The sequence below is a fragment of the Abrus precatorius genome, unplaced genomic scaffold, assembly GCF_003935025.1.
Source record: "Abrus precatorius isolate BTA unplaced genomic scaffold, Abrus_2018 Scaffold6, whole genome shotgun sequence".
Classification (NCBI taxonomy): domain Eukaryota; kingdom Viridiplantae; phylum Streptophyta; class Magnoliopsida; order Fabales; family Fabaceae; genus Abrus; species Abrus precatorius.
The window spans coordinates 22,261,002-22,321,949 of NW_020874406.1; the positions used below are offsets into that span (position 1 = coordinate 22,261,002).

At 29.9% G+C, this 60,948-nt stretch overlaps 7 protein-coding genes and 1 pseudogene across 9 annotated transcripts; 3 read left to right on the forward strand and 5 right to left on the reverse strand.

The window, feature by feature from the left end:
• Window positions 1–374: 374 nt before the first annotated feature.
• On the reverse strand, window positions 375–4,810 carry LOC113868880. The gene is made up of 4 exons (XM_027504847.1): window positions 4,520–4,810; window positions 3,337–3,952; window positions 1,666–1,712; window positions 375–1,566 (listed from the first exon to the last, which is right to left on the reverse strand). Exons 2-4 carry the CDS (start codon window positions 3,656–3,658, stop codon window positions 691–693), a joined length of 1,245 nt encoding a protein of 414 aa, XP_027360648.1. The 5' UTR covers window positions 3,659–3,952; window positions 4,520–4,810; the 3' UTR covers window positions 375–690.
• Window positions 4,811–12,799: 7,989 nt separating this feature from the next.
• On the reverse strand, window positions 12,800–16,074 carry LOC113869136 (methyltransferase-like protein 7A). Its single transcript, XM_027505298.1, has 6 exons — window positions 15,741–16,074; window positions 15,516–15,611; window positions 15,157–15,375; window positions 14,593–14,689; window positions 13,543–13,605; window positions 12,800–13,457 (listed from the first exon to the last, which is right to left on the reverse strand). Exons 1-6 carry the CDS (start codon window positions 16,032–16,034, stop codon window positions 13,264–13,266), a joined length of 963 nt encoding a protein of 320 aa, XP_027361099.1. The 5' UTR covers window positions 16,035–16,074; the 3' UTR covers window positions 12,800–13,263.
• Window positions 16,075–17,901: 1,827 nt separating this feature from the next.
• LOC113869489 lies at window positions 17,902–20,636 on the reverse strand. Its single transcript, XM_027505820.1, has 7 exons — window positions 20,505–20,636; window positions 20,093–20,257; window positions 19,342–19,404; window positions 19,166–19,213; window positions 18,993–19,046; window positions 18,389–18,449; window positions 17,902–18,289 (listed from the first exon to the last, which is right to left on the reverse strand). The coding sequence occupies exons 2-7, from the start codon at window positions 20,234–20,236 to the stop codon at window positions 18,189–18,191; spliced, it is 471 nt and encodes a 156-aa protein (XP_027361621.1). The 5' UTR covers window positions 20,237–20,257; window positions 20,505–20,636; the 3' UTR covers window positions 17,902–18,188.
• Window positions 20,637–28,048: 7,412 nt separating this feature from the next.
• Window positions 28,049–31,861, reverse strand: LOC113869412 (photosynthetic NDH subunit of lumenal location 2, chloroplastic). 2 transcript variants are annotated; one of them, XM_027505725.1, is made up of 3 exons: window positions 31,311–31,861; window positions 30,577–30,699; window positions 28,049–28,757 (listed from the first exon to the last, which is right to left on the reverse strand). In XM_027505725.1, the coding sequence occupies exons 1-2, from the start codon at window positions 31,800–31,802 to the stop codon at window positions 30,601–30,603; spliced, it is 591 nt and encodes a 196-aa protein (XP_027361526.1). In that variant the 5' UTR covers window positions 31,803–31,861; the 3' UTR covers window positions 28,049–28,757; window positions 30,577–30,600. The 2 variants fall into 2 exon arrangements, with proteins under 2 accessions (XP_027361526.1, XP_027361525.1); XM_027505724.1 differs by lacking the exon at window positions 28,049–28,757 and having other exon boundaries at window positions 30,316–30,699; window positions 31,311–31,858.
• LOC113869413 (CASP-like protein 7) lies at window positions 28,321–30,169 on the forward strand. The gene is made up of 3 exons (XM_027505726.1): window positions 28,321–28,541; window positions 28,643–28,766; window positions 29,954–30,169. The coding sequence occupies exons 1-3, from the start codon at window positions 28,321–28,323 to the stop codon at window positions 30,167–30,169; spliced, it is 561 nt and encodes a 186-aa protein (XP_027361527.1).
• Window positions 31,862–38,345: 6,484 nt separating the features above from the next.
• Window positions 38,346–41,936, forward strand: LOC113870396 (annotated as a pseudogene).
• A 1,255-nt stretch (window positions 41,937–43,191) lies between these two features.
• On the reverse strand, window positions 43,192–45,561 carry LOC113868514 (NAC domain-containing protein 2-like). Its single transcript, XM_027504162.1, has 3 exons — window positions 45,255–45,561; window positions 44,728–45,008; window positions 43,192–44,588 (listed from the first exon to the last, which is right to left on the reverse strand). Exons 1-3 carry the CDS (start codon window positions 45,418–45,420, stop codon window positions 44,184–44,186), a joined length of 852 nt encoding a protein of 283 aa, XP_027359963.1. The 5' UTR covers window positions 45,421–45,561; the 3' UTR covers window positions 43,192–44,183.
• A 4,989-nt stretch (window positions 45,562–50,550) lies between these two features.
• LOC113869348 (protein SHORT ROOT IN SALT MEDIUM 1) lies at window positions 50,551–60,413 on the forward strand. 2 transcript variants are annotated; one of them, XM_027505635.1, is made up of 21 exons: window positions 50,551–50,662; window positions 50,759–50,861; window positions 51,059–51,259; window positions 51,689–51,982; window positions 52,158–52,261; window positions 52,515–53,189; window positions 53,301–53,346; window positions 54,009–54,101; window positions 54,304–54,359; window positions 54,845–54,962; window positions 56,134–56,345; window positions 56,426–56,489; window positions 56,794–56,967; window positions 57,052–57,082; window positions 57,193–58,460; window positions 58,556–58,630; window positions 58,765–58,839; window positions 58,933–59,481; window positions 59,601–59,642; window positions 59,718–59,780; window positions 59,901–60,413. In XM_027505635.1, the coding sequence occupies exons 2-21, from the start codon at window positions 50,793–50,795 to the stop codon at window positions 59,988–59,990; spliced, it is 4,299 nt and encodes a 1,432-aa protein (XP_027361436.1). In that variant the 5' UTR covers window positions 50,551–50,662; window positions 50,759–50,792; the 3' UTR covers window positions 59,991–60,413. The 2 variants fall into 2 exon arrangements, with proteins under 2 accessions (XP_027361436.1, XP_027361437.1); XM_027505636.1 differs by having other exon boundaries at window positions 51,059–51,257; window positions 51,696–51,982; window positions 59,901–60,376.
• Window positions 60,414–60,948: the final 535 nt, after the last annotated feature.

Here is a 60,948-nt window from a genome sequence, read left to right on the forward strand (position 1 = left end):
ATGGACCGTAGATAAAAGAAGGGGAGGGAGGGGGGGGGGGGGGGGGCTAGATTTAAGAACTAGAGCTATATACTTCGGCAATTTGTCCACTGAGCTAAGTCTGAACTCTAAATTTTTAACTCATGGGCTAGCTCAGTAACTTAAGAAATGAACTGTAGTCATGATAAGAAAATGAAACCACAATAAAGCACTATAATCAAGCTTCACTCGAGCTTAGCATATTCCTGAATGAAAAACAAGTTAGTTCATCACACATACAATACTAGTTGATATGGAATAATCAAATAATTTATTTAAACTTCAAAAATTGAATATTATAACTTAGCAAAATAAGCTGTCAACTTATTTTTATAAATCTCACAATCAAATTGATAACAAACCTTCATGTAATATAAGTTTATTAAATAATTCCTTAAATACATTATTTACCTAAACAGTTTATTTAACATTTTCCAACGGTTGGTGATTTTTCAATCTGAACTCCACTAACAAAAGTTAATACGTTTAAAGCACTAACTATAGATAGAATATCAAACGCACAAATAAGATGAAGTTCCAAGCGAAAACACATACAAGAAATCAATCTATACAAGATCATGAACAGGTTAGGAATCCAAGTCATAAAATTTCACTCGACTAAGCGGGACACGCAATTTTCTTGCTTAAGTTACAAGTTTCCAACATTTGCCATTACCTCCACACACTTGAGCCTGCACTTGCCTTTGAGCAGCCAACTGCTTCCTGATCAGCTGAGCTTCCACTAAACATCTGTGAAGAATATGTCCCACTTTTCTTCACCTTACCAGGAAATTCCTTGCTTATATTACCCTTCAAAGAAAGGTTCTTTTTTATACGATTTCTATTAAGTAGGAACATAGCATTGCGTGGTGGTGCATGAAGAGCCCCTTCAACACAATCACCCACCTGTGCACAGCCCCAAGGTCTTGAGGGTCCATCCTCACAAGATTTAAGCCGAGGAGGACCATTTCTTGATCTCAAAAGACCTCTTTGATCAGTGGAATTTTCCTCCTCCAATTTGACACACACAGGGCAAGGAGGATCACTTTTCCGGGTCTTTGGCGTTGCCTGCTCCAAACATTCAGCATGAAAAGCATGACAGCAAGGAAGAACCCCAATTGTTGGCATGTCTCCACTTCTCACAATACGGCGGGAACTCCAAGGAGATCTCTGTGATAGAAATCTTTCACACAAACCACATCTAAATCCATCTGGAGGAATATGTGGGTGACCAGGCGTTTCTAATTCAAATGACTCGGTAACATCAGCAAACTCCTGACTACTGCTGGCACTACTCCAATGCTGGCCATCTCTGAGTGGGGTAGAAGTATCAAACTCTGTAAAATCCGTTACTGCAGGATCAAAGGCATCTCTAGCAGTTGTAAGGTGGTCATGAAAGGACATAGGATGAATGGGTTTAGAGATGAAGGAACGATGATTAGAGAAATTCCTCTGAGAGGATAAATGTGATTTTGTAGTAGACTCGGATTCACTACTTTCTGATTGAGATGACATTGAGCCCCTGCTATTGGGATTTGCAGATGTTCCCTGCAGATATTTCATACTTGTCAGTCTATTTTAACGCCTGTTAACTAATTGCATAACAAACACAAACTTTTTTATAGTAGCCCTTAACCAAAAACATACCTCCTTAGTGGGAATGAAAGATACCCGGCTTGCGGAAGGATGAGACTCTATGAAAGTACAAATGAGAAGGAAGCAGTTCAATAAGCAGAATTAACAACAAACTTCATAATGAAAGAACAAACCACAAAGAATACTAACCACAGCAGTTTTATTGTTACTAATATCACAACGATTTAACAGTAACCATCAACTGTCAGCCCCAACATATACACAGGCACACATTAACAGACAAATTATTATCCAAAGTCAAGGTGCTCAAGGAATTCCATGATATTAAAGGGAAAGGAAAATTCTTAAATGACTAATTATAAAAAAGGTCAAAGCTATGAAAATCAAGGCAGAATTAGAAGAAATCGCGGCTTGATTCTGTACTAGAATGCCAGATTTATCAATGTATGGACCTCCTTTTGATGGCATCCTACAGAACATCTGTTGATTCAGAGATACCAGTTCAGCTCTGTACCATTTGATGTAAGATCTAGCTCTACAAACAAAATGACCAAAAACATTATTATTGTTTATTCTTTCTTTGCTTTCCAACTAAAGGGGAGAAGCTTTCACAGAACTTATTTGAGCATATGAAAATAACTTATTTTTAGCTTATTTTAATATGTTTCATGGACATATTTATGACATAAGTTATCATGTCATAAGAGCTTACCTTTTCTGTACTTAATTAAGTTGTTTACAAAAACATACCCTAAATGTCAAAAGCATTATCATAACAAGAACAAAATGAATATAGCAAAAGTGTTTTACAAATAACCAACAAGATGGTTGAGCGGTCTTTTTTTTTTTTTTCTGAACAATTTTTTTCAGTAGGATAGACTTGGAAGAAACTTGAATATCTAGCAGTAAACAATTATACCTACAATAAAATTAACTACCATTCATACAGAAAATGAACTGACAAAAAAATAGTAATACTTCCTTTTACTAGACTGTAGATGAATAACTCACATGTAAATGGGCACTCCAACAGAAACATTTTTAACCTTCTTTTGTGTTTTATTATTTATTGTGCATTCAATATAGTATTAAAAAGATGTAGTTTGGCTGCAACCTCTTCAATGTCTTGTGAGTATTATTAAGGCTTCAATACCCTACATGTAAATTGTCTTTTACCTAAACAGCAGTTAGTTTCTGAATTTCCTTTTAATTTTAATTATATGAAACAATCAACCCTGAGTTAGAATACCGTAGCAACTAAAAAAATCAACCTCAATTAATCTTTAAAAACCATACCTATCGCTTCCATATAGGATTTGTTGACCTAAATGCCTAAATAATCTGTTCAGAATCTGCAAACTCTAGTGATCTTTTCATATTTATTTTTAATTTTACACTTAAATTTCAGCTGCTTTCCTGAATTGTAATTAGATTGGTTGTTTTCACCATTTATCGTTCAAATGATGAAAAGCCAATACAGCTCAAACATTGCTTGCTTGCTGCATCCCCCATAATTGAAAGTCCAGTTTTTTAAAAATAAATATGTACAAAAGCAAAATTTGCAAAAAGTTTCAAAAAGGACAAAAAAAAAGAAAGAAAGAAGAATAGGTCCACTATATAGACCTTAGAGAATGTATAAATCATCTTGGCTGCAAAGTTCTACATGTTGTCTATAAATGGAAGCAAACATCCCATTTTGAAAATTCACATATGAGGATTTACCTTTCCTAGTCAATGTTTCATAATCGTCAATACTTATTTCTTGTATTGCTGGAGGCGTCCACTGAGGACCCTGAGAAAGGTCAGATGGACTGCTAAGGAAAATCCCTGTACCATCTGAAGCAGAATAGTGAAGATCATATAGGTGGTTTCCTCTGACCCAGCCTCTACTTTCTTTACCATTTGATGATGTAGAAGACCCGTATAGTTGCATACCATCATTCACACCATACGGCAGCCCTTCAGACTGGAATCTGAAATCCCATCTTGTTGGAGGTGGTGAGAAACTGGAATTCGTTCGCCAGTAGGGCTCATTTGGACCCATGGACCAGTCCCTACTGCCTGAATTTGATCCATGTGGCCTTGAAGCCACACAACAAAGCGACCCCGTTTTAGCTATTTTTTCAGAATATCACAATAAGGCCAATTCTGAATGCTCCCAAGACAAGCTATTTTAGTCACTAGTTAAGTCAGTAATCATATGCTCAAGATTAATGCATCCAAAATAAGTTACAATTCCTCAAGCTGAACAATTCAACATTCAATAACTTCCACCTACAACCCACATGTCAAACGGAGACTAAATTCCACTTACAACACGAGCTCCACCATGAAAATCCTACAATCAGAAGAAGAGGAATGAATGGCATTCAGCATCTAAAAAGGGGGGGGGGGGGGGTGTGACGACACCATTCCAAACACACAAAAACAGTAATAATAAAAGCTAAGTAAAATACAGTAAACTAGTAAAGCTATTTTCAGTGGTCATATTAACTTCTAAACCAAAAACATCAAATTAGTTAACAAAATGCAATAAATTCAAAAAAGTTACATCTAAATCACAGAAAAAGAATTTTAAAAAATAAATAAATACCGTCACAGTCAGTTAAGGCAAAATCAAACACAGTGGTAAATACCTCACATTCACGCAAACAAGAACATAGCCCAACAATCATAACTGCAAAGAAGCTACATTTCAATAAAATAAATCAAATGTAACTTTACCAAACATACAGCAAATATATATATATATATATATATATATATATATATATATATTTTAAATCAGCAACAGAAAGAACATAACAACAGCAATTAACTTACTTGTTAAAAGGAAAAATCGTAGAAACTCTAGAGAAAACTAAAACACAGCAAAAAAAAAAAAAAGTGTAACAAAACCTCGTACCGCACGCGTGGCAGGACATTGACGCACGTGAACACAGAGGGATGGAAAAAATTGCGGAAAACCGAACAATTATACAATATCTGTAGTTACAGAAACGAAGGAATTTATTTAATTTTTGGGAATTGAGAAGTGGGTTGCGTTGTTGTATTGAGGTAAAAGCGAATTACATTTGGAGAGTGGGTAGCGAAGAAAGTGAAGCTCTGAAAACCCTAACTAACACAATGAACCAAATAGAAGAAGAAAGCAAAGTGGTTGAACAGCTGGCATCCGCATCTTCTGTTCTGATGTTCTAATTTTCTCCTATTCACTGTTTCAACTTTAAACGCGCCGTTTCCACGGCTCTTTTTCTTTTTTCTTTTTTAAATTATCAACTGTATTTATTTGTTTATGGATTTTTTTTTTTTGGTTATACGCCAATATAATGTCACAAGTTAATGTTTTTTTACGGTTGACATGAAATTTTAAGAGTATATTTTTTAAAATCAAATTTATATTTTCTTTTGTTCAAAATCAAAGACCAAATAAAATGACTTAAGATTAGTCCGTTTCTTGCACTTTGTGATTACCGTTAATCCAAAGAATTTTTGCACATAATAAAATCCAAAGAATTTAAATAAATCAATTACATATGAACCCTTCGTGTTAAAATCAAAGTCACATGTAATATCTCCTTAAATAAAGTTACGTTAATTGTCTGTACAATCTTTAAAGCATTGTTTATGATTAAATCATGTGTACCTAGCTATAGAAAAAATTGGTATTATGTAGTTATTAAGTTTATTTTTAAAATGAAAATTAACATATATATTTTTAGGATTAATTATATTTTGTTTGTTTCTTTATTAGCTTACATTCATCTTTACTTTTTTTTTAAAACTTTTTTAGCTAACTAATAATTTATTTAATATTATAATTAAGCAAATTTAGTTCCTTTATTCATTTTATTATACTTAAAATCCTTGATTTATTATTTTTTCTAAACATTTGAATTATTTGTAATAAATTATTATAGGAAATAATTTAAAATTTAAAATAAAAAATAAGTAAAATTTTTGACAAAATTTTAAAAATCTAGATGTGAAATTTTAAGGTTTTAAGCAGAAGAAAATTAATAAAAATTTGAATTTGAATAATTTTAAAAAGATAAAAACTTAATTAACGCACAAAAATGAAAGAAACTAAAATTACATATATACTAAAGGGATAAAAAATGTAATCACTTTATCATTTTAAAAAAGAGTTGGGTGCTGCTAATATAAGCTTTGGAGAGACCTCTTGACTTTTCGTTAAAGCCGTTAACTTTTATTTTAAGAAGATTTGTTTTTGGTCGACTTCTTTATTAAGATAAAAGCTTTTCACTTTACCAAACGGATATTTCACTTTTTATTGTCATGTTCTTACATGTGAGCTTGTATTATCAAATTTAAATTATTATAATGACACTGTACTTTCTTATTTATTGGAAAAGTACAAAATTTAATATATGTAGTTTTACATAAATTTGATAATAAAAATATCATAACAAGAGTAAGGGTTAATTTTAATATCCTCTCTTCGTGTATAAGAAGTAAGGAAAAAAAAAAGTTTTTTTAAAAGCTTTCAAATATTGTGGACTATTAATTAAGATCAGATGATTAAAAATAAAAGAAAGAAAATCAATGATTTAAGTTATATTTAGGAAAAGATATATTAGTAATTTTATTTTCTCATTCTGATCCTCTTCTTCCTCTTTGCCTTCCTTCTTTTTTTTGTCAATGTTAATAACAGAAATGTTATTCAAAAAAATGTGAAAAAACATTAAGAAAAATTGAAAAACGTTGGAATTTTAGAATCTAGTTTTTCTAGACCACCTTTGGGTATTTTGGTTGAACATATCTTAAAAAGTTATATGAAATAGACATATAATTTGCATAAATCTGAGTTTTGTGTCAAAAGTTATACACCTTTAAAGTTCACGACGTTAAAAAGAACTATTATTAAAAAATTTCACAGCTTTATGCATCAGTTTTATGCAAGAACCGATGTAGAAACAAACTTTAGCTATCTACATCAATTCTTTCGTAAAACTGATGTAAAAAGTATGACGTTAAGACCTTTTAAAAGGTTATATGAAAGAGACGTAATTTCCATAAATCCTATTTATGTGTCGAAAGTTATACATTTTTAAAGTTTACGACATTAAAAAGTAACACTATTAAAACAATTTCACTGCTTTCTGCATCAGTTTTATGGAAAGAACGATGCAAAAACAAATTTTAGCTTTCTACATTGATTCCCTCGTAAAAATAATGGAAAAAGTAGTGATGTTAAGACGTTAACTTCCTACGTAGGTTGGACAGAACTTAAAAAATTATTTGAAAGCGACATAATTTGCGTAAATCCAAGTTTAGTGTCAAAAGTTGTGAACCTTCAAAGTTCGCGACGATAAAAAGTAACATTATTCAATAATTTTTCCTTCATTTTGCATTAGTCTTATAGAATGACCGATATAGAAAAAGATTTTAGCATTCTACATCGTTTTTCTTGTAAAATTGATGTAAATAATAGTGACGTTAAGACCTCAACTTCCTACATAGGTTGGACAGATCTTAAAACGTTATATAAAATAAATATATAATTTGCGTAAATCCAAGTTCTGTGTCAAAAGTTGTACACATTCAAAGTCTGCGATGTTAAAAAGTAACATAATTAAAAAAAAAATCCTGCTTTTTGCATCAATTTTATGGAAAAATTGATGTAAAAACAAATTATAGCTTTCTATATCGATTCCCTCCTAAAACTGTTGTAAAAAGTAGTGACATTAATGTGTTAAATTCCTATGTTGGTTTGATAGATCTTGAAAGATTATATGAAATAGACAAATAATTTACATTATACTGAGTTCTATGTCAAAAGTTGTGCACATTCAAAGTCCGTGATATTAAAAAGCAATACTATTAAGAAATTTTCACTACTTTATGCCTCAATTTTATTGAAGAAGAACCGATGTAGAAAAAGATTTTAGCTCTCTACATCGATTCTCTCGTAAAACTGATGTAAAAAGTAGTAACGTTCAAAAGTTAACTTCTTACGTAGATTGCACAAATCTTAAAAGGTTATATGAAAGAGACATATAATTTATATGAATTTAAGTTCTCAGTCAAAAGTTATACAACTTCAAAGTTCACAATGTTAAAAAGAATCACTATTAAAAATTTTCAATGCTTTTTGTATCAGTTTCATGGAAAGACCGATGTAGAAAAAGATTATAACTATCTATATTAATTTACTAGTAAAATTGATATAAAAAGTAGAGACGTTAAGACCTTAACTTCCTACTTAGGTTGGACAGATCTTAAAAAATTATATGAAACAAACAAATAATTTGCTTAAATCTGAGTTATGTGTCAAAAGTTGTGCACATTCAAAGCTTGCGACGTTAAAAAGCAACACTATTAAAAACTTTTTGCTGCTTTTTGCATCAGTTATATAGAAGGACCGATGTAAAAACAAATTATAACTTTTTACATTGATTCTTTCGTAAGACTGTTGTACAAAGTAGTGACATTATGACATTAAATTCCTACGTAGGTTGGACAGATCTTAAAAAATTATTTGAAAGTGACATAATTTGGGTAAATCCAAGTACTGTGTCAAAAGTTATGCATCTTTAAAGTTTACGACCTAAAAAAGAAACATTATTAAAAAAATTTCATTACTTTATGCTTCAGTTTTATGGAGGAACCAGTGCAGAAAAAGATTTTAGCTTTCTACATTGATTTCCTTGTAAAACTGATGTAAAAAGTAGTAACTTTAAGACGTTAAATTAAATGCCTACGTAGGTTGGACAGATCTTGAAAGGTTATATGAAACAGACATGATTTGCATTAATCCGAGTTCTACGTCAAAAGTTGTGCACATTTAATGTCCTCAAATTTTCACTGCTTTCTATATCAGTTTTATGGAAGGACCGATGTAGAAACAAATTTTAGCTTTATACATCAATTCCCTCGTAAAATTGATGTAAAAAGTAGTGGCATTAAGACCTTAAATTCCTACACATGTTGGACAGATCTTGAAATGTTATATGAAACAGACATATAATTTGCGTAATTCTGAATTCTTTGTCTAAAATTTTGCACTTACAAAGTTTGCGACATTAAAAAACAACACTATTAAAAAATTTCCACTGCTTTCTACATTAGTTTTATGAAAGGACCGATGTAGAAGAAAATTTTAGTTTTCTACATCGATTCCCTCCTAAAACTGATGTAAAAAGTAGTGACGTTAAGACCTTAACTTCCTACGTTGGTTAGACAGATCTTAAATGATTATATAAAACAGGCATATAATTTGCGTAAATTCAAGTTCTGTGTCCAAAGTTGTGCATATTAAAAGTCCGTAACGTTAAAAAGTAATACTATTAAAAAAATTTCACTACTTTCTGCATCAGTTTTATGGAAGAAACGATATAGAAATATATTTTAGCTTTCTACATCGATTCTCTTGTAAAACTGATGTAAAAAAATAATGACGTTAAGATCTTAACTTCCTACATAAGTTAGAAAGATCTTAAAAGATTATATGAAACAGACATATAATTTGCAAAAATCTAAATTCTGTATCAAAAGTTATGCACCTTTAAAGTTCACGACTTTAAAAAGTAACACTATTCAAAAGTTTTCACTGCTTTTTGCATCATTTTTATGGAAGGACCGATGTAGAAACATATTTTAGCTTTCTGCATTGATTCCGTCGTAAAACTAATGTAATAAGTAGTGATATTAAGACCTTAACTTCCTACGTAAGTTAGATAGATCTTAAAAGGTTATATGAAAAAGACATATAATTTGTGTAAATTATAATTCCATGTCAAAAGTTTTGCACCTTCAAAGTTCACAATGTTAAAAAGCAACACTATTCAAAAAGTTTTAATGCTTTTTGCATTAGTTTTATAGATGGACCGATATAGAAACAAATTTTAGCTTTCTACATAGATCCCTTCGTAAAACAGATGTAAAAAGTAATAACGTTAAGACCTTGACTTCCTATGTAGGTTCTTCCGTAGAAGTTATATAAAAACTAGTGACGTGAACTTTCTACATCAGTTTCTTCATAGAACCGATGTAAAAAGTATACATTTCTATATCAGTTCTCACAAAACTGATGTACAGAGTAGTGAGTTTAGTTTTCTTCATTAGTTCTCATAGAACTAATGTACAAAGTTGAAACATTAGCTTTCTACGTTAGTTTCTCTATAGAACCAATGTAGAAAATTGTGTTTTTTTTATAAATATATATATATATATATATATATATATTATGTCTTCTCTATTTTTACTTTTTTTCAATCACATTGCATCTTCTTCTTGGCTTTGTTGGAAGTCTTTCCCTTTTCGGTAAGATTTTTCAGTCATACCTCAATGTGTTTTTTGTTATACATATTGAAACTTAAGTTTGATTGATAGGGCGACGCATGTGATTCGAAAGAAATTTTGGAGGAAGCCACAAAGGAGAATGAGGAAAGACCACTGAGTTCCAATTTTGGCATTAGTAACAACAACTTTCTTTTTCTTAAAAAAAAAAAGTTTTTGAAACCAAATTATAGAATAAATAAACAAACTGGACAAAATCATTGTCAGGAACATGATAAACAAGGAAGGTAAAGAAATATCCAATGAAAAGGATAAGGATAATTAGAAAAACTCATTTTTAGATAAAATTTTATCTGATTTTAGAGTTTTTTTTTTTCAAAAAAATCTATATCACTATCAAACCTTAGTTAATTTTATTTAACCAATTTCAAAGTTTGGATAAAAAAAACTGGGAATGGAGAAAGTTGAAAAGAAATGAGAGAGATGAAGATGGAGGAATTGCATAAAGATGAAGAAGAAAGAGATAAAGAAAAAGTAACAATTCACTTATTTACCCTTCATTAACATCTTATTACCCAAAATAGTTATATGTTATTCTTAATTTTTAACTTTTTCACTAATTAATCTTAGCCATTTATTTTTTTTATCTCAATGTTAATTTTATTTTACTTATTAAAAAATATTTTTTTTACTTCTTGCAAAAGAAGAGAGGATATTAGAATCTCCCAAAAGTAAAAGATGAAGAATCAATATCTGATTTGGCAACTTAGCATAAGGCATTTTTTTTCCAGCGTAGACTATGGATTCTCTAAGCAAAAGGTAAGGGCGAGTTCTAATATCCCCTTTCTTTTGTAAAAAGTAAAGAAAAAAAATCTTTTGCAAAAGCTATCATGTATTATAGACCGTTGATTTTAATCGAACGGTTAAGAATGAATTACAAGATACCGATTATTCAAGTTAGATTTATGAAAGGATACATTGGTAATTTCATGTTTTTATTCTTTCGTAGTGTTTTGTTCCTCTTCTTCTTCTTGGTGTTGGTCATCTTGTTCTCTTCATTTTCAGTGTTATGTTGCTAATTTTATTTACAGAACAACAGGTGTGGAGCGTTTACAATGTTAAAAACATGAAATTTCAAATATTAAGTATGTATAAAGTTAAGATAAAAAGAACATCAGATTGTGGAGATTCAATATAAAAAGTAGGAATATCTTGATGGGTTAATAACTATGAATATCGGGTAGATTCAAAATCCACTGTAGAAATTAATGTTTCGGAAGAAAAATATTTCAACAACGGTGAGTTGCAATGTGTTTATTAATATTAATGTAGTGTATATTAAAAATATATATCTGGGTTACATATTTAAAAAGGTTGTGTAATGTGCAGTTGTACTTAGTCTCCCTCAAAAAGGGGGTGATTGTATTACTACAATGAAATTGGTTGTGCAGGTCAACGACGGTGAAGAAAACAATGAATATTGGATAATTTCTGCAAGGGTTCGAAAGTTAAAAGATGTTAAATTGTGGACAGAGTTAAACTTGAACAATTGTTTGTGCATCCTTTACATTTGCATCGATTGTGTTATAAAACAAATATGATTATGTGAGCACCTTTTATATTTGCGCATGGATTCAATTTGCATCGAGTCTGTGGCAAGTCTGATATCATTAGGCAACCACTTTATACATTTTTCGCATGAACTGTATTTGCATCGGTTGTGTTAGGTTTATGTCGCTAATTTTTACATCGGTTATATGAGAAAACCCATGTAGAACTTACGTTTTAATTTTTTAAACATACTTTGTAAAGAATTATTGCTTCGGTCATCCGATTCAACTAATATAGAAGTGACTTTTTCCAACCACGTTTCATGTTTTTCCAACCATGTCTCATTGGAATTCAGATTGATAGGCTAGTGCATGTAATTCAAAGGAAATTATGAAGGAAGTCACAAAGGAGAAATCTCATCTTAGTTAATTTTATCCAACAAATTTTAAAGTTTAGATGAAAAAAAAAGTCTGAGAATGAAGGAAGTTGAGAAGAAATAAGAGAGATGAACGGAGGAGTTGTCGTAGAGATGAAGAGAAAAAAGATAAAAGAGAAATAACAATTTACTTATTTATCCTTCATTAACATTTTATTACCCAATATAGTCATTTGTTCCTCTTAATTTTTAACCTTTTCACTAATTAATTTTAGCCATTCATTTTATATTTACAAATATCAACGGTTCAAAGTTAATTCCTTTTTACTTATTAAAAAACGTTATATTTATTTTTTACAAATAAAGGGAGGATATTAGAATCTCCAAAGGTAAACGGTCATTTCATGTTTGCTACACCAAAAACAAAGTAGTACCTGGCAAATTGTCGTTTTCTTTTATGATTAGGCATAAATATGGTGCAATTATTCTTACAATTTGCACAAAAATAAAATGGAACCTTCACCTACCATACTACAGCGGGTCCAATGCGTGTATCAAACCACTGCATAACTCCATTTGTTAGGTTAACCACAATACCCCACATTAAATACATATTATATATGTACATATTTATAGGTATACAATTAAAAATGAAAGGAAGCTGAATTTAAATAGTTATTCATAATAATTTTTTATTAAAAAATATATTTATTACAATTTTATATTTTTAATATAATAAATATAGTTTTAAAATAGAAACTTACTAATTTAAAATTTTTAAACTCAACTCCAAGTAATGATATCCATAATCTACATTGATATATAATTGCTGGGAACAACAACAATACAAGTAGTAAATGATCATGCCAGTGATTATTTGATGATAATGTTTAGAACACTTGGATAGGCGTACACATGAAACCAAGAGACACGGATCGTGACAAGGGGAATGGGAGCCTCCAGCACAGAATTCGGATTTATAAAAACAAGAGTGGTAGAATCCTAGGTGCAAAAATAAAACGTATTTGAGTAGTACACAAGTTCTCTCGTTTAGTGACATTCAAATCAAGTTAGAGATTATACAAGAAAGTTACCATACTTACTCATTTTTCTTTTTCTTTTTAATTTCAATTATATGCTTGATGATTTACAGGCATGCCCTCAATAAGAAGTTAACTGGCAGTAGAGGCTTCAAGAATAGAAAGAGGGGCCATTTACATGGTTTTTATGATGATATACCACCATAAACTAAGTTCAAAGCATGCATAACATGTACAACTCAATCATTTGGTAATGCAAGTATCAGTGCATGTTGAACTTGATGCTGATTTGGTGAGGACATACATGTACATGCTGATTTGTATTGAAACCTGGGCTCTATCTAGTGAAGTACCTGAAAATGGCAAAAATCTTTTCCAAGCAACCTAACTGGGAGGCTAAGTGGATCAAAGACGCTTTTGATGCTATTTGTAAGCTATTCCATATGCATGGGGGTTTATAAAGGTAGCACTAGATAAGAATGCCAAGTTTAGCTCAACACTTGAAAATCCCGCTCTGGATATACTGTTTCCTGTTTCCCTACAAAGGTGACACCCATCTGCAAGTGTCTGTTGTAAAGGATCAAGAACTCTCTGTACAAATTTGAGAAAAGTTCCATCTGTATATCCATGAAAAAATAAAAAGCTATTTACTAAGATTACCAGTTTCGATTTCAACAGCAAATTGAAAAGTTATGTTTACACCTTTTGCAGCCACATGTTCCACAAACACATAAACTCCACCGGGTCGCAGCACCCTCTTCACTTCTGCATACAAAGTGCAATCAATTTAGACAATAGACTTGAATTTCAAAGTGCTACACAATTAATGAATACACATGTGCACTTGCACAAACACACACACACACACACGTGTATGTACATACATACACGTGTAAGAAACTACCATAATAAAAAGAGTCGTACATATGCATAAGAAGTCTCTCTATATGCATGGCTTCTTAGATTAATTACTACATTTCTAATTGTTCGAAATAATCCAAAGCAGCATGATAGACAGGTGCAATGAGAAAATTAATACATAAGAAAATTGTAAGAGTAGATGAGTGCGATGTTTGTTGTTATTGGTTCATAGTAAAGTCACAATTGTTCTATTTTGTAATTTAGGTGGGGATACTATACTGTGACAGTTATATTATGTAAATAACAATTCCATAATATTTGTAATTATTATTGCTAGATATAAAACCATTCATGATTCTTCATCTAACAGTGTTGATTCTTGCTGACATTCATGACATGGCATCAAAGACTCTACAATCAAGCGGTTTAGAGTTTGATTCTTGCTATCCTCATTCTTCAAATGAAAAGTTGAATTTCAACACAAGGAAGGTGGTTGACACAAGCCTAGAGAACTCTCAAGTGAGAGGACATGTTAAAGATGTTAATATAAAACCATTATGTGCCTTCGCCATATAGATTAAGCTTTCAGAATAGTTGGTTCATGGTATAATTTATAACAGAAATATGATGTAATGCTGTAATATAACAGCTTTGTCCAAATTTATAACCAAACTTTCAAACAATCAACTGTTTCAGGACGAGAACAAGCTACACTGCAGCCGAAGAAATATAGAATTACAGAACCTATCTGATACAAACACAGACAAGAAAATTAATGTACACAATAATGAATCTAGTAAATGCTCCTCTTTGGTTGAAATGTCCTCTCAGCACCAAATCCAAGAGAAGTAAAACTATTTGAACAAAAACAGAAGACTTTAGTCTCATTACCTTTCAGTGTCATATCAACATCTTTAACAGAACACAATACAAGTGTTCCAACAACTGCATCAACAGAAGCATCACTTAATGGTATAGCCTCCCCGACCTAAACAGAGCCAACTTTAAAATTTGAACATCAATTAACACAAGCACAATCAGAAAACAGTAAACTGAATAAAACAACAATATAGAGGAAGATGATTATTATAAAAGAAACATCTCTATGACAAATGCCTGTTTCAGAAAATAAGAACAACTTTAAGATCAATTGGTAAAGTGCATCCTCTACTGATTATGATTTTAGACTAGTCATATTTCACTATTCTGACACAGAATAGTGACAATGTATCATCCACATTTAGCTTTGAAACCATACAGGCCCCAATCACCATAAGCACTAAGAGCATCTATAAACATGCGACTTTGTACTATATATTGTATACTGCTAACTAAAGGTTTTGATTTGAATAACAAGTTACAATCATTTAGACCATAACTTCTTCATGGCATGGTTCCTATTCCAATTTTAAAGTGAGGCTATCAATTAGTGTCGAGTGAGAATATCATACATACCGCCTGTACAAACTCAAAATGTGAAGGTGGCAATCCAGCCGATGCAGCCGAGGACCGAGCATAATTTTCCATCTTCGGATTCGGATCAATGCCAACAACCCCTACCTCAGAACCACCAGCATAATAACTGAGGTTAGGACCAGTTCCAATTCCAATCTCTAAGATTCTTAGACCATTTACTTTCAAGTTACTGAAGATTTGAGACTTGTACGGCGCAACCTTATTAAAAAGGAAACATTCCAAACTAATTTTACTTAATGCAATCACCACAAAAACATAACACGATAAAAAATAAATAATTAAAAAATAAACTTTAAACAAACAAACCCCATATAAATAATGATGAATGAACAAAAAACCTCAGCTTCATAAGACTTAGTAGTTGAATTCATGACCCAAGCATAGAACTCCTCGTACCAATCAGGTCTTGGTGGGTGAAACTTGTTAAGCAAAGCCTATAAACAAAACAAAAACTGAATTTTACCTGTGATGCCATCAAAAACATAATCTTTTGCCAGAATTTGAACTCAAAATGCAAATTTTTTCCTTTCTGTTATCTGGGTCAGTGGCAAAGAAGTAATCACCGTGTAGTCAGAACGTGGGTCGGTGGCTTTAGAGGGTTGAATTGGAAACAGGGTAGTTCCCAGAGTTGCAGCTTCAATGAAGTGCCTTCTCCCACAGAAGCACGGTTTGGTCGTGGGTTCCGGCGAGTCAGGGTAGAGAAACTCGGCGCTGAGTTTGATTGGTGCGTCCGAGTTGACTCGTTTTGGAATCGTACGAGACTTGAGGGTGGCTTCATTGATGGAGCAAACCGAAGCTTTGGGAGTGAAGGGAACCAAAGATACCGTTGCAGCAAGAGAAACACACTGAAGATTCATTTTTTGGCCTTTGCCAGTGAAACTATGATGCAATGTGTTATAGAGTAGTAATCCTTAATATCGGAATGAAATATAGATGGAAATCAAATAAATAATTAATGCATTTTTTACGTAACTTTTATAGCAGCCAGAGCTCATATGAGGTAGGAATGCTAATAGACTAATAGAGTAACTTTGATGGTTACTTTTTCCTTAGACAACTTGAGTTAAAGCTGGCCTTATGATTGATGAGGTAGGAGTTATACAGTTTTAAGAGTTATGTTATTTTTATAACACTTATATATATATATATATATATATATATATATATATATATATATATATATATATATATAAATAATTTATATATATATATATTATTTATATATATATATATAATTTTTATTAGCTTTGTTGAGAAAAAATTTAAAGAAAATGAAAAATAAAATGAAGTAAGACAAAAAAAATAATTATTTCTTATTTCATTCACATAAAAAATATTTATACAAGTGAATAAAAGTTAATAAGAGAAATTTAAAATATATATAATATATAGATATTTATAGTAAAGTTTTGTTAACTTCAGTCTTTAAGATTGAATTTAAATATTCACAAATAAATTTTTTTTATAAAAAATATATATAATTATTGTATTAAAATTATAAAAATATAATAAATATTTTTTAATAAAATTTTATTATTATTAGTTGCTTATCTTCAACCCTAAAAATAGAGCTAAAGTTAACAAAACTATTTTATAAAGTATTCACCAGCTGTGATTTTATGTCAAATTCATTTTATTTTAATATATTTTTCTTATATTTCTTTTAATTTAAAAAGTTGTAAAAAATAAAATATCTTTCTTCTTCTTTTTAAACTATCGCTGAAAAATTTTCAGGTCGTGAAGATCACTCTACAAATTAGACCATTTCACACAAAATGTGACAAGTTTATAGAATGACTTTCTATCAATTGATTCAATATACTTGTTCGCGTAACTTCCTTTTTTAAACATATTTACACGTATAATACTGAAAATAATGAGTGAAAAGTGGAAACTAACAGTTTTTTTTACCCTTACAATTCTTCTTTGGTATTTTAATTATGAAACTAATAATCATTCGTGGAACTAAAATTGCCCTTTCATGAACATTTTTTTATGCTCTTTCAGACCCCTAACATTGTAGGGACTCCTTTATTTTTGAACCTAAACTTCCTTATTACTCAAGCTAAATTGTCAGTGCATGAAAATCAATACTTGTTCTTTCATCGATATCCATCCCATTCCAATACTGAAAATGCTGAGAGTAGCTCCAAGAAAAAATGGCAGCAAAGAAAAAGTATGAACCTGAGAATATCTGAAGAACGACAAAAACAGAAGGAAGAGTTCACTAGAAATGCCTTGTAAACTCCTTGTTGCATTCCCAGTCTATTTTTTTTCCCTTCATTACTCTTACTTTATAAAAGTAATTACATTTTTTCTCTCGATGTACTATCAATTTGTGTAGCACTAATGATTTAGTTGACAAAAAATACCTTAGAAAACAAAAACAAAAACAAAATGCTTAACGAAATAAAGTGACAAAGTGTAATTGATGTTATGTTTTAAAAAGAAAACATCGCAATGGATGCACAAATAATGTGATGAGAAATTGAAGCATAATTGGATCAGTATGAATCAGAACACGTGCATCAAGTGCCTGCTTATATAAACTTAAAAACGGAATTTACCCAAATTACCGTGATAATTTTTTGAAAAGTAAAAAATTTTCAATTATGTGGCAGCAGAGTTGGCATCTCTATTCAAACAGGCCCTAAGACACACATATAAACAGTGTTCGACTGTAATATAATATATACTGAGTTTTTACAAACAGATTATTTTCTAGTTTCATATCCAATCTTATTATAGATTATTATATCATGTGAGATGTCAAATGTTACAAACGGCACAATCGTGCCTTCACAAATGAATGTAGAGATCAAGATCTCTCATAGTACAATCCTAGCACGTCATATAGTCCCATACATATCTAATTCATGGTTACAACTGCTTCAAAACTCCAACTTCTAGTTTTTAGCACAAGCAACTCTAATATGTAGGATTGTTTGCTACTAAATTCAGAGAAAAAGCATCGGTGTCAAAATGCAAATAATAGGTCAAAACCATAGTTATTAACGGCAGCTTTGGTCCTGAGCAGTATCACGTTTATCACCACCAACATCTTCAGTAGCACTTTGATGCTCTGGGGATGCATCATTGCTGCAGCCATCAACTGTCAAAATAGAAAAGGTACCTCAAAACAGTCACGAGTTCTAACACAGATTAAACTTTTTGGAACAAAAGAAATGACCCTGTCATTTGCTCATCATACCTTCACAATCATCTGCTGGAGCATAAGCTGAGCGCCTTGAGCGGGCCTGCTGTTGTGTTGGCTGATTACCACATGTGGGTAGGACCCCCAAGAAGGGAAACAGAAAACAAAACAGCAATGTCAAAAGAATTGGTTCAAATTTCAATGATATGCTTTGGAACACATTTATTGCAACACGTATCATATATGTTAGTCGTGTGATGGGCCAATGGTTATTTCAAAAACATGTCACAATAATGAATCCTGTTCCATGTTCTGCCAAAAAGTTTAGTTAAAGTTCACTGCAAATACAAGCAGAACTAGGACCTCCGTTGCACTAATGCCCATCAAAGTTAGTTTTGCATTGCTTGCATTGCACAATTTCAGCTTTGCAAAGATGTAATCCAAACAAAAAAAAATCGAGTCTTCATAATGATTTTGCAATTTAATCTGGGTCTATTTGGGGGTCTGGAACCATTGCAAACACTTAAAAGAGGCATGGAAGGAGGGGTTAAAGGAGGGGTAAATTACCTCTGTTATGTAAACCACCCCAAATGCATAAAATAAAGTCACCAATTGTTCATATAAACACAGAAAAGAAAACATCCACAATGCATAATTTTACCTGCAACTTTGGACGGAGTGCTTCAAGTGGTCCTTTAGGCTTTTGTGCTCCTTGCTATTTGAAAAATCATAGAGAAAAGCCAGAGATATCAGACATCTAAAAATATATGCTGAAGGTTAAACTGATATTGTTCATATTATAATGATAAACTGCTGCTCGAGGTTGGAAAATACCTTCCCCAAAGCCCAATCAGCAGAATCAAAATAGGCACGTTCATGATCCTGCCAAAATGTTATTATTGTTCATGAAGAAAAATCAGTTTCAAAGGAGCATTTCACACAAACACACAGACAATCAGACGATGAAGGAAGAGATGCATTGAAGAAGCAAGATTAGATATGAAAGTAACCTTTGATATTAGTGGAGGCTTCTTTGGCAACATCCCTCCATATTTTTTCTTGATAACTTCTTCCTGCAAGAACAAATTTACAGTAAATATATTACGAGATTAATGTCATGAATAACCACAAAGTTTATAAGAAATTTTAAGAAACCCTCTACCATCAAGGCATAATGTATTAAATGCTTAAGAACTGATTTCAGTAATATCAGAGCCCACTTAAATCTAAAAAATTTTCTCATTTAAAGGAAATACTAATATCTTGAAGTAATACACAGACTCACAATATGATTGTTTTGTGTAGAAGTAACCTAAATACAAGATGAAACAAGGACATGATCAAAGAACAAATTTTATACTTTTTATATCAAGTAACCTTTACATGAATCATCAAACGCTGCTGTAGACATACTACCAAGCACTCAGATTGTATTCTTAAACTATTGCTACATTTGAATCTGATGATCTGAGTGGTGCATGACCCATGTAACCGACCTCACTAAGTAGAATAAAACTTTGTTGTTGTTGCATTCTACATTTAAAAGGTTCATCTTTCTCAAAACAAAGAAGATAAAGAGTGACCAGAATAAGTAATATTTTACGGCATGTGATCAAGTTTGGCTACCAAACCCAAAACTAATTTTCTGTTCCTAAAATAATTCTGTTATTTTAATATCTCACAATTTCCCAAACTGAAAACCCGATTCCTACAAATTACCTTCTTTTACAAATACAAATAATTATAGTGAATAATAATTACCTCCTGCTGAGATGAGGGCATGGGGTTTTCATCATTTTGATCCTTATCTGAATCTTTTAGATCATCCACGGATTTTTCATTCTTAGAAGAATCATCAACAACCTCTTGATCCTTCTTCACATCCCCAACATCACCCTCCGACATTGCTTCCACCCTTTCCCTGCTCTACACACCCAACAATTGCAAAATTGAACAAACGCTCACCAAAAGGAAGCAACAAATTTCAATCTAAACAAACAGATGCAAGAAAAAAAAATCATAGATAATCATAAGAATCTTATTGATTTCAATCTCAATAACACGGATCAATCCCAATTAAACATCGAATGAAACTAAATTAGAATGAAAAAATAAAAGCACGAGATTATTGGTCAGGGATAAGAAAGGAAGAAGATATCGCAACGTATCATACCGTATCGTGAGAAGAGAAACTTTGGATCTGTTGAACGCAGAGAGAGAAGAGATGGTGTTGCGTGAATTTGGAAAGGAAATGAAAGTTAACTTCCAAAGTGCTCTCTGCAACTCTCCAACCAAAATACCATTGCAAGCATCTCCTATTGCGTTGCCAGTGTTTTTTTTTTTTTTTTTTTTTTTAATTATTATACATTTTTTAAAAAGAATTATTAAATTATCAAAGATTATAAAATATCGATAAAAATTGTTAAATTAGGAACATAATTCATATAATTTTTTTAATAAATTTTAATTAATGATAAAAAATATATTTACAAAATTTATTAGAAAGCATTTTGCTGATGTTTCTTTCATAGAATAAACCATTCATTAAAATATGTGGCTTATAATTTTAGAGTATATGTTAATTTTGGCTTTCTAAATATATGCTTACCATGGCATTAATCTTTCATTTATCGGCAACATCGATTCCTAGTACCAGCTTGCAATCATGGTTTATATTGTCAAATATTTTACACTATTCAGATGTGTTAAGTTTAATTAATAGGGTTTATTTTGTTAAAAAAATTAAAATTATGTTCAATAAAACTATATGGTAAATTAGTTAAATGTTGAAAAATTAATTTTTTGTTCAAATAAAAAATGTCAAATTAGTTTATTGAATTTGAAGTGTACAATAAAATAAATTATCAAATTTATTGATAAACATAAAATAACATAAAATTAAATGTTTATATAAGTTTATTTTATTTGTATACAAAAAAATATTTTTAAATAATTATAGTTTTAAGATTTTTAGTTAATATTAAACTTTTATCGTTTTCATTTAAAGATTAAACCTTAATTTTAATAAAAAAATATCATCTAATATATGGTCATATTATTTATATTTACTTATCACATTTATTTAGGAACTTTCTAATTTTATCTAACTCAAACTTAGGTCACTCACCTAAATTTGGACATATATTTTAACAATTAATTAAATGTTTTATTTAGAAATAAATTTTACATCTGAATGTATTCCAATAAATTTCTTTGAACTCGTGTTTAGTGTATCTAATGAATTAACTTAAATTTATATTTGATATATAAATATAATAAGATGCTGAAAAAATATCAATTCAACTATATTCTAATTAAGTTAACTTGATGAATATATATTTTAAACTAAATTAAGTGGTGTTATTATACAAAAATCAATTAGATTGGAAAAATTAATTATTTTAAAAAAATAAATTGTTTTAATCTATAAGTACTCATATTATGTATGCTTTTAAAGTGCCAAAATTGACATTTTATTTATTGCTAAAAATTATAAATATTGAGCATATACTATTTTACAGGATGTTTTCTTTTTGTAGATATAGAAAAAAATTTATTGAAAAAAATTAAACTCACATTGTTGATTTTTATACTTTAAGTTGGATTGTGTCTTAGTTGAAATGAATTTTAAGTTAATCATAACATTAGTTAATTCTAATATTTTTCCTAATCATAAAATGTACTTTGTTATTAAAAAAATTAAGTTATTGACTTTTTCTATTAAGATAGTTTGTATTTATCATATCTATATAAAGGTCAATTGCTGTGCAGATCATCTTACAAATTAGACTTTTTAGATGCATGAGAATAACTTGTTTTTCTAAAATAATTTGTTAATTGTTCTATTTTTTGTTGAGCTTTTGCTCCGTTGACAATAATAATAAAAAAAGAAATTATTCTCTAATTATTGGCTGGGAGATATTCATAAATATACACCCAAAAACATCATTTTGCAAAAAAAAAAAAAAATTCTTATAAAAAATTTAGCTTTACTTAAGATATTTAAAATGCTATATTGGGTAAGGAATAAAACATTAATTTGGTTCTATAGTTAGCATTATCGATCAATTTAATCTTTTATATTATGAAAATTTATCAATTTGACCTTTCAAACTAGCATCGTTGGTCAATTTGATCATTAATATTTGCGAAAACAAATTTAGTTCCTAACATTAGTATATTTAAGTAAAGTTAGGCCTGGTATTAGTGCAAATCAAGGATCGAATTAAATACCAAGACACAAAAGTAACATTAAATTTATTTTTTTAATCTTAAAAAAATGATTAATTATGTTTTTATCATAGTACTATAGACTAAATTAATTGGTAATGGAATTTCAATAATTAAGTTGACTAAAAGTTATAAAGTTAGAAATTAAATTTGTATTTTTGTAAAATATAGATATAAAATTAATAGATAAAATAATTTTAAGAATCAAATGATATTTTATTCCTTTTGGAAGATAAAAAAAAATACAGAAAATAAATAACCAATAATGTTGATAGCTTTTTTAATCGTATAATTTTTTTTAAGATACCTTCTAGTAATTTTATTTTTTTAATAGACTCTTTTATATATTTTTTCTGTTCTTAAATTTCTTTATAAGGGATAAACTGATAAAACAAAGTAACACTACAGAAAAATTAAATAACACAAAAAATGAAGTATAAAAAATTTCGTAACGTAAAAGAGATATAAGAGTAAATTGAAAAGGCGAGTAAAAGTATTTACCATTCTTTTTTCAAATTTAGTGTTACCCAGTAAAAGTCAAAATTTGGAGCATTTTATTTGTAACATAAAGACAAAAGAATGTTATATGCTTTAAGAATATCGATGTAGAAAACTTGAACTTAGAGCTGTGAAAGTGAATTAACCAAACATGACTGGTTCACTTCATTTTACAAAGTTAAGAAGATTTTAATTGACTCGTCAGATAAAAAATATATATATAATAAATAGAAAAACCAACAAAATATTAAAAGAAGTTTAACCCGTAGATTGAGCCAATTTACCATGAGTTATCTCACCTAATATGCGGATTAAGTGAGCCAAGTAAAAGCTAATTTAAAATTCTTGTGATTCATCTTTTTTCTAGCTCGCACTACTAAAATTGTTAAATATAAAATTTACGACTGTTTAAAAAAGTAAATGAAAATAGCTTATATATAATATTCATAATTTTGTAAACTTATTTTAATAAGTTTTTACTATAATTTATTAGAAATTCAAATTTATGGATAAAGAAAAAAAGCTTATTGAACAACTATTAAGTTACATCTCTTGGGATGACCAAGATCAAATGCATGAAGAGGACCCCCTGCCCCCTTTCATCATGTCACGAGAAGTGTCTATATCCCTCCCTTCCCATCTCACTCATAACTTGAATGCCCACAATCTCTCAGCATTTTTTGTTGTGTGTAAATAGTCCAAAACTATACTTGTAGAGGTCTAATGCCATTCTTTGTCCTTTCTATATTTTCATGTTCATCACTTCTTTGATATGAACAATTTCTGATTAACTTGTATTCATATGCAAAACTCACCATCATCTTCCATTGGTTAAGAATTTGGATCTTTGCCTAAAAAATTGATCCTGAAAAATTCCTTACACAACTTGCATGCTGTGCATGTGATGTGAGTTGCTTTCTTACTGACAAGTGCTGATCTCACCTTAATCCCTTTTCCCTCAAAGTGATAAGATTTTCTTACCAAAATGAAACTCATAAGAAGGAAGAGGCACTGAAGAGAATCATGCACATTATACTTCATAGCCTTCTCATCCAACGGCGAGTACTATACAAAGCCATAGAAAATCGAGACTTTACTCTCCTCTAATACCTTATTCTCTCTTGCATGCTAATAGTGGAGCAAAATAAAATACCCTCCTAAGTCACATGCAAGTGCAGCCTTTAAATTCTGCAAACCAAAGTTCTCAGGCCAATGTGCTTCTTTATCTCTTCTTCCTCCTCCTCCTCCTCCAATCCCTCACAAATAGTTTCTTAAATACATAAAGGTATAGTTATGCTTGTCAATAGAAGGTTATTTCTCTTGCTTTTGAAGGGGTGTCTGGTTGTTTCGTGTTTAACAGTTATTTACTACTAATTAGTTATTTAAGTTTACTACCCTACTTCATTGAGATGATCCACAAGTAGTTTGTTTTTTTAAATGATGGATCCATGGTGATAATGAGAGCACAAAATATGACAATTACAAATTTTAATTTTGACATTGGAAATGGTCAAGGTCTAGACATGCTCAATTAAATGTATTGGTACATTATTGAGTACTTCAGAACAATGTTCACTTCCTTAGATTCATGTTTTCTTTTCAACCTTTCTTTTCTGGTTTCCTTCTATATAATTAGCTTAATATGGTTATTATGATCAAAGAAAGAATTATTATCCCGAATAAATTAATTATTGGGTAAAAAAGTTGTTGGTGGTTTAAGTGTTAGATAATAGAGAAAAAGAATCATTTCAAATGAAGATCTTTGAATCGTGATTTCTATAAATATATTATTGATTTAGTAATATATTGAGTGTGTTCTAAGAAAAAAAAAATTGTCATATTCTAAAAGCATGTTTTCTTACTATTTTAAAAATAGTATTTTCTTTTTTTTAAAAAAATTGTTTGTTAACATAAGTTTTATTTTTATTTTCTTTTTAAAAACAGTTTTTTAAATTAATTTCAAAATTAAAAACTAAAATAGAAAGAAACAAGCCCTACTTTCTTCCTCATGATATAGGAAAAAGTATACAATCATCAAAAGTTGGCAATAAAAGAATGGATAAATCGTTGATCTTTTAAATGTTTCCGTTGTCATGATAATAATCATTAAACTCTAAAAACCAAAGTAATCAGTTTCCATCATTAGCATATTACCCACTTCAGCTTGTCTTCCATGTAACAAATTACATTTTACCCAACATGCATGGTATATTGTGTGGATAGAAAAATTGGAAGGATTAGAGCCTTCAATAATAACATGATTCTTCAAATAGACCATAAAGTCTGTAGATTTGGATTATTTTCTGCATCAATTACCAAAACCAGGCCTGTAGATTATCTAATGAAGTGCTCTATAATTTTAACATAGGTAAAGAATTCTTCAGTATCTCATGGAATAAGTACCTTCATCAAATGCTTCTTGTATAATTAATGTGGCTTATGCATGCAATATTCAACAAGAATAGTGTCATAGTACTGGATTCTTCTTTCCTTACACAGCCACTTCTTACATATGGCAAGTTCACCTTTTTCCATTACAGGTAAACCTGATCTGGCATTGATTTGGATGGATTCTGGGGTCTTATTCATCTGAGGTCTTGCATGTGGATGTGAGATATGTTGCTGCAGCCAAGGATGACTTGCCGAAAAGCTTTCTCTAACTTTCATTTTAGTTAATCAATTGTTAGTGCAATGGTGCTGATATAATGCATTATTAATGTGCAAGTGTCTGAAGGGATGATAAAGTAAACTTGGCAAGTCTTCTTTGGCTACATGTCTATCTCCTGTTCACATGTCAGATTCAGATGATAATGGTCTTGACAATGATGCATGTCACTTTAAACGTGGAAAATGGAGGGAAGCATGTGTGTGTTCTTTGCAAATCTGATTCTAAAGGGTAAGTTCTTATTCTATTCATCATTTAACAATCTGCATTGTGAAAAAGCTACCTTAATCATGTGATTGAGATGAGAACTCATGAGGAAAAGAGACTTAATTATGTGCTACTAGTTATAGTTGCAAAGCCATCGCAGCAGCCAACTGAAAATCTCTGTTTCTAGGAACAAGGAGGATATGTCCTAGTTTGATTGGTTTAAGTGGTTAGAACTTTACAATTCAAATGCCATTTCAATGTAGTTCTATCCATTGACAAAATAGTGCCCCTCCTTGTTTTTCTTTTTTCAATTCAGTTAGGAGAATAATATACAGCTTAAAAAATATAATTAATATTTATATATATATATATATATATATATATATATATATATATATATATATTAAAATAATTGTTACTTTTATAATATAACTTTCCCTATTATTTCTCTTATTTATGATAAAAGGGTAAATTATTTAAGAATTAAGCAGTATTATAGTATAATTGAAAAGTTAAATAAATAAAAATTTAAAGTAAAAAGATAAAAAAAATAGAGAAAGTTTTTTTATAATTAATGAGTTAAGAAAACCAATATCAAAGTTTTTTATAATTAATGAATTAAGAAAACCAATATCAAAGTCAATGTTCTAAACAATACAATAAGACTGAAACTTTTAAGAACTTCCATGTGCATAGCTCGTGCAAGCTACTCATTGATTTGTTTGATGACTCCATCCAATAACATGTCACTATGTAAGCATGCAATAAATCATTTAAAAGCATTGTTTGATGAAGATAACATTAAACAAGTAGCCTGGGAGGTTGATAGTCTTATATAATAATTTCATCCAATGACATGTTACTATGTTCAACATTTAATAAATTGTTTAAGAGAATTGTTTAATGAAGGTACCCTTTTGTTAGAGTTGTTGGAAGAAAATATCATTCTTAAAAAATTCTATATGTCATGCAGTACAATATTAAGTATATATAGAGATAAGTTGAGGGTTTAATATGATAATTCAATCCAATAGCATGTTACTATGTAAACATACAATGAATTTAGAAGCATCGATTAACAAAATTATAAAGATTAGACAAGTACCGGAGAGAGATTGATTATTAACTATTTAAGAGTATTGTTTCACAAAGGTAACTTCTAATAGAGTTGGAAGGAAATGACATTATAAAATTCTGCAGTACAAGAATAAGGAATATTGTTGGGGAAAGTTGATGGTTTTAATTAATATATGATAATTCCATCTAAAAAGAGGTACTATGTAAGCATGCAAGTGAACATTTAAAAGCATTGATTTAATGAAGGTAGGCTCCTGTTAAAGTTGGAAAAAAATATTATTCTTAAATTGCTTTATGTAGTGTGAACTAGTATTAATTAGGACAAGTGAATATTTCAAATATGTATGCAACAAAAACATACAACAACCTACATAATACTTCACTTTTTTTTTTTTAATCTTTATTGCATTATATCACTCATCTTATTTTAATTTTTTCTTTTTATTTATATATATATATATATATATATATAATAGTTATTTAAAAGTATTGCATACATAGTCTCATGATACCACGTTACTATGTGACCATGACCATGCAACTTGCAACTATGATTTTACAAAAACCAGTATAAATGAACTCTCTACTGAAACCACCAAACTTTACCTTTCCTTATTTTTGGTGGTGTGAAATCTTCTTTTATGAAGTGGTGCATAATTTTGAAGACTTGTCGATTAATCCGTAGAATTTATATTTTTTTCCTTATCAAATACGGAAAAATTTGTATGCCAGTAATTATAATCCAACTCCTAGAAATAAGTACTTATTTAAAAAAGAAGTTATTTAAATTACATTTATGCTCAATTTTTATTTTACCAATTTTATAGAAATGTGTAATCTTAAAATATTTTATCTCAAAATAAATAACGTGCTTTGAATATAATTAAAAAAATGTTATTTAAATATTTTTGTATATGTCAGTTGCACAATCAATTTAACCTAACAATAACCAATGAAATGCCGTTATTGAAGTCAGTTTCTATTGGAGTAGGAGCATCACTTTTAGTTTTTAATATTATGAGTTGAACAAGTATCGATTAGGTGCATAGTGGATAGCTTCATTCCACTCCACGTAAGCAAAATCATTTACTGAGTTACATGTGGCTTGCTTTATAACAAAATAACAATAATAATAAAGCCACTTTGTGATTGTCAAACCTAATTCGTTCTGAAAATCATAAGGTGATATACTATTGTACAACTATATAAATGCATGTTTAACATATAGACATGTAGTTAAGAAGCACAATCATAATAACATCCTAGAAGAGCTTTTAAGCCTATGTGTTGGAGAAATTAAGTTGGAAACATAATGAAGGGAGGTTTGATTGAATCTGGTGAAGTTTCCAAAGTTGCACACCCTAAAAGAGGGGTGACAAGAGGGTTGTCTATAATGGACTTTATTTTGAGAATCATAGGAGCTATTGCAACAATAGGTAGTGCTTTGGCCATGGGAACAACTAATGAGACCCTTCCATTTGCCACACAATTTATAAGATTCAGAGCTGAATTTGATGACATTCCCACATTTGTGTAAGTGGTGTTTTCTTCTAGAATGTCTTTTGGGTATCTGAATCATATGATTGGCTTGAGAGTGACTAATACAATGGATGTGTTTGAGCATGCAAATGCAGGTTTTTTGTGACAGTTAACTCTGTTGTTTGTGGTTATCTCGTGCTTTCACTTGTCCTGTCTGTTTTCCACATAGTGAGGAGCAGAGCAGTGAAAAGTCGAATTCTCCTGATTGCCCTGGACACGGTAAATTTACATATTCTAATCATGTCCATACATGTTTTTCAAAGTGACGACAAATATCACCGATTTTTATTTTATTTTTTGTCTGTCTCGTTTGATAAAATAATAATAATAATATAAAGTGTTTAGTTTTACATTTTATTTTTAAATGATACATTTTTATTATAATTATCAAATAGTTTATACATCTTATTTCCATTTTTAAAATACTGTGCAAAATATGCTAATGAAAACACTAATTTAGATTGAATTGTGAATAGCATGATGTGTTGAAACGTGTACATGTAAAACCATGTTGTACTTTATGTGAATTGTGTCTATTAAAAGAAGAATGTTCATCTTATTTTTTTAATATTAAGTTTAAGTAAATAAAAAATAATAAGATTTTATTAAAAATATTTATTATATTTTTATAAATTTAATATAATAATTTTTAAAATAAATAAATTGTATTTAAATTCAACTCTAAAAATTGATTCTAACAAAATGTATTACAATAGCCCTGTATCAATTTATAAATAACAATAATACAACAATCTTCATAATCACAGTTTAAAACTTCAATTAGTAACTTTTTTTAATGAATTGAATTACATTGAATGTTATAATTTTTAATAAAAATTATTAAATATAAATTTTTATCTTGTACAAGTTGGTACAAATTAAAAGAAAAATCATTTTTTATAATAAATTTATGTTCTTCACTCTTTTTACAAACTCTCTAATTTAACTAAGTTAAGAGCATATTTAATTTTAACTTAAAAAAATATAATTATTTTATCTTTCTTTTTCTCATAAATATTTATTAATAAATTTACTCAAAGTAGCCTACACATCATTCCAATTGCTCTAAATGCAAAAAGTTGCAACTTACGGATAAGTATTTTTGGTTAATGATTTTGACCCAATTTAAATAATTTTTTTAAAATAAATATAAAATGAATAAAATATTTTTTATAAATTAGAAACAAATTATACTTTCAATTTTTTAGAAGTTTTCTCATTTATTTTTTTTGTAAAAATTGATAAAATAAGTTATTTCTAACTTATCAAAAAATTATTTATATTTTATACCAATTCTTTATAAAAAAAAATCTAAAAATTAATCTAAACTGCATCTTTGTCATCTCTTTATTTTGACTTATGATAATACTAAGCTTTCTCACCAACTTTGAGTTTATTTTGTAAAGGTAATGTTGGGTCTCCTCACAGCCGCAGCCTCTGCAGCAGCATCCATAGTTTACATAGCACACTATGGAAACCCAAATGCCAATTGGTTTGCTATATGCCAACAATACAATAATTTCTGTGAACGCATTTCGGGTTCCCTGATTGGCTCTTTTATTGCCGTTGCTCTGTTCATAATTATAATCCTACTATCAGCACTAGCAATCTCTCGAAATTGATGTTTGCTCCAAGTGTTTATGCCCTTTTCCTAGTGTGCATTTTGTAACCAAGTGTGTTTCTCTAGCTTGTTGATCTATTATTTATATGCTTGTGTTGGAGGCTTCAACATGCACCATTTGATATGTTAAATTTGTAGTTTATGGGTGTAATCAATGTCTTATAGCATGATAAGCTTGACTTACATTGAAGCTTCTCATTCTATTATTACCTTCTATGTTTAATTTGAAATACTTGAAGTTGCACATTCTAATGACAAACATGTACATAATATGCTTGAGATTTCACATTCTAATACCTTCTATGTTCAGGTTGCTGTTTAGAATAAAAAAAGTGTCAAGACGCTTTATAGCACAAAAATTAGAATTCCCAAGATCGATATATATATATATATATATATCATAATTACCGTGCAGCTTGCTTCCTCCTTCTGCTATGCTAATATAGCCACAAGCTCATCTATTGACTTCAATGTCTTCTCGTAGTATAGGTACGATTCATACACCTTTGGTGACCGAATATACCGATCAAACTGCAGAAATGCAAACCAAAAATTACTTTGAGACACATAATTCATTAAGAGAAAAAGTTGGTGAGTACTAACAATCACGTATCTCAGGTGTTTTAGTATATAATATAGTCAGGTACTTATCCATGATCAATCTTAATTAGACAAACAATTATAAGGATATGCCCCAAATCAGTTCAAATAAATTGCACCATATAAATATTAATAGTCAACCATGGAAATGATAATAATAAAAAGTAAATTAATTAATCACTGTACATTGGTTTATCAACAAGAGAAATGCTCAGTAGTGTTTTAAGGGTTGTGATTAAGAAATTAATTAAAATTTTTATTAAAAATTATTATAAAAATAAACTAATAACACATTTAATAATTATTTATTATTTGTTAATTAATATCCTTAAAGTAAAATATAGTTAACATGCATTTGTCCGTTATATAACAAACTCTTTTGAACAGATTATATTATTCACTAAATTTGTTTAAACTCTCGTATAAAATTAACTGTTAAAGAGAAAAATTTACATAATTTTAAAAATATTGACAAACTTGTTAAATAATAATAAAGAATATATTAAAAAACAGATAGATAATAATTCTCTTACAGAGCATACCTCACCCATGTTGGAGACTAACTCATTAGCAGTTTTGACATACTCCTTGCGGCGATTTTGAGGCAAAGTGGAGAAAGCGGTTCTCAAATCTTGGTCAAGATAGGCCTGTTTGATTCGTATGTAAAACATGACATACCTCCAAGACATGGTTTCCAACATCTCCCGAAGACTATGAAGACCCTCAGCGGTTTGCTTTATCCTAGCCACAGCATCTTCAGGGGAAAGGCCAGGCTCAAAAAAATGTTCCTTGATGAAGGAACGAGTGCCCCAATTTTGGGCTAGTGCCAGTGGGATAGTGTTGCCATGCACACCCAAAATGGCTGTTGATGTGGCTAGAAATGTTGAAATCAGTTTCCTTCTATTGGTCACATTTTGTGATGCAGAGAATGGTGATTGATTAAGGGGCAAAGGGTTGTTGGATTTGGAAGGGTTTCTGTGTTTGGTTTTGATGTGGGCATGAAGTAGTGTAGTGGCGTGAGTGAAGCTCGACATTGTTTTGGATAAATTTTTGGTTTCCAAAATGTGGTCTTCTTGTGGTGGGTTTTCAGTGGTGAGGGGGGAATTTGGACTCAGTTTTCGGGCAGGCCTAGTTTGGCTGACCGTGCTGCCCGGTTTGCCAGACAATGGCACCCTTAATGTTATGCCACGTGGAACCATTATCTACTTCAATTCAGGGATACGCTAATTAGCAATTTAAGCCATAATATGTTATTTTCACAAGTACAAAATTTTAATTCTGAAATTTTATCTTTTAATTAATAATTTTGAAAGAATAGTCTCACACACGTTAAAATTTGCAGAACTCATCCAATATTTTCTCCTCTATTAATTTTTTTCCTTTAACTTTTAAAGCTTTATCCATAATTAAAAAAACATATTGCTATTCCAGAGTTTATAAAAAAAAACAAATCACCTAATTCTTTATTGTATTCATTATTCACTTATTATCTCTATCAAATAAATATTAATTATTCAATTTTTTAAAATATGTATATTTTTAATTAATCCATGTGAATAAAAATTTAAAAAATGGTCAATATAATAACTAATAATAATTTACCTAAATCAATAAATAAATTTTGAATTTAAAACTTGATTATTATTTTACTGATTATTTATATTTAATATATAAATAAATATTTTAATTTATAGTGTATAATAAGTTTTAAATTTTTATATTTTTAAACATTTAAGTCCAATATCAACTTTCAATTTATTTTGTGATAAAAAAATCGAAAGAAATAAGTTTTGCTTCTTTTCCTTGTTTGAATGTTTTTTTAGATATTTAATAATAATATATAAAATAAAAAGAAATGTGTGAATAATTAAAATATTGTGTCGGTTAATTTATTTTATATTTTATTTAAAATTTTCATATCCTTGTAATTATTATTGTTATTGTATATGCCAAAAATATAAATATATTTTTTCAAATAGTTTTGAATTTGATTAATACTATTTAGATAATACGAATTTAGTGCTAATTTTAATTCTATACAAGAGTAAATTCATTTAAATAATAAGAAATTTTTTGACAAGCTTTAAAATACATATTTTCTAAAACATGTTTTTAAAATTTAAAATAATTTTTTTAAAATATTTTAAAATATTTTTCTTTGTATTAATCCAATAAAAAAGTTTAACACTGAACTTTAATCATAAACACACAAAAAAAATATTATTTTCACATTTAAAATAATTTCTAAATAAAAATTTAACACAAAAATATTTTATGCTTCAAAATTTGTTTGTTACTTCTTACATAGTTTGTGTCTTAGAAGATATATTTTATATTTTTTGTTTTCAATTATTCATATGATCCATAAAAAGTATTTCATTAACTAATTGGATATTCTATTCCTCTTGTAACACAAAACCTTTATCTAGAATTGTGATAATTTCCTTCCATGTCAAGTAACAAAGTTTGCATGGCGATGGAAAATTTTATAAGAATAATGTTATAATTAGAGTATATTTGTTTCTATTTAAAAAAAATTCTTTTTAAAATAAAAAATAAGTGTATATTTTATACATAAAAAAACTCTTTAAAAAAATGAAAATAAATATTCTCTTAAATTTTAGCTTAAGTATTTTATTTTTTTTTGTTCTTTTTCCTTCTTCTAATTCCTAAGTAAGTTTTTTGTTCAAATTATTGTATTTGTTGTTATCATTCTTTTCATATTTGTCATTTTTTTTTTTATATTTCTTGTTCTTTTTCTGTTCTATTCATTTCTAATTCTTCTCTTGTTTTTGTTTTGCATATTTGATATTTTTTTTTCTTGTTTCTTATTTTTTTTTTTGCCTTTTTTTGTTCTTTTTTCTTTACATAATTTTTGTTTCCTGTTTCTTCTTTTACCCTATTTTCTTGTTTATTATCTTCTTGTTTCTTCTTCTGCTTATTTCTTGTCTTTTTTCTTCTTGTCTACATGATATTTTTGTTCATGTTATTCTTTGTTCTTGCTCTAAATGATATTTCTTGTTATTTTTCTTCCTATTTTTTGTTTTGCATGTTTAATGCTTACTTTACTTCTTATTTTTTGTTTTTCATGGTCTTCATGTTCTTGTGCACTTTTCATGTTTTTTTGTTTTGCATATTTCTTGATCTTCTACATGTCTCTTGCTCCTTCTCTTCCTCTTATTTTGTGTTTTACTTGTTCTTTTTATGCATAATCTTGTTTCTTTTTCTTTACTATTCTTGTTTCTTTATCTTCTCTTATACAGTTTCTTGTTCTACAAGTTCTTTTTCTTTTTCTTTTTATTTCTTGTATATATGATCTGGTTTCTTCTTTTACGTGATATTTGTGTTTTTGTTATTCTTTTTTTCTTTGTCTTATTCTTCTTTTGCATACTTCTTGTTATTATTATTATTTTTTTTAGTTTGCATGTCTCATTCTATTTATCTTTGGTTCTTTTTTGTTCTTGTTTTGTATGTTGTAGGCTTTTTTTTCTTCTTGTTTCTTTTTTCTCATGATCTTCTTGTTATTGCGTATGTTTAATTTTTTTTTAATATTTCTTATTCTTCTACATGTTTTGTGTTCTTTTCTTTTTTCTACATGATCTCCTTGTTTCTTGTCTTGCATGTTTTCTGTTTCTTCTTCTTTTGCTCCATTTTCTTGTTTCTTATTTTTCCATATCTCATGTTTCTTGTTCTTTGTTCGCTCCATATTTCTTGTTCCTTTTCTTTCTATTTTGCACATTTCTTGTTCTTTTTCTCCATGATCTTGTTTCTTTCTCTCTATATTTTCTATTCACAATCTTATTTTTTGTTTTCTTTTTGTTCTTACTTGGCATGTATGATCTTATTTCATGCAATATTATTTTTTTCTTGTAATTCTTCTTTTTATATTTCTCATTCTTTTTCATGTTTCTTGTTTTTATTTTGTTCTATTTGTTTTTGGTTCTTCTCTTATTCTTGTTTTGTATGTTTGATGCTTCTTTTTTTTATGCTCGGTATGTTTGATGTTTGGTGTTCCTTTTTTTTCCTACATGATCTTGTTTTCTGTTTCTTCTTCTACTGGATCTTTTTGTTTTTTATTTTTCATGTTTTATGTTTACTGTTCTTTTTCTTCTACATATTGTTCATTTTCTTCCTCTTATTTTGCATTTTTCTTGTACTTTTTCTACATAATCTTATTTTGTCATGTTTCTTCTTTTACCTGATCTTGTTTTTAATTTTTCATGTTTGTATTTTTGTTGTTTCTTGATTCTTCTTATTTTGCATATTTCATGTTTCTTGTTCTTTTCTTCTGCATTAGTCTTGTTCCTCTTCTTCATCTTATTATTTTTTTTGTTCTTTCTCTACGTGACCTTGTTTCTTTTTGTATGTGTTTGTTTCTTTTTTTTTCTTCTGCACAATCTTATTTCTTGTTTGCATTTTTTTCTTTTTTTTCTTGTTATATATATGATCTTATTTCTTCTTTTACATGATCTTTTTGTTTTTTCATGTTTTTTGTTCTTATTTTGTTTCTACTTCTTCTTTTTGTTCATGATGTTTTGCTCTTTTTTTTTTCCTACATGATCTTCTTGTTTCCAGTTTTACATTTCTTCTTTTCTACTTGTTTCTCATCCAACATGTTTCATGTTTCATATTTTTTTCTGCAGTTTTCTTGTCTCTTTTCTTCCTCTTCTTTTTTGTATATTTTTCTTGTTCTTTTACATGTTTATTTTTTCTTTATGTTTCTTGTTCTGCATATTTGTTGTTCATTTTTTTTCTTATTTTTTGTATATGTGATCTTGTTTTTTCTTCTATTTGATATTTTAGTTCTTAGTTCCTGTTGTTCTTTTTTTTTTGTCTTATTATTCTTGTTTATTGTTTGGTTTTCATATTTTATATATTTTTTTTCTTTTTCATGTTGTTTGTTCTTATTCTGTTCCATTTGTTTCTAGTTCTTGTTTTGAATGTTTGATGCTTCTTTTTCTTCATCCTGTTTCTTTGTGTTCTTTCTTTCGCTACATGATCTTGTTTCCCATTTCTTCTCCTACTTGATCTTCTTGTTTCTTAATTTCATGTTTTATATTGCTTGTAATTTTTTTCCTGCATATTCCTTTTTCCTTTTCTTCCTTCTAATTTGCAATTTTTTTTATTCTTTTGCTACAATCTTGTTTCCTACTTTTTCTTCTACAGATCTTCTTGTTTCCCATTTTTTATGTTTTTTGTACTTTTTCTACATGATTTTGTTTCTTTTAGTGTATATTTTCTGTTTCTTTTTTCTTCTTATCTTGCATGTTTCATGTTTCTTGTTCTTTTTCTTCATTGTATGTTTCATGTTTCTACTTGTTATTGTTTCTTTTCATTTGTGTTTCTGTTTCTTATTCTTCTTCTACACAATCTTATCTCTTGATCTACTAGTTTTTTGTTCATTTTTTTCTTTTGTTGTTATAAATTATCTTATCTTCTTCACAATAGTATGATATTTTTGTTCTTATTATTCTTTTCTTTGTCCTATTCTTGTTTCTTTCTCTAACATGATCTTTTTGTTTCTTCATTTTTTTGTTTTTATTTTGTTAAACTTGTTTCTATCTCTTCTCTTAATCTTGTTTTGCATGTTTGATGCTTCTTTTTCTTTTTATTGTTTATGTTTTTCATGATCTTGTTTTACATGATCATTTTCTTCTTCTTTTTTCTTGTTCTTGTTTTACATGGTCTTTTTGTTTCTTGTTTTGCATGGTCCATTTTTCATGTTTGATGCTTCTTTTCTTCTCTCTTTTTTTTTTCATAATCTTGTTCTTGTTTTACATGATCATTTTTTATTTTTCTTATTCTTTTTCTTCATAATTCTTGTTCCGCATATTTCAAGTTTCTTGTTTTTTTTTACATTTTAGAAAGTTGAGCCATTCCCTCTGCCTCTTGGCCCTCGTTTTGAAGTTCTAAATTTCAAAATGAATTTTTAAACTCAATGTTTTACGTGTGACATTAGTGTGAATTTCGGTGTGAAAATTTTGGTGTGAATTTCGCCATTGATTGTGGCTTGGAATCTCAATTCTGGTAATTGGGAGATATTTTCTTTATCTTTCTTATATGAATAGCCTTCTAGTTTCCAAAATGTATCCACTGTTTCCGTGACAGAATTGTTTCATAAATTAAAGTAGTATTCCAGCTGTTGATTTGCATAGATATATCAAAATTGGATGTCATTTACCTCTGCAATTTCTTCAGTAGATGCCCATATATCCCTCAATTACACATTCTTGCAACTTGAATTTTATCACCATTTCCATCATAATAAATATAATGAGCATCCTACCAACAAAAGACCGTTCTAAACAAAGCTATATATACTCAATCAGTACAGTATTTGGGCTAATATTAGTTAATTTAGTTTCCGATAAGACATTCTTTGTCAGTAACAATCACAACCAAAGCATATCCCACTAAATGAGATTAGGTATATGACATTCTTTGTCACTGTCGGAAAAAAGAAATTCCATAGTCAAATTCTCCTCTAGAGTTTATAAAAAAAAATCACCTAATTCTTTATTGTATTCATTATTCACTTATTATCTCTAACAAATAAATATTAATTATTCAATTTTTTAATATGTATCCAATAACACAATAAAAATTAATAAATGATATATTTTTATTAAATTTATAGCATTTAATATCATTAATATTTTGAATCGTGTGATATTATGTTATTTTTAATAAAAATTTATTTTATACATGTTCTTAACATGTCTCCTTTGACGCATTAAAACAATGTTAATTATTAAATAGATAATTATAGCATATAAATTTTTAATCGAGCACATGGATTAATTAATAATATACTTTTTTAACTTAATTTATGAATTTGAATTCAAATTTCAATAAATATAATGTATTAAATACCAAGGTTTTACGAGAGAAAATCATATTAATACAATTTTTAAAACTTCACAAAATTTAATTTTTTTCCTACTCAATACTATTGTAATAACATATAATATCGAACTTATTATTATTTTATAATGCTTATGAAAAATAAAATGAGATAATAAACAAATCTCTTTAATTTTTTCATTTATTTATTTAAAAAATAAAAAAATTTAATTAAAAGATAAGAGATTTTTTTATTTTCTATTGGCCTAAATAAAAAAAATTGTAATTATATATTTTTTATCTAAATAAATTTTTAATATTAAAATAATGAAACTGATTAACTTTGTCTTATTTTTCTTCCAGTTATTAATTCCTTTAGGCTGGGAGGTTTGTGAGACATTGGCATTCACATTTATTAAGGTGACTAACCTAACACTGACATTCCAACGCACATGCTTTGTAGTTTACATATTCCCTCCGTTCCTTTTTGTCGGCTTCTGTTCTAATGAATGGAAGATTGAGTTTCCGTATTTGAATCCAATCACTTCCACACACCTGTTAATTAGTTTGACGTCTTATCCATAATTCATTCCAACGTATACCACCTCGTAATCATCGACCTTTCCCATGAATTCAACACTTTCCTCCCACCCTTCATTTTAATAAATTAAGGTTCATGTTCTTTCTTTCATTCCACCACAACCCATCATTTTTCTTCCTTTTCTCTTTTCTATATGGGGTTGGGAAGGACTGGCCTATTTGATCTTGAAAAGCACTTTGCTTTCTATGGAGCTTACCATAGCAGCCCAGTTAACATAGCAATCCATACGTTGTTTGTTTGACCTATTTTTTTCTCAGCACTTGTTATTCTCTACTTTGTGCCTCCCTTCTTCAACCTTCCCAATTCAGAGTTTTCCATGTTGGAGAAACAAGTGATCTTGGTTTGGAATGTAGGGTTCTTAGTTGCTTTGGTCTACTCAGTTTTCTTTGCTTGTTTGGATCTCAAAGCTGGTTCCTTGGCTGCTTTGTTTTGTGCTGTTTGTTGGGTTGGGAGTAGCTTTGTTGCAAGCCAACTAGGGTTGTCTCTAGCTTGGAAGGTAAAAGCAAAATAAGGTTGTTGGGGGCATATTAGTTTTTTTCTTTTTGTTTGTCACTTTTTGAAAATTTATATAACATTAAATATTTATATTAAGAATTTAATTTTGATACTGCTTGATATAAAAAAAATTTATCTTATTAACCAATTAATAATCATTGTAAATATAACTGTACTTATTGTAAAAGTTAAAAATTTTAAATTATGTGATAATTTACTTAGATTATACTGTAATTATCAGTATATTTTAATTAAATTCTTACACTAAGTTTTGTTTTGTTAAATTAAAATAAAAAGGTGATTAATTAATAAGAGAAACAAAAATATATAACAGAAAATCAGTTCAAAATTTTAATAAAAATGAACATATTAAAATTTACTTTTGAATTTTAGTGTCAAAATCTTAAAATGACATATTAGAAAGTACACAGGAGTAGTGATATGAGAATGGTATTCTGATCTATTTTTGTGATTTCCACTCTGTCTACATGTGAGAGCCACATTTGTTTCTCATCCATGATTACACGGGTTGGAGAAGGAAATCAGATTTCCTATATTTTCCATTTTTATGTATATTAAATTCTCTAACTTAACCACAGAGTAAGTAGCTTCTGGAAATGGAAATTGCATTAGCCTAAAATGTTTTCTATCGGAGTGGAACTGAATGAGTCTGTTGTTTCGTCCTGGCTTTTTGTCTCTGAACTAGAAATTTCATGCAATGCTGAGAAACTGCAACCTAATAAAAGAGGAATGTATGCATAAGCTGTAGATGCAATAACAAGAATAACATTAGTCACGCCATCTGATTATGTTAAAAAGGCAAATTTTCAATATATAAAATCATTTTATGTAAAGCTTTTTTGTTTAATGGTTTATCCTGAAGTTTTATTTTACCTTCCTCTGCTACTTTTGTTGGCCACACGCATTCATTAGTTTATGATCATATTTTTTCTTGTATTTGTTATCTATTCATCCATCTCAATATTCTCATATCCTTTACTGTAGAGCATCATTAGGACACAGTTGTCTGATAGAATTTTCCTTTGAATTAGATAGGCACTTTAATGTCATAAATTATGTTTGAGACAATTCTCCGTTTCATCCACTTAGCTTGACTCACATGTATGACATCTTCACTTCACAAGACGGATCCAATATACTTAATCTTAGTAACTTGTGCTCTGAATCTCAAATTTTCACTTCTAAAACATTACTGATACACTTCTTACTGAACTTGTATTCTGTATAGTCATGAAGTCTTGTTGAAATCCTTTAATTTTAGAGCTTATTTTCACAGCTCAGGACTCAAGTTTAGAATTTACTCTCCTTTAACCTCATCAAACAAGATACTTTAAGATAAACCGAAAGAAAATACTTCAATCATATTACATATGGATTTTTCACCAGATGTGTGCATGAGGGACATGAAGATTTTTGGATTTTCAATTTGTAAATAAGCATAGTGGAGAATAAATTCAACTTCCACCATGTATAAATGTTATTGCAACAAAGATATATAGTATTTAGAGCCTTATTCCTTTAGTTGCTGTTGTATTGCTAAAATATTTGGTCTTCTTAAACCTAGGATTTTTTTTTTCTCTATAGTACGCTTGTAATTAAAAAATGGTGGAATATATTTCTTTCTAATATGTACTCTATATTACAGTTCTATCATTCTGACGTATGTTCCTTTTCACTCAATATTGTTTTTCGCCATGTGTTCCCTTTCATTATTCCTTTCTTTTTTGGGTGCTTATATGTTCTTCTGGTTGCAATTTTGTTGTTTGTTTCGTTTTTCTCTATTTAGGCTAAAGAGCAGATAACAAATTTATCCTCATTCCTCCCACACTAAATTACGAAAATCCAGGCAACCTAAATTCTAGACATTTTAGTTACCAATAATTGGGTATTGTATAGCTGTCATACATTGTTTTATGTTATAATTTCTTTTGTAATAAACCATATCATACATGATGTTGATGTATATGTATGTACTCAGTGATCATGATAAAACCCTCTCCTACACATTGCATTATTTCCTTCGTTAAGAATTTAGCCCATTTCTTATAGGCTGTCTCAAAATTACAATTATATCTGGAAGTTCTGTGACTTTCTGAATACTTGATTCATTTCTTGTGTATAATCATCAACTATTTCTAGGACAGAAAATGGAGCCTTAATAACAAAACTAGGAAGAGAGAGAGAGAGAGATTAGACAAAAGGATAGTGAGAATAACAAATGTCCCATAAGTAACTTGCTTATCCTACTAAGGCTTTGTATCATTGTGTGCTAGTGCTAGACTTTTATCAAGATTTCCCTATTGTTTAACATGTTAAGTTTGAGAATGTGCTGAAAATTATGATTGCAGAGGGTTTTAGTTATGTTATGGTATAGTACCTCATTGTCTAGCTGGTAATTTTCCATCTTTTTGCTATTATGACTAGAGAAATGCTAACACATATTTTTCTCAAAACAATTTTTATTATTAGGTGAATTGCATATGATCCACATAAAATCTATCTATAATAGTGTGTTGCAAATAGTATTTGCTCACATTTCTTATTATAGCAATTCTATTCATACCTCTTCTCAATCCTGCCATAAAAAAATCCTATCTTCTTCAGCTAATATTGTAGAATGACGACTTACGGATAGCTTCCTCAGATATTTAATACTCAGTAGCCAGGCTTCTTATTTGTTAGCTAGATATAATCATGCTAAACAGCATGTTGTCAAATGCAAATAGGAAAAATATTTCTTCATGCATACATAAACATCAACGTAACATTTGTCACTCTCCACTCTGATCTCAATTCTTGACAATATAATGAATAGGTTGTGGAGTATTTGAGGTTAGTTGCTGCTATAATAACTCAATCTCTGACTCTATTTTATATATGCCTGAGATTTTACATTCACAGAAACGAACACCTGCTCTTTTGGATAACTTTGTTCAGGCCTTTCTAATGGGTCCTTTCTTTGTATTGCTAGAGGTATTGTACTTAAAACTTTGATATTTTCCTTCTTGCGTGGTTTTCTATGCTTCCTTAATATTAGTTTATTGTGTGAATATATTCACATATGTCTGACTATGAGACTATTTGTTTGTTTTAGGCTCTCCAGAATTTATTTGGTTATGAACCATATCCAGGATTTCATGCAATAGTGCAAGCAAAAATTAAAGCTAACATCAATGAATGGCAAGAAAGTAAGAAGAAACTGTCTTAACTTTTGATTGGGTTTGTGTATCTTTAGAAGTTACATGATCTCCCATGAAAGAATAAAAACCTACAAATGATCATATATATATATTGTACTGGTATATATGTTTTTCATGGTATTTATATGAATTTTCCTTGGTGTGCACACCTTTTATTTATTTATTTATGTATACATGACTAAGGATACGTTGATAATAAATATTAAATTTAAATACTTCTTACATTATTTAATATTTTTTTTATAAAATGTATAATTAATTAATTTAACTATTGAATTATCGTATATTATTTTTATGATTATATATATCAAATTTTATATAATTTAAACATTTATTATTAGTATATTATACAAAATTAAATATTTACTCATATTTTAAAAATATATTATCCGTTAGAATGTCTTTCACTGCTACGCTGAGTACTTAAATGAATTAATACACACTTGAATCCTCACTATCTTCATCAACTACTCAAATGTACAACCACTGTTACTTAATGAATGAGCACACTTTAATCTTCGTTATGCTCTCTCAAGTAAATAGGAACCAGCCATTTAGTCCTCAAGTTTCGATTTTTTTTCTTCTCTAGTTTCTTTTTACTGAAACCATTGTTACCTTTCAAATTTTCTTTATTCTTTTTATTTCACCATCCTTTCTATCATTATAATAATAAGAGTAAATTACACTCTTTTGTTAAGAAATTTAAATTAATTACATGGTTCCTTGTTTTAATTTAAAAAATTACACTCTTCTCCTCCATTAAAACATGCAGTTTGAATATTATGTTATAACTTTGAGACTTTACTCAACATCTTCCTTATCTTCATTTCATCTTATGTAGTAGAGATGATAATATGGGTCAATTTGACCCGCTAGCAACTCATTAATAAATGGGTTGAGTTCAACTTTTCTTACTTTTAGAATGATCAACGAGTTGATTAGTTAAAGAATTAAAAAATATATATATATATATTAAAAAAATGACTAATTTTATTAATATGAAGATTTAAAACATTTATTAAATGGGTGTATGTAAGTAACAGGCAAGAGATTTAAACAGAAAATATTAATTTCTTTAAATTTTTATTATGATTTTTAAAAAGCTTAACTCGATTAGTCTAATACACTCCATCCCATTAAAACTGTTTTAAAAAACTCTCGATTTAATCAGATTGGTGAATTTTAAACCTTCAAACAGTTGCATCAAAATTGACAGATTAGGCGGCTTAACACAACAGATTAAACCAAGTTATCCTTTCTACTATAAAAATCTAAAGTTCATAGTATGGATTGAAAATTAATTTTATTTATTAATTAACAATATTATGTCACAATCTTGAAGTGCTAATGGATTTACAAGTCGAATGAAAAGCTTCATCTCATCCATTTCGTGTCCTAGACGACCTACCATCCCCGGAATGCAAGCATTCAACCAAATTAAAAGTGTATATTAATATATACGACTCATTCAAATGATTAATTTGTCTAATTTCAACTTATTTATATTAACAAGCACTTTCCTGACGAAGCAAATACAAGGATTTGTACTTAAAATATAAAACGTGTGATTCTGAGCCACATCTTATTATATATTGCGCATGCACATGCCAACCTTCTCAACACGTCATTTCCATTTTTATCAATTGCGCCGTTATCGTTTTGGATAAGCAACACAAGCTACCACCAATCACGAATCAAATTAACATCATATTTGGAAACTCATTTATGCTTCAATTATTGACTCACAGTACAGAATTTGCCAATAGTAACCTTGGTCAAAATAAATAATCATTATGATGATGTACACGATGGAAACGGGTGGCTAAACCGTATTTGGCTTCAAATGCTACCAAAGCATGATCTAAGCCTTAGGTTTGAATTGTACCTGAATAAGGAATGTAATTCTATATTTGAGTTTATATTAGAAATCAATAAGCATGTACTTTTATATGTATAAAGATAAAGATAAATGTTAACGATAAAAATTTTCTAGCACTTTCTTTCTTCCTGTTAGTCTTTTTATTATTGCGTTAAATTGTATATAAAGATAAAGACTGGTATGGAATTTTGAACAATTATATAAAGTGTTGAAAAAGTGTTACCAACGATTTCTGTACAAGCTTGATTGGATACCATTGAAAATTCATAGGGTGATGTAATTTATATTTCTACAAAGAATCTTCAGGATTATTTTATTGGTGACGCTTATCGTCATGCCTAAACAATCCAATTTTTTTATTTTTTTTTTATTGGTATTATCCTCTCTGATCATACACATGGTTCACAAATATGGTGGGGTTGATAGCGGTATTCTGTTTCACTTGGTACTTCCCTGAATCTGCTGCATAAGGATTATTAGGCATTTCAATCATTGGTTGTGGTTTTACAAAAGGGTCCATTCCACCATTGGCAGTGTTAATTTGAAAATCGAAGGTTGAATTATATGAGCCATCATATAATATCTGTGATATTGGACCCAAGTAATCCATATCCAAAAGATGAGTAAGGGAACAAGTCCTTGGAAATTTCACTTCATGTTCATTTTCATCACCATTTGGTACTGTCAAGTTCATTTGGGTCGTTGGGTAGTCCTCTTTTGCCTCCAATGATTTTCCCATGTTCTTCTTCTTATAGATCCTACACAAGACCCAGTCATCCAGCTGATGACACATTCAAAATACAAGGGCAGGTCAATTAAGACGAAAGATTAAAATAACAAACTATAGAGTGATTTCAAACTATTAAACTTAAGGGAAGTACATAATAATCATAGTAAAGGAAAAGGATTAAAAGTCTTACTCTGGTGGATCCAATTTGCCTAGTAACTTGTCTCCTTGATCCAATTAATCGATACTCATGCATAATCCAATCTGTCTTAAGACCCTTTGGTGGCCTACCCTTGTAAAAAACCAATGCTTTCTTCACCCCAATATGCTTAGAACCACTATAGATTGATTTGTCTGTGCCAGTAGCCTTCCAATACCCAGACACGGTTGCTCTATTAGGCCTCACCCCATTAGGATACTTCCTCTCTCTTGGGCTAAAGAAATACCATTCATTTTCTCCGAAGTCTGTTTTATCTGCATTTCATGAGAAATTAATATTTACATCATGTGAAGCATGCACATGGACATGTTATTAACAAAGGTTTAGCAATTGATCTTGTCAATATTTATACTCACTCCTGTGTTTATTATTCTTTTTTTAAGTCATTTTTGTCTAAAATACCCTTATCATTAATATAATTATAAAAAAATTAAACAAAAATCACTTAAATAAAAGTGGCAGTAAACACGCTCAGTATTATTATACTAATATATATGTACCAGGTAGTTCCCATGGATCAAATTTATAGATATCCACTTCTGGGATGATAGATGCAGGGCATGGCTTTGATGTAGCTTGGTTACAAAGGTAGTACACAATTAGTTCCTCATCAGTGGGGTGAAATCTGAAACCAGGTGGGAGTTCAGAGCTTGTTCTGCCCTCCATTGAGTAGAAAGAAAATTGAGACCAATTTGAATGGAAAAACTATAGAAGAGTATTTCAGTTGGCTAATAATTATGGAAAGAGAAGGAAAAGGGGTTTAGGGGAAAAATTCAAAGAGAGGCTTCAAAAGAAATCAAGGTATTTGAAATGTTTGCAAGGAGGTGGATGCCCCTTTTATCTTTGAAATTTCTTGTCTTTTTTGTGTGGAGTTGCATGGCTTTGATTGGTTCTTAGGATGACTTTTAGTACACCTCAGTGTATGCGTCAGCAATCCTCACATGCTCCAATGAGGGTCCACCACTCCTTCACCTATCTCTTAACTATGACAACTATCTCTTCTTTATCCACATTGGGTTGCATTCAATTGTGGAACAATATTATTGGCATATGATGTACATTCATAAAGTTTCAAATAATGGTGAAGTCAGCGACCAGTTTTCTGAATTCTTGTGTGATTAATAGTAATATATAACATTATTTAGCAACATAATAACATAACATTTTATTTTATGTGAAATAATCTTCAAAGATTGTGAACCATTTTGTGTGTTTTAAAATTTTCCTTTTGCTTATTATTTGCTCATAGTCCAACTTCGAAGCACGTGAATGGAAGTAATTTGGTCTTTTGTTGCTGTAGGGATTTCCTTTTTGCATTAAGAATTGATTTGCATATGTAACTTTTTTCGGTATAATTGTCTAAGGTTGTTTTTTTACAACTCAGCAATGAAAATATTATTGGTAAAAAAGAATAACACAACATAAATTAAGCAATTTCTTTGCAAAAGATGCTTGGGACTTGTGCCCTACACGTGTTTACCATCTAAAGAGAACCAGCATTAATTTGTTTGATTTTTTAAATTTATTCCTTAATATTTGAAATTTTCTTTCAAGAGGTTAGGCCATATTATGTTTCAATTTGATAAATAATGATGGAAGAAAAAAAGTCAAAATTCAATATATTTTTTTTAAATCATAGATACCATTCCTTTATACTAATTCCTACACCTTTCAAAATAAAAATTTTCCAAATATTTTCGTGAAGGAGTCAGCAAAGGTTGCTATCACTGGCACTTAGCAAAGTGACGCGTGTCCTTTCCAAAAGGGGTAGGTTAGAAATTGGAAATGAGAGGATAAGCACTAACTTATAAAAGAGAATAAAATAACAGAAAAACAAGAATCTTGGTGCTGTGGTTATTACCTTGACAACTCATCCCTACACCTAACCAATTAACCATGCCATATCTTATTATTATATGTTAACTCCATTTATTTTGGAGAAAATTAATAAGATGAGATTTTTAATTATACAATTTTAATTCTATTTTTTTTTTATCTAATAGAGTCTTGTTTGAACTTAAGATTTAAAAAAATACAAGTTTAAACTAGGCTATTTTTTGCTATTATGTAAAAGAAATGCATCAATTATTTTGTTCCACGTTGATCTACGAATGTTTCTCAATACCAAAAGTAATTTCATATACATACGTAGTCATGTTCAACTATTATCATTTTTTTTTTCACTTTTTATCTTAAAACAATATTTTAGTTAATGTAAAATTATTGCGTGATATTTTGTTTAAATGAAATGAAAATAATATTTACTTAAATATTTTATTATTTTTTATTTCTATGAATTTTGCAGCTATAAATAATATTTTTATCTTTAAAAATAATCATTTAAATTAATTTTATCTTAAAAATTATTTTTTTAAATTATCCTTAAACTAATAATAAAAATTCATTTTTAAATTTTTTTTCTCTATGCGTTTATTGCATAAATAATTTTCAAAATAGATAAATAAAAACATTTATATTATTCTTATAAAAATAAGATAATTAAATATTTTTTAAAATTTTTACACCACAACTTTAAACAATTATTTTTCAAAAAACAAAAAGGTATTTGACATAATTTTCATATAATATAATCTTTTTATATTTGAATTTGATACACAATTAATAATATGAAATTCTTTTCTTATAAAATTTGACTCTTTTCAAATATATTTTAAGTCCAAGTTTATTTATGCTGTGGTTTAATTATTTTTCAAAATTTTCATCATATTTCACCAAAAATAGATACAATGCTTCCTAAAATAAATTTATATTTATTTTACTTAAAAATATATTTATATTCAAATTTTGTACATATAAAATATAATTTTAGTTACTCAACTTAAATTTGTTTAAAAATTTTAATACATATAAAAAATTAGTATCAAATATTTAATTATTATTATAAAATACTAAATACTTAACTTAAAGTATATTTATAATTCTATCAATGTTATCGTAAATAAATAAATTTAAGAAGTGACTTCATCTTTAAAATTTTAGAATCTCATTATTGGCTCTTAAACGAGACTTTCATGAGAGATAAATTAACTAATTTTTAAACGTAATTATTTTTTTTTCTTTTCTCACTACAAAATGCTATCTAAAATAGGTTTAAATTTATTTTACGTATTTAAATTTTGTACATATATAATGTCGTGGAAATAAATTAATTACATTTATATAAAGATAATTAATACTTATTAATATGATATCTTGAATTTAAATTTCATGAATAATTAAAATAAAATTAAAGAAAATTCACTTTTAAGAAAAGGGATTTGACTGGAATTGATCATGCTTAAGACAATTTTAGATACTTTAAACCTACCGTTGGCAACCCTCTGTGTTGATTGGACCTTTCAAAGTTGGGTTGTTGTTGTTGTTTAGCAATGAGTAAAGGTTGCAAGAAATTCAATCCTCTCATTTCTCATATGTTCATAGAATATTCTTTCTTTTCCTTTTAAAATGAAAATGATACCTGAAAGTAAACCCTAAGATTTTTTATATGGATTATTGAGCCTATCATTTTCCTGAAGATTTTACGAAAATGAAATGTTAATAAAATCATAATAAACATATTTAATTTATGTTTAAATTATAAATTCAATTTATTAATTCATTCATACACAAAAAAGTTACAATTTAATTTTTACATAAATAAATATTTTTAAATTAGTCTTTGTTATTTAATATATATTAATTAGAAGAATTAGAATATTAAAAAAATTTATAATAATTAAAATATATATTTTAATTAAATTAAATAATTTATAAATAAAAAATAATTTATATAATAAATTTTTATTTTTTAAAACACACTTGTTTTTTAATAAAAAAATTATTTTTTAATAGCTTTGTCAATTTTTAATTGAATTTAAGCATTTTAAAATATAATTTTGTATTCAAATTATAAAAATATAATAAATATTTATTTATTTCAAGTAAAATATTAAAATAATTATTTATTTAAACTCAGTTTTAATGACTGGAATTAATATTTTTTATTCTTATCTTTTTATCATACTTTTAAACGATTGAACAAAATATCAATATTAATATTTATTATGAATTTTATGGTAAATAAATTACTATATAATTTTTAAATTTTTTATTTATTAAAAATATGACATTAAGGTTTAAAACTATACTAAATATAAATTTATTGAAAGATATAAAAATTTAATCTCTTAAATTTTTTTAACTTTTTTATTTAGTACCTTATTTTAAAAAAATTATAGTTAGAGTACACATTTAATTATTATAAAATTATAATAAATATTTTTTAATAAAAATTTATTATAATTAGTTGTTTAAACTCAATTCTAAGAAAGAAATTTAATTTTTTATTTTTTATTTTTATCTTTAAAAAATATAACCTTTTAATTTATTAAAATCTTATAATTTTTAAATTTTTGATACTTATTTTTTTAAAATAAATCTATTTTTTATTTTTAAATAAATTATATATTTAGTCTTTATAATTGATACTTATTTATAAATTAATATTTATAGTTAAATTTTATATTTTAATCTTTGTATAAATATTTGTTTACATTTTTAATTTTTTTCATTTAATACCATCATAAAAATTTAAAGAGTACAAATTAATTTAAAAATATTTATTTATATAAAGAATAAATTGTGATTTTGTGTGCGTAAGGTTTAAATTTTAAAAAGTGTCAAATATAAAAATCAAATTTATAATTAATATTAATTTTTAGTTCAAGATAAAAGATTGCAAATTTTTTTTTAAAAGGGTTTTAATTAATTCTCGATCATAATTTGTGACTATTGCTTATTAATTTTTTTCCAAAAAAATATTTAATGTAAACCCTATGGAAGATATTTACTTTTAAACTAATTTAAATTAAATCACAATTTCTTTTTATAATCATATTAGATAACTTTTTACCTCAAAACTCAAAATTATTTAGACCAAAGTCCTAACTCTAAATGAGATCTCGAAGCTCAACAATGCTACACATCCATGTGAATACTACTGTACAATTATATATTTTTTATTTTATTCCTTTTTCTTTAAATTTTTTAAAACATTTTTTAGGTATATTTACAAAGGTACACAAGTTAATTTCTAATTTAATTTGCAAACTCTTATGCATACCCAACTTGAAAATTACAAGATCATTTATTTCATATACACAAATTTATATCGAAATTTTCCTGGTTTCGTGTTCCTCTCATTTTTATTACTAACTACACAATCTCATGTTCAAAAGATCATACCCATCTATATATCATCATTAGAAATTTATCAACAATTTAAAATATAACACACCATTTTTTCATCAAAATACATCATTTCATTTAACTTATAATCTCTTCTCACATTCCAAAAACATTTGTGCTTTCAGTACTGGAACACAGCAATATTTCATAAACAACAATGTTGAAAAAACAAATTAAGGGAATTTTATTACTAGGAATAAAGTCACTTTCTCCTGTCCATGTTTTTCACTATTGCAGTCCCACAATTGCATGTTTAATCTCTTATAAGTAAAGACTGAAAAATTGAATTATTGGGTGTGTAAATGACATGTGACTACTAAGTTTGTCAATGGACAAAAATGAGAAATCAAAGAGAGTTGTTTAAACCTCAAAGAGAGGATGAAAGAGTGAATCATGTTGGGCCCATTGATATATAACAAGGCCTTTTTTTTAAAAATTGGTCCAAGGTGCATCCTCTTTCCCCACAGGCCTATAACATCTAAAAAAACAAAAAAGAAAACCCTAACTTGGGTTATTTTATACCTTGGGAATTGAGATAACATTACAAATACTCTCTTCTCTACTCTTTCTAGGGTTCCCTCACCCTGTTTGCCCTCTTTCAATTTATCGCCTGCCAAATTCACGCAGAATCTGCAACTCTCCATTTCCTTCTATTCAATCGGTGCGTTGAAAATGGACTAAAAAAAAAAGAAAATCCCCAAAGGGTTTTGCCCTTGTTTTTGGATTAATGAATTTGTTCGATTGTTATTGGTTTCAGGATTGGTAGCTTTCTTTCCATGTGAAAAAGGAACATGTATTCTTCACGAGGGAGCGGCGCTTACGGCCAATCATACACGGGTCAATCCGCATATGGCCAGAACGTAAGCGTTTTCGTTTTTCTTTGAATAATTTCTGACTTTCCAATGTCGTTGCAATTTCTCATCGTTCAATATTTGCATTTCCCTTAAAAAAACATATTTTTCTAGGTTTATAGGTATTTGCTTTATGCTGTTTTAGAGTGTGGGATTTCGTAGCTTGGTTAATTATGGGGTTGAATAATTGGGTTTTGTGGGTGCAGTTGGGTGCTAATTATTCTGGAGGTTCCGTTGGAGGACACGATGTGAGTCAGCATTCTGTAGCTCCTAGGCATTCTGCAATATTGGGTGGTTCTCAGGAGGTTGATGTTGGTGGGTATAGGACTCATACTTCTGCTGCCACCCAGTATGGGGGACAGTATAGTTCTGTTTATGGCTCAGCTGCTTTGAGCAGTGCACAACAGGTCAGTGTGTTATGTATCATTGGTGAACTTTTACTCCAAAGTATGAAATTTGCTAAACAGGAAGTTTGCTAATCGTTTGATGTGAAAGTGCTTTAGTTTGAACTTTGAGAAACTGTGTTCTTTGATTAGCCTTGTGATTATTGTGTATCATGTTAATGAACTATTCCCGAGCCTTGTTAATGAATATGATGAATTATTAATGTATTAGTAGTTTTATATTCAAGGTCTTGAGTGTAGGAAGAGGTAACTTTAAAAGTGTAACCTTAAAAGTGTTCTTTCTTTTTGGACTGATTTATTGAATTGTTATATTAACCTGTCTCCTTGTCCTTGGTGCCCCATATGAATACTTATTTAATATATATTATCTTCTCTTTATAATGCTTTTATGTGGAAAATTGCTGAATTCTTTATTTTCCCTCCCTTATATAGGTTCCTTCATTGAGTACGAAGGGAGCTGCATCATCAGCCTTAGATGGTCGTGGAGGTTATGCTTTGGGTGTTTCAGATTCACCTAAGTTTACTTCTGGAGATTATGTCTCATCATCGAGCCATGGATATGGTCACAAATCTGATCAACTGTATGGTGACAAGGGTTTGGAGTATTCTGGAATAGACAGGAGGCAATATGGTGAACGACAGAGTGGTTACATTGGCCGGGACTTAACAAGTGATCCGACAGGACGGTATGCTGCTGATCCTGTTGGATTTAGTCATCAACATCAGGTGTATGCTTGCTCCTTGAAAAGACTGTGGTAGCTTTCTTTGTTTATGTGAGAATGAGTATCTATTTTGCAAAACAAACGAAAGAAATTTACCCGAACCTGCTTGCTTTATTTTATTTTTTTGCTTTTGTTATGTTTTTTAGTAGATTGTAATCATTTTGCATTTTTATGTTCAGCAATCAGAAATGTATGACCGCATTGATCAGGCTGCTTTGCTTCGACAAGAGCAATTGCTGAAAGCTCAGTCTCTGCAAGCTGCATCACTTGATGGGGGTGCTAGGTATTTTATTTTATTTCATTTTGTTTGTGAAAGAATGTGCAATGTACGTTTGCCAATGCTACTTGATTGATCCAAACCCACTTTTTTTCTAATGAGTATAGTACATTTGTTCATCATGGTGGTAATGTGTCAATCAGTTGGGCTGTCTTTTAAATTTGTGATGAAACTTGGCAGAAGCTGATCAACAGTACCTAGCTATGTTAAATGGTAATAATATTTCTCACTACACTAAGTAGCAACACATTTCTGGCAGACAATCTGATTATCTTGCAGCAAGGGCTGCTGCTAGTCGTCACCCTACCCAAGATCTTATGTCTTATGGCGGAAGGATGGATTCTGATCCCCGTGCTTCATCAATGCTAAGTGCTACTTCATATAGTGGACAACATGCACCATCAATATTAGGAGCAGCTCCCAGGAGGAATGTGGATGACCTCTTGTATTCCCAGAATGCTTCAAATCCTGGTTATGGAGTGAGCCTACCTCCTGGTAGGGACTATGCCAGTGGGAAAGGTCTTCATGGGAATTCCATGGAGTTGGAGTACCCAGGAAATGTGCTGTCACATGGTGGGCATAATGATCGCAAGGATGATCGAGCAAGCTATCTACGGGAATTTGAGCTAAGGGAAGAAGAACGTCGCCGGGAGCGCATGCGTGAGAGAGAGAGGGACAGAGAACGGGAGAAAGAACGGGAACGATTGCGGGAACGGGAACGAGAAAGAGAACGTGAAAGGGAGCGCATTTTGGAGCGACGAGAGAAAGAAAGGGAGCGAGAACGAAAACGTGCACTTGAAACTAGGCATGAACGAACTCCAGTGAGATCCTCCAAGGATCCCCGTGGTACTTCAAAAGATCCTCGTGGGTCATCTCTAACAAAGGATGGGAAATCTTCACGAAGGGACTCTCCACATCATGGCGCTTTACATAGGTGGATCTTAATGATTTTTCTATTTCTGCGTCCTGCTCTGGTTCTGAATATCTAGCTGCTTGTATATCATGCAGCCTTTTGTAACTAACTAAATGTTCTGTGATGCTGAAGGCACCATTCACCTGTTAAAGAAAAACGGAGAGAATATGTCTGCAAGGTAAAAGGAAATAAGAAATTAGTTACTCCATCATTATGAGAATATTCCTCGTCAAAGGGCTAGTTGTGCTGCTGTTTTTCGTTCGATCTGTGGATGATGGGTTTATAAAACTTAATATTTCCTGAATAGCCAAGAATTTTGCACTGTATCCTATTCTTCTGTTGGTTTTCTTTTCCTGTAATTCACACTCTTGATCTCAACTTGGTCACATGATTAGCTTCAACGTTGATGAGACATTTCAATTGCCTTTGTTTCCTTTTGTCTTTACAGTCATTTTTGGGTGTGCATCCTCAGGGTACTTGTTATCCTTTGAGTCACAATTATTCTTTCCTGTTCCTTCGCTGTTCTTCCTTCTGTTAGCTTTCCTTGACACCCTTTCCTTGACACCCTTTTGTCCCTTCTATTGCTACCCTTGACTATTGTTTTTGGGCTGTGTTTCTAGTAATGGATCAGAAGACCAATCAAATCCACAGGAAATAAATAGGTTTTCTTTAATATTTCCTATTGCCATTGATGCTACTTGCAATTTCAGTCACATGGCTTTATTTCTTGAAAATGAGACCTGATTCCTGGTTTCATACTGTTTGTGTATTTTATTGATGCGTAATTTCTGAAATTAGATCAGATTAATTGAATTTTACATTGCTACATTTCATGAACAGGTTTATGCATCCCGTTTGGTGGATATTGAGAGGGATTACCTCTTAATAGATAAGCGATATCCCCGACTCTTTGTCTCTCCTGAATTTGCCAAGGTATATTGATACTCTCTGCATGTTTGTCAACGATTTTTTTGGGGAAGTAATTGGCTAATTGCTCAATTATTTGTTCCCCAAAGGCTCTCTTAGAAGTTTCTGGTGAAAAGCTTTTTTTAGAGATGAAATTAGCTAATCCAAATTTACTAGATGTTTTTCTTTGATGATTAGGGTTGATATTAATTTGGCATTATTTTTTCAGGCTGTTGTGAAATGGCCAAAGGAAAACCTTAAACTGTCTATTCATACCCCTGTCAGGTATCTATCTTCTTCCATGTCATATCAGTTACATGATTCCAAAATATTGTCTGATTCTTCTAAAGGTTTATGTATGATAAGACTTATCTTCTCATTTTTCATTTCTCTACTTTATCCAGAAGATGAATTTAGTTATTCGACACTTAGTTTTGTTTCTTTGTATTTAGTATGAGTATTTCAAACACTTCTTGGTAATAAATACTAGCTGAGTGTTGATTTTGATTTTAAAACGAAAACCTCTTTGAATGCTATGCCTTCCAGAATTAATTTGAATGTTTGTAGTTATATTTGCATTATATTTGGTTTTAAAAAAATGAACATTTTCCTGACTGATTCACTAAATGCTCTATTTTTCTCTGTTTGAAACTATTTTCTCTCTTTTTAAAGCTCATCTTTAATTATTTTTGCTTTTCCTGCCATATGGATGTAATGTTATTCATTTCGTTTGAGAAGTCAAAAGTTAAAATAAAAATGGTTTGGAACAGCTTTGAGCATGATTTTGTTGAAGAAGAAAGTGCCACTGAACCTAGAGACTCATGCAACAAGCTTGTGGTGGGACCACCTCCAAGTTCAGAACAAGGAAATACAGTTTGGAATGCTAAAGTAGGTTTAATATTGATGTTTGTAATCTGCATTGTAATCTGCATTCTTTTTATTTTATATGACGTTTCATTAAAAGATGTGTTATGGTTTTGATATTTAATGGGCCATCTAATTGCTTTTCCCTACTTTTGTACTTAATTTAAGAGCAATTGCTTAATATCAGCAATAAAACTAGTCATCCTCAATTTATTGTCAGTTGTCAACTTAGGGGATTTCAACTCAGCTAAAATTTTATCATGATGTTGGCTTTTACTCGGGTTTGCCTTCTTAATTTTCCTGGCTTAAAATAACCTTGTGCATCATCTGTGGTAAATTAGGCAATCGATTCTAAAATTTTTAGAGAAATGTTGGACATAATTGTGTGAAGTTCATAGGCTATGTTTAGGCATACATATTTTCTAATTGCACTTGCTGGATGTTGGTTATCTTTTCCTATGGGCTGTGCTGACTAAAGTTCTGATGAATTTTTGTAATAAGATTTGGAATGTCATACAAGGTGATTGGTTTTTATTAGACTGAAATGTCAAAGAATCAACTATTTTACATTGTGACAAAATTTTTCTCATTCAAGTTGTTGCTTACCTTGGAATATCATTAGAGATTCCGGATGGTGGGATGATTTCGATTTAACCTTTAATTTTTAAAATTGCTGTTATGCAGACAGAGCTTTTTGTCCCAATGCCCTATTCGTTGAGACACTTGTGAATATAGGTTTTGAAACATTTCAATCTCTGGTAACCTTGTGCTATAGCTCAACGTTCTTCTTAAGATATCCAAATATCAGTACAGGTTGTCTGTTGTGGCCTCAACATCCGTAGCAACATCAAAATCTTCACTACTAATATTTTATAAGTACTATGTCACTTTGCTAAATATAACTACATACTTCTAAAACTAAGTACAAGTCAATTGTGTCCAGACACCATTTATAAAAAGATGGTTGTACATGAGAGGAAGAGGATCCACTTTCATAAATTAACTTTGTTAGATAGGTTTACCAAAAGTTGTACCTGAGAGGGTCGAATTTAAAATTTAATCTTATTGTGCATTTGCTCCTCCAATTGATATGTATGCATGTGTATGTAATATTTTTTTCAGTGTTTTATTCTAAAGAAAGATTTGGCTTTTCTACCGTTTGATAAATTATTATTTTTTGTCTGCCTTGTTTCAGATAATTTTGATGAGTGGACTTAGTAGGTCTGCATTGGAGGAGCTGTCATCTGATAAAATTATTGATGATCGCATTCCTCATATTTGCAATTTCCTTAGGTTTGCAGTCCTTAAGAAGGACCATTCTTTCATGGCAGTTGGTGGTCCATGGGAACCTATTGATGGCGGTGATCCATCCATTGACGATAACTCCTTAATCAAAACAGCCCTCAGGTCATGCTTATGATATGATTATTGGTGTGACAAGTATGCTTTCCACTAGAGGAGTAATGGATATTTTTCCAATTTTACAGATATGCGAAGGATGTTATTCAACTTGATTTGCAGAATTGCCAACACTGGAACCGTTTTCTTGAGGTATTAGTTTACATTTTTTACTATTATTATTCCTTTTTAATTTGTTTAAACCACCCCCAGTATCCTGTTTAAAATTGTCATCTCAAGTATTCATTTCTGGCATTTGCATGCTTTGAAATTGCATCAAAATGAGTAAAGTTTGTGTTCATATATCGATTTTCTCTAATAGCAGTGCTTTTTACATTCTTTGTGGTTATATTTCCATTATCTAAGACTAAGATTATGGCTCTATCTTTCATTTACTTTTATAGTATCTTACTTTTCACTTGAAAGTTTTAGTTACTAAAGCTGAAAGGTTTTGCAGATACATTATGATAGGATTGGCAGCGATGGTTTCTTTAGCCACAAGGAAATCACTGTTCTTTATGTTCCCAATTTGTCAGACTGCCTTCCTTCATTGAATGATTGGCGTGACAAGTGGCTTGCCCACAAGAAAGCTGTTGCTGAAAGAGAACATCAACTTTCTTTGAAAAAAGAGGTCTGCTTTATTAGTTGGATTGGATTGTTGATGTGTATTATTATCCATATTTTCTGTTGATATTTTCTTTTGGTGATGTTTCAGAAATCAAGAGATAACAAGGAAGTATCTAAAGGTATATGGACCTCTATGTTCACTTTCTTGTGCATGGCATCAGATCATTTTTAACTCTCAATCATATATAAGACTAGTTGTAATAAGTTTTCTTTTTTAATTATAATTTTGACAAATCAGATAAATGGAAGGATTCTGCTGCATCAGGACTGTCAGATGTTAAGAAAAAGGAGAAAGATAGTAATACTGTTAAGGAAGAAATTGAAGAAAAAGTTGCAGTAAATAACAGTAAAATTGCTAAAAATGATGCTTCTGAAATTGGTGAAGGCAATACTGCTGATAAAAAGCAAGGGGAAACTGCAGCTGGTCAAACAACAGGCAGTGTGAAGCCTGTGAAAAAGAAAGTTATAAAGAAGGTTGTGAAACAGAAAGTTGTTGCCAAGGCAAATTCTACTGCCAACAAAGAAACTGACAAATCAAGTGAAAAGGATGTTGTCGAGGTGACAACATCCAATGTTACTGATGGGGTTCAAACTTCTGTGAAAAACATCAGTGCTGTAGATATTTCTATTGGGAAAACTGATGGGGAAGAGGGGAAAGATAAGGAAATAACTAGTTTAGAAGATAAATCTCAAGACAAGCCAGATCCAGCAGTAAATACAGTTGTGAGTGATGCTGCTGTTAAAACAACTAAAAAGAAGAAAATTATTAAGCGGGTACCGAAAAAGAAGGTGGTTGGTGAGGCATCTAAGTCTGTAGTTTCTGAAGCCAAAAATGAAGTGAATGTTGTGGCTGTTCAAGGAAATGATGGTGCCCAGAGCTCTGGCAAGCAGACTGCTGATGCAGATACCATAGTGTCTGAGGTGAAGAAACCTGTGAAGGTAGTTCCAAAGAAAAAGCTAAAAACAACTACGTCTGGGAAGCAAGATGAAGGGGCTGATTCTAATAAAGCAGAAACAACGTCTGACAAAAAGGATGAAGGGAATGTTGTGGTAGTTCAAGCACAAGATAACACAGAGAGCACTGGCAAGCAGACTGCCAGTGCAGATACCATATCGACGACAGAGGTGAAGAAACCTGGGAAGTTTGTTGCCAAAAAGAAATTAAAGGCCCCTGCATCTGATAAGCAAGATGACACAGCTGATGCCAATAAAACAGAAACTAAGTCTGACAAGGATGACAAAAAGGAAGAAAAAGGAACTAGTGAAAAAGGTGGGGCCAAGATAGAAAAGCAGAAAGCCTCTGATAAAGACAGTCACAATGTCAGGGGGAAAGGGAAAGATGGGGAGAAGTCAAAAGATGAGAAAGGAACTAAAGAGAGAGATGGAAAAGATGAGTCTAAAAGCAAATCTAGTAAAGAATTGAAAGACAAGAAGTCTGATGAACCTCCTCGACACCCTGGATTTATTCTTCAAACAAAATGGACCAAAGATTCTAAAGTATGGTAACTTTAGCTTGACTACAGAAATTTATAAAGTATGCTCTGTTGGTACATTTACTATTTTATGTACTCATTTTGTAATTTATGGTACAGCTACGTTCTCTGTCACTGTCATTGGATTCATTGTTGGATTATACTGATAAAGATGTTGAAGAATCAACACTTGAGGTCTGTTTATGTGGTTTCATTTACCTTTTCCATTTCAACAATTTTTATGTCACTGACATATTTACCCATGGGACTGATTCTGAATTTCTGATTCCAAATGGACATTTCTTGTTTCTGATTTATTGGTTTTGCAGCTTTCATTGTTTGCTGAATCATTTTATGAAATGCTTCAATTTCAAATGGGCTGTAGAATTTTGTCATTTCTTCAGGTTGGTTAATGCTGTTTTTTAGCTTGTGGCTGACTTGATTCTTCAAACGCTGCCTAACTATAATTGTTTCCTCCCCCCCACCCCAACCCACAGAAACTGCGCATAAAGTTTGTCATCAAAAGAAATCAGCGAAAGAGGCAGAGGGAAGATGGGCATGAGAATGATAGTATAAACAAATCGCCTGTAAAGCGTCAAAAGGGTGATGATCCTTCTGTGAAAAATGAGTCCACAAATATGGACACATCAAATCCAACCCAAGCTGATGATGAGAAAGCTGTAGCTGAGAATAATAACTCTGCTGATAAGGGGGGTGATGTGAAGATGGAAGATGGATCAGACGAGGAAGAAGACCCAGAGGAGGATCCTGAAGAGTATGAGGAAATGGAAAATGGTAGTCCCCAACATGATGCGTCCAAAGATAAAAATGCCGACCAAGAGGTGAACACTACAATTGAATCTGAAAGTATAACTAGCAATGAAAAAGCAGTAGATGAAACTTCTAAGCAGGAGACTAAGGTTAAAGATGAGGTGAAAGAGTCCAAGGCCAATGCACAGTTCAATGAGGAAAAGGAAGAAAAGGATAAAAGTAAGAAAGAAACCACTGCTGTTAAGGAGGTTGCTGTGGACAAGGATCTGTTGCAGGTATTTTCTTGTACACTATGTAACACAGCATGTTTATGTTGCTATTACTTTATCAACTACATCATCTTTCTACATCTGGCACTGGATAAAATAATGCTTTGGTTTCTCATTTATGGCAGGCTTTCCGATTTTTTGATCGTAATCGTGTTGGATACATCAGGGTAAGCACCATGCTGTTTATCTGGTTTGTTTCCTATCATCCTCAAGAATGATGCGAGATATTTGTTTCTTTTCAGGTTGAAGATATGAGATTAGTTATCCATAATCTGGGGATGTTCCTTTCGCACAGGGATGTCAAGGTTAGAATCTCTGATGCTTGTTGATATTATTATATTATGTATTATTTTAGCCTTTTTATCTCCCGCCTCCCTTGGTTTTTCTATTACCTGCATTCTATTCTAATATTTTATGAAAAGCAGGAACTTGTACAAAGTGCATTGTTGGAGAGCAACACTGGAAGGGACGACCGAATTCTTTATAATAAGCTGGTGCGGATGAATGATATTTGAAATTTGATGCCCCGTAGACTCCATTTCTTTGGTCTATGAAATGCTGGAATTGTTTGTGTTGGGGTGAATGGAAGTTGCTTTTGTAGTTAGAGTCGGACAGGTCTTTTTTCTTTGTTCAAAGGGCTTCTAGCCTTTCCGTTCATTTTAGCGAGGGTAAGACCTTTTCTTGGCATTTATTGTTTATATTTCCAAAATATCAAATTATGCCGCATTTTTTTTTCATGTTTATTAAGTCGTGTTCTCTAACGTTTGTTATCTTTTAGTTCTGTCGAGTATACTTCTGTATGTAATGAAATATTGGGTTTAGATGAGTTCTCCAATTTGGTTTGTCAGTATAGTTCAGCATATTGTTTAATTGTAACTTTTGAGAATGTTACTCGGAATTTTGACAATCGTAAATTCGTAATAGTCATTTGAAAATTGAAAGGAAAATCGTAAACGTGCTAGTAATCGACTCGTGCCCGCTTATGTCAAAGACAGACTTGATTACTATACAGTACATCAATTGATCGATTAACTAAAATGATGCCAACGAAAGTTAATTTGGTTTAGAAAAATAAGGAAATGCTAAATGGTTCTAAAAAGGTCTTGACTTTTGTTTTGGCTCCCCCCAATGTTCTTAAACTCGGCTCGGCCCAGTTGGCTCGAAATGAGAGACGTAATAGGTTCGAGTTTTTAATGAAAATGTGCAATCAAAGTGGTTTAACTCAAAAAATTTAATAACTTGGAGTAAAACTTGTAAAGGACTTGTAGAAATCCAACTCTCAAGTCTAGTCATTGTATGACCACTAGATTAAATTTCTTGCGTAAAGGGTATAAGGTACTTAAACTGAGTTAATAAGCGGTTCAAGACTGGTTTTTTCTCATTAAATTTCAGCAAAGCGTTATCTCTTTTTTGCTCCTAATCGTATCCTATGTTTGGTAGTTTGTTGTAAACGAGATTACGCGTAGTTTTGAA

Excerpts from the sequence above, each read along its gene's own strand:
- LOC113868514 (XM_027504162.1), bottom strand. The coding sequence starts at position 45,420 with ATGGAGGGCAGAACAAGCTCTGAACTCCCACCTGGTTTCAGATTTCAC. Across the intron at positions 45,009-45,254 it reads TGATCCATGGGAACTACCTG|ATAAAACAGACTTCGGAGAA; the intron begins GTACATATATAT and ends CATGAAATGCAG. Across the intron at positions 44,589-44,727 it reads GGCAAATTGGATCCACCAGA|CTGGATGACTGGGTCTTGTG; the intron begins GTAAGACTTTTA and ends ATGTGTCATCAG.
- LOC113869489 (XM_027505820.1), bottom strand. The coding sequence starts at position 20,236 with ATGTCGGAGGGTGATGTTGGGGATGTGAAGAAGGATCAAGAGGTTGTT. Across the intron at positions 19,214-19,341 it reads AGCCTCCACTAATATCAAAG|GATCATGAACGTGCCTATTT; the intron begins GTTACTTTCATA and ends ACATTTTGGCAG. Across the intron at positions 18,450-18,992 it reads CACTCCGTCCAAAGTTGCAG|CCAACACAACAGCAGGCCCG; the intron begins GTAAAATTATGC and ends TGTGGTAATCAG.
- LOC113869413 (XM_027505726.1), top strand. The coding sequence starts at position 28,321 with ATGAAGGGAGGTTTGATTGAATCTGGTGAAGTTTCCAAAGTTGCACAC. Across the intron at positions 28,542-28,642 it reads GATGACATTCCCACATTTGT|GTTTTTTGTGACAGTTAACT; the intron begins GTAAGTGGTGTT and ends ATGCAAATGCAG. Across the intron at positions 28,767-29,953 it reads TCCTGATTGCCCTGGACACG|GTAATGTTGGGTCTCCTCAC; the intron begins GTAAATTTACAT and ends TATTTTGTAAAG.
- LOC113868880 (XM_027504847.1), bottom strand. The coding sequence starts at position 3,658 with ATGGGTCCAAATGAGCCCTACTGGCGAACGAATTCCAGTTTCTCACCA. Across the intron at positions 1,713-3,336 it reads TGAAACATTGACTAGGAAAG|AGTCTCATCCTTCCGCAAGC; the intron begins GTAAATCCTCAT and ends GTACTTTCATAG. Across the intron at positions 1,567-1,665 it reads CTTTCATTCCCACTAAGGAG|GGAACATCTGCAAATCCCAA; the intron begins GTATGTTTTTGG and ends AAATATCTGCAG.
- LOC113869136 (XM_027505298.1), bottom strand. The coding sequence starts at position 16,034 with ATGAATCTTCAGTGTGTTTCTCTTGCTGCAACGGTATCTTTGGTTCCC. Across the intron at positions 15,612-15,740 it reads ACCCACGTTCTGACTACACG|GCTTTGCTTAACAAGTTTCA; the intron begins GTGATTACTTCT and ends TTTTGTTTATAG. Across the intron at positions 15,376-15,515 it reads CTAAGTCTTATGAAGCTGAG|GTTGCGCCGTACAAGTCTCA; the intron begins GTTTTTTGTTCA and ends CTTTTTAATAAG.
- LOC113869348 (XM_027505635.1), top strand. The coding sequence starts at position 50,793 with ATGTATTCTTCACGAGGGAGCGGCGCTTACGGCCAATCATACACGGGT. Across the intron at positions 52,262-52,514 it reads TCACTTGATGGGGGTGCTAG|ACAATCTGATTATCTTGCAG; the intron begins GTATTTTATTTT and ends CATTTCTGGCAG. Across the intron at positions 54,102-54,303 it reads TCTCTCCTGAATTTGCCAAG|GCTGTTGTGAAATGGCCAAA; the intron begins GTATATTGATAC and ends TTATTTTTTCAG.
- LOC113869412 (XM_027505725.1), bottom strand. The coding sequence starts at position 31,802 with ATGTCGAGCTTCACTCACGCCACTACACTACTTCATGCCCACATCAAA. Across the intron at positions 30,700-31,310 it reads TAGTCTCCAACATGGGTGAG|TTTGATCGGTATATTCGGTC; the intron begins GTATGCTCTGTA and ends GCATTTCTGCAG.